The following is a 72089-nucleotide window of genomic DNA, read 5'->3' as shown; positions in this document are numbered from 1 at the left end:
GGATGATGTATCCAGGATGCTGTATCAGGGATGCTCTATATAGGATGCTGTTATCTGGGATGCTATATCTGGGATGCTTTATCTGTGATACTGTATCTGGGATGGTGTATCAGGATGCTGTATCTGGAATGCGGTATCTGCGATGCTGTATCTAGGATGCTGTACCCAGGATGCCCTTTCTAGGATGCTGCATCTTGGATTATGTATCCAAGATGCTGTATCTGGGATGCTGTATGAAGAATGCCGTATCTGGGATGCTGTATCTAGGATTCTGTATCTAGGATGCTATAACTAGGATACTTTCTCTAGGATGCAGAATCTGGGATGCTGTATCTGGGATGTTCTATCTAAGATACTGTATCTGGGATGCTGTATATGGGATGCCGTATATAGGAAGCTGTATCCAGGATGCTGAATCTGGGATGCTTTATCTAGGTTGCTGTTTCTGGGATGCTGTATCTAGGATTCTGTATGTAGGATGCTGTATCTAGGATGCTGTATCTGGAATGATGTACAAAGGATGCTGAATCTGGGATACTGTTTCTAGGATGCCGTATCTCGGATGCTGTATTTGGGATGCTGTATCTAGGATGTATCTTGGGATGTATCTTGGGTGCTCTATGGGGGAAAGCTGCATCTTGGATGTTGTTTCAGGGATGCTGTATTTGGGATGCCGTATCTGGGATGCTGTATGTAGGATGGTGTATCTGGGATGCTGTATCAAGGATACTGTACCTAGGATGCTGTATCTGGAATGTTCTATCTGGGATGCTGTATGTGGTATGCTGTGTATAGGATGCTGAATCAGGGATGCTGTATCTAGGATGCTTAAACTGGGATGCTGTTTTTAAGATGCTGTATCTGGGATGCAGTATTTGGGATACTGTATCTCGGATGCTGAATCTAGGTTGCTGTATCCGGTATACTATATCTAGCATGCTGTATTTGGGATGCTGTATCGGAGATGCTGTACCTAGGATGCTGTATCCGGTATGCTGTATCTAGGATGCTGTATTTGGGATGCTCTATCCAGGATGCTGTATCTAGGATGCTGTATCTGGGGTGCTCTATCTTGGATGCTCTATAGGGGAATGCTGTATCTTTGATGCTGTTTCAGGGATGCTGTATTTGGCATGCCATATCTGGGATGCTGTATCTAGTGTGATGTATCTGGGATGCTGTATCCGGGATGCTGTATCTAGGATGCTGTATCTGTGATGGTGTATTTGGGATGCCATATCTGGGATGCTGTATCTAGCATGATGTATATGGACTGCTGTATCCGGGATGCTGTATCCAGGATGCTGTATCTAGGATGCTGTATCCGGGATACTTTATGCGGGATGCTGTATCCGGAATGCTGTATCTAGGATGCTGTATCTAGAATGCTGTTACTGGGATGCTGTATCTAGGATGCGGGTATCTAGGATGCTGTATCCAGGATGCTGTATGTAGGATACTGTATCTGGGATGCTATGTCTGGGATGCTCTATCTCGGATTCTTTATCTGGAATGGTGTATGTAGAATGCTATATCTGCTATGCTGTATCTAAGATGCTGTATCCGGCATGTTTTATCTGGGGTGCTATATCTGGGATGCTGTATCTGGGATGCTGTAAATTCGAGCCTGTATGTTGCATGCTGTATCTAGGGTGATTTATCTGGCATGCTGTATTTAGGATGCTGAATCATGATGCTCTATCTAGGATGCTGTATGTAGCATGCTGTATCTGGGAGTCCATATCTAGGATGGTTTATCTAGGATGGTGTCTCTGGGATGCTGTATCTGGGATACTGTATCGAGGATACTGTATCTAAGATGCTGTATCAGCGATGCTCTATCTGGGATGCTGTATCGAGGATTCTGTATCTAGGATGCTGTATCTGGGATGCTGTATCTGGGATGCTGTATCTAGGATGTTGTATCTGGTGTGCAGTATCTGGGGTGCTGTATCTTGGATGCTGTGTCTGAGGTGCTGTATCTGGCATGCTGTATGAAGGATGCTCTATTTGGGATGCTGAAGCAGGGATGCTGTATCTACGATGGTGTATCTGGGACACTGTATCTAGCATACTGTATCTAGGATGCTGTATCTAGGATGCTGTAGCACGGATGCTATATCTAGGATTCTGTATCCGGAATGCTGTATCTGGGATGCTGTATCTAGGATGCTGTATCCGGGATGTTCTATCTGGTGTGCTATATCTAGGATGCTCTATCTGGTATGCTGTGTCTGGGATTATTTATCCGGGATAGTGTCCAGAATCCTGCATCTGGGATGCTGTATGTAGAATGTTGTATCTGGGATGCTGTATCTAGGATACTGTATCTAGGATTCTGTATCTAGGATGCTGTATCTGGGATGCTGTACATAGGATGGTGAATCTGGGATGCTGTATCTGGGATGTTCTATCTAGGGTGCTGTATCTGCGATGCTGTATCTAGGATGCTGTATCTGGGATGCCGTATATAGGAAGCTGTATCTAGGATGCTGTATCTCGAATGCTGTATCTAGGATTCTGTATGTAGGATGCTGTATCGAGGATGCTGTATCTGGGATGCTGTTTCTAGGATTCTGTATCTGGGATGCTGTATTTGGGATGCTGTATCTGAGATGCTGTATCTAGGATGCTGTATACGGTATATGGTATCTAGTATGCTATATTTGGGATGCAGTATTTGGGATGCTGTATCTAGGATGCTGTATCTTGGATGCTGTATCTTGGATGCTGTATTAGTGAATGCTGTATCTTCGATGCTGCTTCTGGGGTGTTGTATTTGGCATGCCGTATCTGGGATGCTGTATCTAGTGTGATGTATCTGGGATGCTGTATCCGGGATGCTGTATCCGGGATGCTTTATCTAGGATCCTGTTTTCGGGATGCTGTATCTGCGATGTTGTATCTAGGATGCTGTATCCAGTATACTATATCTATGATGCTGTATCTGGGATGCTGTATCTGGGAGGCTGTATCTTGGATGCTCTATCTGGGATGCTGTATTTAGGATGCTGTATCTAGAATGCTGTATTTGGGCTGCTGTATCTGGGATGCTGTATCTAGAATGTTGTATTTGGTGTTGTCACAGAGGCAACCCACAGGTCAATTTTAGGGACCACAAGGTCCAAAAACAACTTTTATTACACCAGCGAGGCACAGGGTTTTAGCACTCCAAATGTGACTTAAATACAGGTTCGGATATCAGTGGAGGAAATTATTGAGAGGGGCAGCCACTAATACAACAGGAGGTCCACAGAGTGCATGCACGTGGCTTCACCAAAACAATGCCAGAGCCGTCCCCGAGTCCCGGAGGAGTACACACTTGCCTAAGCACGGTGTGGGATTATTTTTATAGAGATACACGTACTCGCAGTGAGTACGGAAAGTGTGCACTCACGATTCCGCGAGAGTAAATTTATAATATGCTCGCAGTCCTGCGAGAGTTATTTTACACGTGCAAATGTGCACGGAATCCTACACGTGCTTATGTGGAAGCACGGGAGGAAAATATACTCGCAATTGTGCGAGGGGCTCTCGGCCGCCACTCGCGATTGTGTGAGGAAATAAAGTACTTGTGCAAATGTGCACGGAAAGAAAATATACTCGCATTCCTGCGAGAAGTTTTACTTACACCGTGGTGGCGAGGCAAGCGGAGTCTCCATCCCGGGGAGGGGTGCTCTCCTGGTGGCAGTGGCTAAGCTCGTACTCCAAGAGACCCGCGGCAATGGGCGGAGTCTCGACGAGAGTCCCGTTTTGTTATCTGATCAGACCTGACTGTAGGCATTGTATAAGCTTCTCTGCACCCCCCACACTGAGTGTGGGTGCCCCTGAAGCCCCCAAACAGCCCCCACACTGGGCGCGGCTCAGTGTGCCTTGGCACTCCCTTCTTCTAATGTCCCAGGAGCCAGGGTGCTCTGGGCCAGACAAAAGAAGCTGTTAGCCTCAAATAGCAGAGGAAGAGGGAGACCTGCCGTGCTGCAAGAGGGAGGGGGGTTGCAATCTGTCACAGGTGTACTGTATCTGGGGTAATGTATCTTGGATGCTTTATTTGGTATGCTGTATCCAGAATGCTCTATCTGGGATGCTGTATCTGGGATGCTGTATCTAGCGTGATGTATATGGAATGCTGTTTCTGGGATGCTGTATCCAGGATGCTGTATCTAGGATGCTGTATCCGGGATACTTTATCCGGGATGCTGTATCCGGAATCCTGTATCTAGGATGCTGTATCTAGAATGCTGTTACTATGATGCGGGTATCCGGGATGCTGTATATAGGATACTGTATCTGGGATGCTATGACAGGGATGCTCTATCTCGGATTCTTTATCTGGAATGGTGTATCTAGAATGCTATATCTGGGATGCTGTATCTAAGATGCTGTATCCGGCATGTTTTATCTGGGGTGCTGTATCTAGGATGCTGTATCTGGGATGCTGTAACTGCGAGGCTGTATGTTGCATGCCGTATCTAGGATGATTTATCTGGCATGCTTTATTTAGGATGCTGAATCATGATGCTCTATCTAGGATGCTGTATGTAGGATGCTGTCTCTAGAATGCTGTATCTAAGATGGTGTATCTGGGATGGTGTATCTGGGATGCTGTATCTAGGATGCTCTATCTGGGATGCTGTATCCAGGATGCTGTATCTGGGCTCCTGTATCTGGGATGCTGTATCTAGAATGTTGTATTTGGTGTGCTGTATCTTGGATACTTTATTTGGTATGCTGTATCTGGAATGCTGTATCTGGTATGCTGTATCTAGTGTGATGCATATGGAATGCTGTATCCCGGATGCTGTATCCAGGATGCTGTATCTAGAACGCTCTTTCTGGGATACTTTATCCGGGATGCTGTATCCGGAATCCTGTATCTAGGATGCTGTATCTAGAATGATGTTACTATGATGCTGTATCTAGGATGTGGGTATCTAGGATGCTGTGTGTAGGATACTGTTTCTGGGATGCCATGTCTGGGATGCTCTATCTCAGATTCTTTATCTGGAATGGTGTATCTATGATGCTATATCTGGGATGCTGTATCTAGGACGCTGTATCCGGGATACTTTATCCGGGGTGCTATATCCAGAATTGTGTATATGGGATGCTGTATCTAGATTACTGTACCTGTGATGCTATATCATGATGCTCTATCTAGGATGCAGTATGTAGGATGCTGTATCTGGGAGGCTGTATCTAGGATGGTGTATCTGGGATGCTGTATCTGGGATGCTGTATCGAGGATTCTGTATCTAGGATACTGTATCTGGTACGTTCTATCTAGGATGCTGTATCTGGGATGCTGTATCTAGGATGCTGCATCTGCGGTGCTGTATCTAGGGTGCTGTATCTTGGATGCTGTTTTTGGCATGCTGTATCAAGGATACTGTATTTGGGATGCTGCATCGGGGGTGCTGTATCTACGGTGGTGTATCTGGGACACTGTATCTAGCATACTGTATCTAGGATGCTGTATCAAGGATGCTGTAGCATGGATGCTATATCTAGGATTCTGTATCCAGAATGCTGTATCTGGGATGGTGTATCTAAAATGCTGTATCTGGGACGCTGTATCTAGGATGCTGTATGTAGGATACATACAATCTGTAGGATACAGATACAATCTGTGGTGCTATATCTAGGATTCTGTATCTGGGATGCTGTATCCAAGATGCTGTATCTGGTATCCTTGACCTGATGCTGTATCTAGAATGCTGTATCGGGGATGCTGTATCTAGGATGCCATATCTGGGATGATGCATCTAGGATGCTCTTATCTTTGATGCTATATATGGGATGCTTTATCTGGGATACTGTATCTGGGATAGTGCACTACAATGCAGTATCTGGGATGCGGTATCTGCTATGTTGTATCTAGGATGCTGAATCTTTGATGCTGTTTCTAAGATGCTGAAACTGTGATGCTGTTTATAGGATGCTGTATCTGGGATGCTGTATATACGATGCTGAATCTGGGATGCTGTTTCTAGGATGCAGTATCTGGGATGTTGTATCTTGGATGCTGTATCTAGGATTCTGTATTTGGTATACTGTATTTATGATGCTGTATTTGCGATGCTGTACCCAGGATGCTGTATCTAGGATGCTGTATCTAGGATTCTGTGTTTGGTATACTGTATCTATGATGCTGTATCTCGGATGCTATAACTAGGATACTTTATCTAGAATGCTGTATCTGGGATGCTGTATCTAGGATGCTTTATCTGGGATGCTGTATCTGGGTGCTATATCTAGGATGCTGTATTTGGGATGCTGATAATGGTATACTGTATCCGGGATGTTGTATCTCAAATCCTGTACCTGGGATTCTGTATCTAGAATGCTGTATTTGGGATTTTGTATCTGGGATGCTGTATCTAGGATGCTGTACCTGGGATGCTATATCTGGGAAGGTTTATCTGGGATACTGTATCTGGGATAGTGTATCGGGGATGCTATATCTGGGATGCGGTATCTGCGATGCTGTATCTAAGATGCTGTATCTAGGATGCTGAATCTTTGATGCTCTTTCTAGGATGCCTAACCTGTGATGCTGTTTCTAGGATGCTGTATGTGGGATGCTGTCTCTTGGATGCTGTACCTAGGATGTTGTATCCGGTATACTATATCTAGGATGCTGTATTTAAGATGCTGTATCTGAGATGCTACATCTTGGATGCTGTGTTTGGGATTCTGTTTCCAGGATGCTGTATCTAGGATGCTATATCTCGGATGCTGTAACTTGCATGCTCTAGCTAGTATGCTGTATCTAGGATGCCGTATCCTGTATGCTGTGTCTAGGATGCTGTATTTGTGATGCTGTATCCAGGATGCTGTATCTAGGGTGCTGTATCTGGGATACTGTATCATGGATGCTCTATAGGGGAATGCTGTATCTTGGATGCTGTATTTGGGATGTTGTATCTGGGATGCTGTATCTGGGATGCTGTATCCGGGATGCTGTTTCTGGAATCCTGTATCTGGGATGCTGTATCTAGAATGCGGTTTTCTAGGATGCTCTATCTGGGATGCTGTATCTAGGATGCTGTATCTGGGATGCTGTATTGAGGAAACCATACCTAGGATGCTGTATCTGGGATATTCTATCTAGGATGCTGTATTCGATATGCTGTATCCAGAATGCTGTATCCAGAAGGCTGTATCTGGGATGCTCTATCTGGCATACTGTAGCTAGGATGCTGTGTTTGGGACGCTGTAGCGAGGATTCTCTATCTACGATGGTGTATCTGGAATGCTGTGTCAGGCATAATGTATCTAGGATGCTGTATCTGGGATGCTCTATCTAGGATGCCCTATTTGGTATGCTGTATCTGAGGTGCTGTATCTAGGATGCTGTATCTGATATACTGTATCTAGGATGCTGTATTTCGGATGCTGTATGCGGGATGCTGTATCTAGGATGCTGTATCTGGGATGCTGAATCTAGGATAGTGAATCTGGGATGCTGTATCTAAGATGCTGTATCTGGGATGCTGTATTTGGCATGCCAGATCTGGGATGCTGTATCTAGTGTGATGTATCCAGGATGCTATATTTGGGATGCTGTATCTAGGATGCTGTATCTGGGATGCTGTATCCGGAATCCTGTATCGGGGATGTTGCATCTAAGATGAGGGTATCTAGGATGCTGTATCTGGGATGCTGTATCTAGGATGCTGTATCTGGGATGCTATATCTTGGATGCTTTATCTGGGATACTGTATCTGGGATGGTGTATCTAGGATGATGTATGTGGGATGCAGCATCTGCGATGCTGTATACAGGATGGTGTTTCTAGGATGTTGAATCTGTGATGCTCTCTCTAGGATTCTGAATCTGTGATGCGTTTTCTGAGATGCTGTATCTGGGATGCTGTATCTGGGATTCTGTATTTGGGATGCTGTATCTTGGATGCTGTATCTTGGATGCTATATCCTTTATACTATATCTAGGATGTTGTATTTGAAATGCTGTATCTGAGACGCTGTATCTAGCATGCTGTATCAGACACACTGTATCTAGGATGCTGTATTTGGGACACTGTATCCGGCATGCTGTACCTAGGATGCTGTATCCGGTATACTGTATCTAGGAAGCTGTATTTCGGATGCTGTATGCGGGATTCTGTATCTAGGATGCTGTATCTGGGGTGCTGTATCTAGGATGATGTCTGCAGCATACTGTAGCTCCGATGCTGTATCTAGGATGATGTATCCGGAATGTTGTATCTGGGATGGTGTATCTAGAATGCTGTATCTGGCATGCTGTATTTAAGATGCTGTAGGTAGGATACTGTATCAGGGGTACTATATCCAGGATGCTGTATCTAGGATGCTGTATGTGGGATGCTGTATCTGGTGTGCTGTATCCGGGATGCTGTATCCAGCACGCTGTACCTAGGATGCCTTATCCGGTATACTATATCTAGATTGGCGTCCATGGCATGCTGTATTTTAGATGCTGTATCTAGGATGCTGTATCCAGTATACTGCATCTAGGATGCTGTATTTCGGATGCTGTATCTGGGATGCTGTATTTGGTGTGCCGTATATGGGATGCTGTATCTAGTGTGCCGTATCTGGGATGCTGTATCTAGTGTGATGTATCCAGGATGCTGTATCCGGGATACTGTGCCCAGGGTGCTGTATCCGGAATCCTGTATCTGGGATGCTATATCTAGAATGCTGTATCTGGGATGCTGTATTTGGGATGCCGTATCCGGGATGCTGTATATAGGATACTGTATCTCGGATGCTATGGCTGGGATGCGCTATCTCGGATTCTGTATCTGGGATGGTGTATCTACAATGCTGTATCTGGGATGCTGTATCTAGGATGCTGCATCCGGGATGCTGTATCTAGGATGCTGTATCTGGGATGCTTTGTCTGGAATCCTGTATCTGGTTGCTGTATCTAGAATGCTGTATCTGGGATGCTGTATCTAGGATGATGTATCTAGGATGCTATATTTGGGATGCTGTATCTAGGAGGGTGTATCAGGGATGCTGTATCTGGGATGCTGTATCCGGAATCCTGTATCGGGGATGCTGCATCTAAGATGTGCGTATCTAGGATGCTGTATCTGGGATGCTATATCTGTGATGCTATATCTGGTATGCTTTATCTGGGATACCGTATGTGGGATGGTGTATCTAGGATGATGTATGTGGGATGCAATATCTGCGATGCTGTATATAGGATGCTGTATCTAGAATGCTGAATCTGTGATGCTGTTTCTAGGATTCTGAATCTGTGATGCGTTTTCTAAGATGCTGTATCTGGGATGATGTATTTGGGATGCTGTATTTGAGAAGCTGTACCTAGCATGCTGTATCCTACATACTGTATCTAGGATGCTGTATTTGGGACACTGTATCCGGGATGGTGTATCTAGAATGCTGTAGCTGGCATGCTGTATCTAAGATGCTTTACGTAGGACACTGTATCTGGGGTGCTATATCCAGGATGCTGTATCTAGGATGCTGTATCTGGCATGATGTATCTAGGATGCTGTATCCAGTATACTATATCTAGGATGGTGTCTATGGCACGCTGTATCCGAGATGCTGTATCTTGGATGCTGTATCTGGTATGCTGTATCCGGTATGCTGTATCTAGGATGCTGTATGGGAGATGCTGTACGTAGGATGCTGTATCTGGGATGCTCTGTCTAGGATGCTGTATCTAGGATGACGTATCTAGGATGCTATATTTGGGATGCTATATCTAGGATGGTGTATCTGGGATGCTGTATCTGGAATCCTGTATCGGGGATGCTGTATCTAGGATGCGGGTATCTGGGATGCTGTATCTGGGATGATGTATCTAGGATGCTATATCTGGGATGCTAAATCTGGGATGCTGTATCTGGGACACCCTATCTGCGATGCTGTATCTACGATGCTGTATCTGGGATGCCGTATCTGGGATACTGTATCTTGCATGCTCTATAGGGGAATGCTGTATCTTGGATGCTGTATTTGGGATGTGGTATCTGGGATGCTGTATCTGGTATGCTGTATCTGGGATGCTGTATCTAGAATGCGGTTTTCTAGGATGCTCTATCTGGGATGCTGTATCTAGGATGTTGTATCTGGGATGCTGTATCAAGGATACCATACCTAGGATGCTGAATCTGGGATATTCTATCTAGGATGCTGTATTCAATATGCTGTATCCAGAAGGCTGTATCTGGGATGCTCTATCTGGCATACTGTAGCTAGGATGCTGTATTTGGGATGCTGTAGTGAGGATGCTCTATCTACAATGGTGTATCTGGAATGCTGTGTCAGGCATAATGTATCTAGGATGCTGTATCTGGGATGCTCTATCTAGGATGCTGTATTTGGGATGCAGTATCTGAGGTGCTGTATCTAGGATGCTGTATCCGATATACTGTATCTAGGATGCTGTATTTCGGATGCTGTATGCGGGATGCTGTATCTAGGATGCTGTATCTGGGATGCTGTATTTGGCATGCCAGATCTGGGATGCTGTATCTAGTGTGATGTATCCAGGATGCTATATTTGGGATGCTGTATCTAGGATGGTGTATCAGGGATGCTGTATCTGCGATTCTGTATGCGGAATCCTGTATCGAGGATGCTGCATCTAAGATGCGGGTATCTAGGATGCTGTATCTAGGATGCTGTATCTGGGATGCTATATCTGGGATGCTATATCTGGGATGCTATATCTGGGATACTGTATCTGGGATGGTGTATCTATGATGATGTATGTGGGATGCAACATCTGTGATGCTGTATACAGGATGCTATATCTAGGATGCTGAATCTGTGATGCTCTTTCTAGGATTCTGAATCTGTGATGCGTTTTCTAAGATGCTGTATCTGGGATGCTGTATCTGGGATTCTGTATTTGGGATGCTGTATCTTGGATGCTGTATCTTGGATGCTATATCCTTTATACTATATCTAGGATGTTGTATTTGAAATGCTGTATCTGAGATGCTCTATCTATATCTAGCATGCTATATCAGACACACTGTATCTAGGATGCTGTATTTGGGATACTGTATCCGGGATGCTGTATCTGGGGTACTGTATCTAGGATGATGTCTGCAGCATACTGTAGCTCTGATGCTGTATCTAGGATGATGTATCCGGAATGTTGTATCTGGGATGGTGTATCTAGAATGCTGTATCTGGCATGCTGTATTTAAGATGCTGTAGGTAGGATACTGTATCAGGGGTGCTATATCCAGGATGCTGTATCTAGGATGCTGTATGTGGGATGCTGTATCTGGTCTGCTGTATCTGGGATGCTGTATCCGGTATACTATATCTAGGATGGTGTCAATGCATGCTGTATCTGAGATGCTGTATCTAGGATGCTGTATCCGGTATACTGTATCTAGGATGCTGTATTTTGGATGCTGTATCTGGGATGCTGTATTTGGTGTGCCATATCTGGGATGCTGTATCTAGTGTGATGTATCTGGGATTCTGTATCCAGAATGCTGTATCTAGGATGTTGTATCCGGGATACTGTACCCAGGGTGCTGTATCCAGGATTCTGTATCCGGGATGCTGTATGTAGGATGTTGTATCTGGGATATTGTACCCAGGGTGCTGTATCCGGAATCCTGTATCTGGGATGCTGTATCTAGAATGCTGTATCTGGGATGCTGTATTTGGGATGCCGTATATAGGATACTGTATCTCAGATGCTATGGCTGGGATGCCCTATCTCGGATTCTGTATCTGGGATGCTGTATCTAGGATGCTGCATCCGGGATGCTGTATCTAGGATGCTGTATCTGGGATGCTTTATCTGGAATCCTGTATCTGGGTGCTGTATCTAGAATGCTGTATCTGGGATGCTGTATCCGGAATCCTGTATCGGGGGTGCTGCATCTAAGATGCAGGTATCTAGGATGCTGTATCTGGGATGCTATATCTGTGATGCTATATCTGTGATGCTATATCTGGTATGCTTTATCTGGGATACCGTATGTGGGATGGTGTATCTAGGATGATGTATGTGGGATGCAATATCTGCGATGCTGTATATAGGATGCTGTATCTAGAATGCTGAATCTGTGATGCTGTTTCTAGGATTCTGAATCTGTGATGCGTTTTCTAAGATGCTGTATCTGGGATGATGTATTTGGGATGCTGTATTTGAGACGCTGTACCTAGCATGCTGTATCCGACATACTGTATCTAGGATGCTGTATTTGGGATACTGTATCTGGGATGGTGTATCTAGAATGCTGTATCTGGCATGCTGTATCTAAGATGCTGTACGTAGGACACTGTATCTGGGGTGCTATATCCAGGATGCTGTATTTAGGATGCTGTATCTAGGATGCTGTATCCAGTATACTATATCTAGGATGGTGTCTATGGCACGCTGTATCCGAGATGCTGTATCTAGGATGCTGTATCTGGTATGCTGTATCCGGTATGCTGTATCTAGGATGCTGTATTTCGGATGCTCTATGGGGGATGCTGTATCTATGATGGTGTATCTGGGATGCTGTATCCGGAATCCTGTATCAGGGATGCTGTATCTAGGATGCGGGTATCTAGGATGCTGTATCTAGGATGATGTATCTAGGATGCTATATCTGGGATGCTAAATCTGGAATGCTTTATCTGGGACACCCTATGTGCAATGCTGTATCTACGATGCTGTATCTGGGATGCTGTCTATGAGATGCTGTGTCTAGGATGCTGTATTTGGGATGCTGTATCTTGGATGCTGAATGTGGTATACTATATCTAGGATGTTGTATTTGAAATGCTGTATTTGAGATGCTGTATCTAGCATGCTGTATCCGGCATAGTGTATCTAGGATGCTGTATTTGGGATACTGTATCCAGGATGCTGTATCTAGGATGCTGTATCTGGGGTGCTGTATCTTGCATGCTGTATCCGGGATGCTATATCTGCGATGCTTTATCTGGGATACCGTATCTGGGATGGTGTATCTAGGATGATGTATGTGGAATGCAATATCTGCGATGCTGTATCTAGAATGCTGAATCTGTGATGCTGTTTCTAGGATTCTGAATCTGTGATGCGTTTTCTAAGATGCTGTATCTGGGATTATGTATTTGAGATGCTGTACCTAGCATGCTGTATCCGACATACTGTATCTAGGATGCTGTATTTGGGATACTGTATCCGTGATGGTGTATCTAGAATGCTGTATCTGGCATGCTGTATCTAAGATGCTTTACGTAGGACACTGTATCTGGGGTGCTGTATCTTGGATGCTGTATCCGGGATGCTATATCTGGGATGCTTTATCTGGGATACTGTATCTGGGATGGTGTATCTAGCATCATGTATGTGGGATGCGATATCTGCGATGCTGTATATAGGATGCTGTACCTAGGATGCTGAATCTGTGATGCTGTTTCTAGGATTCTGAATCTGTGATGCGTTTTTTAAGATGCTGTATCTGAACTGCTGTATTTGGGATGCTGCATCTTGGGTGCTGTATCTAGGATGCTGTATCCGTTATACTATATCTAGGATGTTGTATTTGAAATGCTGTATCTGAGATGCTCTATCTATGATGATGTATCCAGTATGCTGTATCTAGGATGCTGTATCTAGGATGGTGTATCTGGGATGGTGTATCTGGGATGCTGTATCTGGGATGCTGTATCTGGTATGCTGTATCTAGTGTGACGCATATGGAATGCTGTATCCGGGATGCTGTATCCAGGATGCTGTATCTAGAACGCTCTATCTGGGATACTTTATCCGGGATGCTGTATCCGGAATCCCGTACCTAGGATGCTGTATCTAGAATGATGTTACTGTGATGCTGTATTTGGGATGCCGTATCCGGGATGCTGTATATAGGATACTGTATCTTGGATGCTATGGCTGGGATGCTCTATCTCGGATTCTGTATCTGGGATGGTGTATCTACAATGCTGTATCTGGGATGCTGTATCTAGGATGCTGTATCTGGGATGCTTTGTCTGGAATCCTGTATCTGGGTGCTGTATCTAGAATGCTGTATCTGGGATGCTGTATCTAGGATGCTGTATCTAGGATGATGTATCTTGGATGCTATATTTGGGATGCTGTATCTAGGATGGTGTATCAGGGATGCTGTATCTGGAATCCTGTATCGGGGATGCTGCATCTAAGATGCGCGTATCTAGGATGCTGTATCTGGGATGCAATATCTGTGATGCTACATCTGGTATGCTTTATCTGGGATACCGTATGTGGGATGGTGTATCTAGGATGATGTATGTGGGATGCAATATCTGCGATGCTGTATATAGGATGCTGTATCTAGAATGCTGAATCTGTGATGCTGTTTCTAGGATTCTGAATCTGTTATGCATTTTCTAAGATGCTGTATCTGGGATGATGTATTTGGGATGCTGTATTTGAGATGCTGTACCTAGCATGCTGTATCCGACATACTGTATCTAGGATGCTGTATTTGGGATACTGTATCCGTGATGGTGTATCTAGAATGCTGTATCTGGCATGCTGTATCTAAGATGCTGTACGTAGGACACTGTATCTGGGGTGCTACATCCAGGATGCTGTATCCAGGATGCTGTATCTGGCATGCTGTATCTAGGATGCTGTATCCAGTATACTATATCTAGGATGGTGTCTATGGCACGCTGTATCCAAGATGCTGTATCTAGGATGCTGTATCTAGGATGCTGTATGGGGGATGCTGTACCTAGAATGCTGTATCTAGGATGATGTATCTAGGATGCTATATTTGGGATGCTATATCTAGGATGGTGTATCTGGGATGCTGTATCCGGAATCCTGTACCTAGGATGCTGTATCTAGAATGCGGGTATCTAGGATGCTGTATCTGGGATGATGTATCTAGGATGCTATATCGGGGATGCTAAATCTGGGATGCTGTATCTGGGACACCCTATCTGCGATGCTGTACCTACGATGCTGTATCTGGGATGCTGTCTATGAGATGCTGTATATAGGATGCTGTATTTGGGATGCTGTATCTTGGATGCTGTGTCTGGGATGCTGTATGTGGTATACTATATCTAGGATGTTGTATTTGAAATGCTGTATTTGAGATGCTGTATCTAGCATGCTGTATCCGGCATAGTGTATCTAGGATGCTGTATTTGGGATACTGTATCCAGGATGCTGTATCTAGGATGCTGTATCTGGGGTGCTGTATCTTGCATGCTGTATCCGGGATGCTATATCTGCGATGCTTTATCTGGGATACCGTATCTGGGATGGTGTATCTAGGATGATATATGTGGAATGCAATATCTGCGATGCTGTATATAGGATGCTGTATCTAGAATGCTGAATCTGTGATGCTGTTTCTAGGATTCTGAATCTGTGATGCGTTTTCTAAGATGCTGTATCTGGGATGATGTATTTGGGATGCTGTATTTGAGATGCTGTACCTAGCATGCTGTATCCGACATACTGTATCTAGGATGCTGTATTTGGGATACTGTATCCGTGATGGTGTATCTAGAATGCTGTATCTGGCATGCTGTATCTGGCATGCTGTATCTAAGATGCTTTACGTAGGACACTGTATCTGGGGTGCTGTATCTTGGATGCTGTATCCGGGATGCTATATCTGGGATGCTTTATCTGGGATACTGTATCTGGGATGGTGTATCTAGCATCATGTATGTGGGATGCGATATCTGCGATGCTGTATATAGGATGCTGTACCTAGGATGCTGAATCTGTGATGCTGTTTCTAGGATTCTGAATCTGTGATGCGTTTTTTAAGATGCTGTATCTGAACTGCTGTATTTGGGATGCTGCATCTTGGGTGCTGTATCTAGGATGCTGTATCCGTTATACTATATCTAGGATGTTGTATTTGAAATGCTGTATCTGAGATGCTCTATCTAGGATGCTGTATCCAGTATGCTGTATCTAGGATGCTGTATCTAGGATGGTGTATCTGGGATGCTGTATCTAGGATGCTGTATCTAGGATGCTATATCTGCGATGCTTTATCTGGGATACTCTATCTGGGATGGTGTATATAGGATGATGTATGTGGGATGCGATATCTGTGATGCTGTATCTATGATGCTGTATCCAGTATACTATAACTAGGATAGTGTCTATGTGATGCTGTATCTGATATGCTGTATCTAGGATGCTGTATCCGGTATGCTGTATCTAGGATGCTGTATTTCGGATACCATATGCGGGATGCTGTATCTAGGATGCTGTATCTAGGATGGTGAATCTGGGATGCTGTATCTAGAATGCTGTATCTGGGATGCTGTATTTGGCATGCTGTATCTGGGATGCTGTATCTAGTGTGATGTATCCGGGATGCTGTATCTAGGATGTTGTATCCAGGATACTGTACCCAGGGTGCTGCATCCGGAATCCTGTGTCTGGGATGCTGTATCTAGAATGCTGTATCTGGGATGCTGTATTTGTGATGCTGTATCAGGGATGCTGTATCTAGTGTGATGTATATGGTATGCTGTATCCGGGAAGCTGTATCCGGGATTCTGTATCTAGGATAGTGTCCACAGTCTTGTCAAATGGGACGAGGTGGTAAAGAAGGAGATCAGAATAGCCATTGCAGTCAGAACCATAATTACCAATCAGCTGCCATCTGCATGGCCCATGTCATGAGGGGATATTTGAGACAACATTTCACCTGTAGAGGCAAATGAACCAGGCAAATGGGAAGTCTTGTGCACACCTAGCACAAAATCTATATTTGTCTGAAGCATTGCTAGCTTATGCACTGCCTTTTTGTTTTCCTTCCTAATGACTCAAATAAGCTTGGTCAGCATAGGTTATATGGTCCTTTATTTCCTGTGCTGCCATGCATGTTTTTAACTCTTCCATTTGAGAAGCACTTGAGAAACTGAGCTCCATGGTTTAATTAAACAGAATGTGAGTGACTACAGCTGCTTGGGTGGGTGTGGATTTGGACTCTGGCAGACAGTATTGCAGAGAGCTCCCCCAGACTTCTGTGCCTCCACACCTCAATATGCAGTAACCCCGCTGCTGGTGTCCTGCTTACTGCTGTGCTGGGGTTCAGACAAGCCAAACAGTGACACAGTTGGTTGGGACAAGAGTAGGTAAAGCACTTCAACAGCCGGGAACACAAACCAGTCCTAAGCTTCAGAACAGCATCCACAAAATTGCACATCGTTCCTTCATCCCTTTCCTCCTGCTTCCCCCAATAAACGATGAGTTTCATCTAATTCCAGACACTACTAAATATACTTGATGTTTGAAGCTCTGTGTGACATCTGATTATCCTGATGTGAAGCTTACATTGTTTGAGCCAAAATCTCCAGAAAAACATGGGCTGCGTATGAACAGAAGATTTCCAAATAGCCATTATTTGGAAAATGTCTTCCCTGATCCAGATTCCTTTATGACTCACACAACAGGGGTTACATAATTTGTTACTAATATTAGAAACGAACTCTGGGGTTATTTTTTTAATAAGCCCATTTCCATCTTTACATAAACAATAATCTGTTAGACTAGCAGAGAGTGTGTATTTTTGCAGATTCCTCATAGAGCTAATTTTGTGTCTAATCTTTATTCAGCAAAAACAAGTAGCAACTTTCCAAAAGCTACATGGCTGTTAGACCCTCAAGATAAGAGCTGCCTAGTGGTGGTAGTAGTAGCAACAGTACAGAAGTAGTAAATTTTTATTACCTGATGCATCTTGAGTAGCTAGAAGGTCCTGTTATAATACTTTTGTAGCTATCTGCCCAATACATGCCTTGCACACCAGTCTCAGGGGTGGTGTAGGTGTTTCTGGTTGTTTTACTCACGCCAGGGCTGAGAAGCCTTGAAATGTACCATCTTGTGCTTTTAAACAGCCTTCCCCAGCACTGCTGCTAATAACAGAATTGGCTGGTTCTCACCTAATGATTTTTAAAGCATTTAGAAAACACATAATTGCATTATTGCTTTTAAAAGGGCTACAGTTTTCAGCTCTGCCTTGCTGGAAGGCAGCATGAAAGCCTGATATTTGATAAAGCACATCCTTGTCTGCTTCTCATCAAATACACCTCTGCTCCAACAAATCAGTTTTAGGCCTTTTGTACCACGGGTTGGGCTGCTTCCAGGTGAGGCTGAGTTCAAAGGGAGCTCGTAAGCAGAGTTCAAACCTTGGCAAATAGGAACTTGAAAGCAAGATGGAAGACAAGAAAGTGAAACAGGAAATGCACATTACAAGTAAATAACAGCATCATCCCAAGTGACTACATGGATGTCTTTGTGCTGGTTGGGTCTTAGGCATTCAGTACAAGTTGTTGTAGATCTGCTTGCTTTGACAGGAAGCTGCAAGGACCTCGATAACTGGCTGAAAAAGAGATCCTTTCCAGTACAAGTTCTGCTTTGCCTTATCTCAAATTGTTGACACAATTTTCTTCAGAGATGTTGCATGGCAGGTAGGAGGCAGAACACAAAGGCCAAATCCTGCTATGTGTTAAAAGGAGCAGAAGCTTACATTATGGCTTTAATATTACTTCTGGCCTAAACCAGGACTTCCAGATTTCCATTCTGCAATTTTTTGAAAAACTGATTATTCCCCATAACTTCCATGTGCTTTTCCTCGATAAGCTCAAAGATATATCTCCTGCTGAGAAATATACAACCAAACTTCAGAATAAAACATAAGCTTTCCATAGATACAAAATCAAACTCTTAAGGGAATGCACCACACCACAGGGCAATCAAATCCCAGTGCTCGATCTTAATCTTAACTCCATCCATATCAGATTCAGAACACTGCTTGCTTCATCTCTGTTATTTTCCTAAGCAGACCATACAACAATTCTTTCTCTCTTCTCTTTTATTCACAGCAGTGATACTTTCAGCCAAGCTTTTGCCAATGCAGAAGCAAGTACTGGACTTGTTTCGCTCTGCTACCAAGGATATCAGCAGGCTGTTAGTATTAGCAAATCCAAAGTTCAAACAACTGTCTCTATAGCATTATAGTTCTCCCTAAATTCCTTTTTGTTCTTGAAATAAAAAGCTAACCAAAACAAGCCTCTAGCCACTCAATGCAGTGAAGAGTTCTCAGTTTTCTCTCTTTAATTGTTCTCAGGATTTTCAGCTGAGGAAAACACTTTAATATATAATATTTCATACTGGCCACAGCTCCATAAAGCAAGTTCTCTTTGCACTAAAATTTTTAAGTTCTCCCACTGCTTTCCATTAAAAAATACTTTGTCTAGCATAAAAAGCAAACAGTGCAAGAATCATTTGCTAACAGAACATAAACCAACCAAATAAAGTGAAAGTACTCAATGCTCACAAACACCAAACAGAAGCATTAACACAGCACCTTGGGATTCAAGGTCTGACTTTCCATCCATCCACTACTTGACATTTTCTCTCTTCTGTTTATGTTGCAGAGATTATAACCAGAGGCTACCAAACTTTAGCCAAGCTAGCCTCTTCATTGTCATGTGTTCCGTCAATTCTAATGCTTAGAAGTGACTGCGGACTATAAAGCTTCAGGGTTCTCAGCAGAGGTAGTGCTTGCAGAGAAAGACTGCTTTTTAGAAAAGCAGCTTAGCACAGATAGTACATAACAAATGGGCTGTGACCTGATGGCAGTGACAATGTGCAGCAGGAGTGGGGGATAATCTGGAAGAACAAATCAATCTTTTCTCAATGTGCTGCTGAAAAACTTACCAAGCTTGGTACCTTCCTCCTCTGATTTAATACAGGGCTGAACTGTAACTGTACAGTGAGTGTTCCCATGTTGCTGTGTACTCTTCCCCCAAACTGAGGAAGTAACCGACTGATAAAAGTGTGAGTGTCCAACCACCCTTCTGTCCTTCACTCCCTTCCAGCTCAAACTATCCCCATGGAGAATGGGTGGTGAGTCACTGCATAGCCAAAGGCAGCAGTCAAGGAGAAGAACAAAAAGGGGAGGGCAAAAGTCTTGGCTCAACTGTCTTATCTTCTTGGAAGTGCAAGCTGAGTTCCTGTGTTTGATAGGGTTTTAAATATTTCTTGGGAAAGCAGTACCTTTTAACTGAACTTAAGCCTTACGGATTCTGCTGATAAAAATAGTTTTGCACATTCTTAATTCTTCAAAGTACATCTCAACATAACTAATGGTACAGCACTAATCCCCCTCTCCCTTGGCATTCATACCCATCAGAGATTTATTGACAGTATATTTACATTCAGTACTTCACTACAACTTAGCGAAACTCAGACACAGCTCTTTACTATTCCTTACTATTCTGTAAGAATTATAAGAATACTTGCTTTTAGATCTAAACTTCCAAATAACAGACTGGCAGTTTCAATAACACTATTACAGATCACCAAGGCTTGGTTCTGCTAGGTTTATATATATCATAAACTCAGGCACGTGGGATGCTAATGCATGCCTACAAAAATAAAAGTTAAGAAGCTAGTCTTGAATATTCTGCTGAAGGTTTGGAGACATACCTTTAATGCTGATCTATGTGTATGTCTGTCTCTAAGTGCCCACAGTATGTCTCATTCAAAATACATGTTTTATAGGACTTCATGAAAAGGACATCAAACAATAGAAGGAAAGGTAAAAACTGGTTCTCTTTGTTCTAAACCTTCGGGAATAACTCACCAAGCCTTCCCCAAAAAGCATTTGCATAGTTATGGCTTTGGGGTCAGCAGGTGCATTTGAACCACTTCCTTAAAGCTTACTAGTAGGAATAAACTTACTAGGAGGAATATTTTTAAAAGCAAAATGTGAAAAATAGACCAGCACTGAGCTGTTCTCTTCCAGTATAGTCACACACTGATACTACAGTATGCAAACATATCTACTTCCACTACGGACATTAAGTTAAGTAAATTAATGTTACAATAAAATAAAAAGTTCTTGCAGTTATTGAACAGTAACAGTAGAGAGCAGCCACTTCACAGTTTCACTGTGGTTTTCTCCACAGTCTGGATTGTGGCTAACACAGAGTTAAAACAAGGAGTGTGGACAGAGCTCCAGGCACTAGAAAGCCACCTTGCACTGCTAATTTGTTTGGGGACTTCGCAGGAACAGTTTCATCTTCTGTTATAATACATTCATATAAATGGATGTGTCAGACATTAAACAATCTGCACACTTGCTGTAGGCAGTTCCACTTGCAGGGCTCTAAAAGAAATGTTACTACAATGGGACTCCATTTGCTCCAAACCTCACCTCCACCTCTGACTAGACACAGGCACAAGGAGCCGCCTTGCTTTGCATATTTGGAATAATGAGTGAGTCTGGAGGGAGGGACAGACAGGACAAGAAGAAACATCAGTGCGGAGATCGGAAGGCTTTCATTGGGTTAGCATCTACAAAAATGCAGACTGTCCCTTTACTCCTGCCAGAAGACTAGAACAAGAGCTTCTGCCAACCTCTGTACAATCAGTAAGTTCCAGTCTCTAGCAGCATGGACAGGCATTTTTGCCTCAAGGAGGAATGTGAGAGCATCATGTGAATAGGAGTGGTGCAGAGTCCAAAGGGCTCCAGGAGACAAACTGTCAGAGATATGAGAGCCATAGAACCTTGATAAGTTGAAAACATCATTGAAAGGAAAAGGGGTTTGCTTACTAAGGGAAATACGAGAGACAGGGAGCTGTTGTCAGGTATAGCTGCTACAGTTCCAGGCCATGGAAGCATTCAGCGTTGAACCACTTTTTTGAATCCAGCTGGTTTTATCTGAGAGTAGATGCCAAGAAAGGAGGACAGGCAGTGTCAGGCCTCAGCTTATCTGTCCCGTTTCTCTCTGAAATTTTTTGTAAATTTAGAGCCACCTAAAAGCTGTTGTCCTCTTGCATAAGATTTAATAACTACTTTGCTCTTCTGTATGATGAAACTGGAAGTTCACCAGTTAAACTTCCTGCATAGCATCTAATCCTCAGTATTATGTTTTCTTATTTTGTGTGTGTGTGTTACAGCTTCCAAAAATGACACAAAATGGTTATGGCAGCCACTGTAGTGTGTCTTGAGCCAGCTATAGCTTTTTATTTTCCTGCACTTTGGTTCCTATGAGAGCAAGAAGCTTCTAACAATACCAGACCAGCATACCACAAATGGTTGTCCAGCAGAACTGGTCTGGTGGCAGATGGCTCAGCTAGCCTGCACTATGGCATAAGTATTTCACATACTTTGCCAAATGTATATTTCATATAACAATGCCAAACCAATCTTTGGGTGGTAGTTTAATTATTCCAAAGTTAACTGCTTGTTTCCTTCTGAAGTTCATCAGAAACATTTGGCAGCATTAACAACATCATTCCAACCTGCTACTCTGCAGCACTGCTAGTGAGAAGTGAGTGCTACCTCTGCAGGCATCCCCTGGTGCCCACAATGAACTGCTACCGTGGTACTGCAAAAAGGCTGTTTTGGTCTCATTTCTTGAACACCTACCTCCTCAGTAACTAAAGACAAGTAACCAAGCATTCTGGTGGTGATTTGAAAGCCTCTCATCAGCCTCGACTACTTCAGCCCTGATGGAGACACGGACTTGACTAACTGTGATGTATGACATCACACTTGCCTGATGACACTCCTGCTTTTAGAGAGCCTGGGGTTAAAAGCTGCTGGGCAAGACTTTTGTGGCAATGTCAACATCAGTTTCATGTAGGTCCCTCTGCCTGAATCTAGATGGTTTAGCATCTCACCAACACACATTAGGACAGGCAGCAAGGTGGCTACAGTTCAGCTCAGTCAAGATGGAAGCACACTGTTTGGTATAATGAAATATCTAACAAGAATCACAGTGGTGTTCCCTCAGCCACTAGATTTTACTAACTACCCACTGTGCCACTTTCCCTCTGTATATATAACACAAAGACTGCAGGAGCTTGTTTCTGTTCTGGGCCTTGCCCCAGTTACCTGTGATTGAAAACTGAAGAACTACTTCACAATTTATGTGGGGTGATAGCACACATATTGGAAACTGAAGGTGGTGACAAACCCAGCAGCCAGTCTGTGGAGAGGTGTTATGCAGGAGCAAGCTGTGTGCTGTCACTGGCATTCTCTGTTCTCTCTACACACAAAAATACAAAGTAATTTTGAAAGCAAAGAGCTAGTTTCTCCTACTGCCCCTATAAATTTTGATCATTTAGTTGGCCTTCAGAGTATAGTTGGGTGTTCCCTGATTGGCCTGCCTGTCACTCTGCCCAGTGCCCAAGGGTACTGCTGACTGGAATCACAGTACTGCTGAATAAAGTTTCTTCCCTCTACTTGAAGCTACAGCAAGCAAGCAGGAACCTGGCTGGTGACTCTTCTCTACCTTCCCACCTCTGCTGCTCTTCTGTGCTCTGACTGATGTAAGGGAGAAAAGAAGGCCCCAACAAATCAACAATGAAACCATCCTCATATTCAGCTGATCCTGAAGGCTCAGCACAGCAGTAGATCTAATCTCATTTTGCAGAGCTTTTCAGTGCTACAGCAAGTGAGGGAGGAAAAGAACATGGCATCTCTTCCCGCACTAGACTTTTCTAGGTGGTGATGGCAGCAAGGTACTGTTGGTTATGGGGAGAAGGAGGAAGGTGGAACAGCAACCTCCAGTTTGGGAAAGAGACCACACGCACAAGTCATACAATATTCTTGAATTCAGACTGCTGACAGGAATAATCTCCAAGTACTTCTTCAATATTTACAGCTTTATAAACTTAATTGCAAGAAAATCACTATTATAATCAGAAAGTTAACACAAAAACAACCAACCATCCATACAATCCAAGTGAATTTATGTATAAATCCAGACATCTCTGTATGAATAGCCTTTGGTATCATTCACTCAGCCTTATTCCTGACTGTAGCTCTGTACACAAACCTCTCTCTTGGTTGTGGAAACATATGTGGCTCCATCTGTCTCACAGCTGGCTATGCCTTCTTGCAGAATAATCGTGGAGTATGAAAAAAAAAAAACAATGTAAGAAATCACCATCAACTATCAGAGAGTGTTGCGTTTTGGCTCACTTTTCTAATAAGATGCCTGTGAATTTTCTGAGCTATAGCCAAATGATCACATCTGTTGTGGAGCAGAGCACAAGCACATAAAGCTCTTCATGTAATTCTCTCTCATCTACCAGCCCAAGACTACAGGCCCTTAGAACCAGAAGAGCCAACCTACTCTCTAGTTTTGAGGACAAACTCACTGCCAAATCACTTCTCAACCGATGTTCTGATTTAGCATATACTTTATCTGTTAAACAAGAGCCTCAGTGATGGTACCTCTGACTACTGGAGGCATCATCATCTGGGGCCTATAAAACAAGGCTGGGAAAAAAAATATCCCCTTTGTCCTGGAAGAAGTTACACACCACAAAACCACATCTGAAAAAGGTGACGATGTGGTACTTAACAAGTCTATTGAATTACAAGGCAGAGGAGGGAAAAAAGTATATTGACATGAAACAGCCTCAACGATAAAGGTCGATGGATAAATATTGTAGTTTCACCCCACAGAAGAAATTATCAGTTGACACTTAGGAGATAGCAAGCCTAGGTTCCATAGGAGATTAGGATGCTTAGGTTCCATTTAGAGTCTGAGGAACTGGAAATGACACATTTCTTGAGGTTTGCACAGTTTCATACAAATGGAAGTTTTTCCCTCACACATCACAACCCATTTTCATTCTGAATGTTGAAGTCATGCTGATATAATTGGAATGAACCATGGAAAGTGAAGGAGATGGAAAAAAAACACTGCTTTCTGTAAAGCAGGCTTGAACATTGAGGTTTTCACTCAAAATCTACATTCCGCTTTCTACAAAACAACTTTGAACACTGGAGGTTTCACTGGCCCCATCTGGGATACACTGGATATAAACAAATGATTTGGCAGCTTTATGTAAAGCTAAATTCACAGTCCCATTGAAGAAAGGAAAAGGTTATTGCACTGGAAGCAGCTTGATGTTTATCCTGTTTTAATTGATGTCTCCATTATCTGAGCTCTCAAAAAGACTACAAAATCAAACATCACAGTACTTTTTTCTGACTTCCCTAATCTCTCCCTGTCCAGACTGATTTATTGATTTCAGTTGAAGATTAGCCAACACTGAACTATAGCTGATTACATTTAGTATGCATTAGATTCCACATAGAGTCTGAGGAACTGGAAGGGTCACATTGTTTGAGAATTGCTCAGTTTCATTCAAACTCAAGTATCTCATTCCCACACATGCATCACCTCCAATTCAGTGTGAGAAGTCACTCGGTATAGCCACTGTTTGATGCCTGGTCAAAGACAATTAAGGTCAATTGAGTCAAGTCTCTGTTGAGATAGCAATCCAAATTCCAAATGTTGAAGTTCTCAGAAACTGTAGTCAAAATAGTGGATATGTTTATGTGACCTGGTGAAATACAAGGCTGTCTTCTGTTCAGCTGGGGTTTTGTTTGTTGTTTGTTTTTTTACAGACTGCTGCATATTATTGACAGAATGGTACATGCCCCTTTGCAGCATTATACACCAGTGTTGTTTAAACATGTATGAGCAACATACTGCTTAAGCAATAATTTTGTTTCTTCTAAGCAGTGACAAAAATGAGGAAAAAAAATCTATATTTCTAAGTTATTTTTCTAATAATTTTTTTGCAGAACTAGGCTGAGATTGAAAGAATAACTTTTACAGCCAGCCATCCTGATGTCACAAGCAGAATCAAGGATGTTTCTGAAAAGACATCAGCAATTGGCACTGCTGAAAAATTCTTCATGCACAAAGGTTTTCAGGATACATTTATAATCTGATTTTGAAAACACAGTTCCTCCTTTTAGAAAATCTCACTAATGAGTACAAGCAGGAGAATGCAAAAAATGCAAGAGAACAGTTTTCAATGAGTATATGTTAATGTTTGCCATGATGTATCAAGAACCCTTTGTTAGTTCCTCTATATGCTGTCTAGCAAAAGAAACAGAAAAAGCCAAGTGTATCTTCATTCACTGGCAATCCAGCAGTTTTCATGATTCATTTTCTATAGGTGTTCATTACGTTTATAGAAGAAAGTTGGACATGCATAGTACAATTTATTTGCTGTTCTATGAAAATCTTGAAGGAAAAGTATCAGCATATCCTCAGATTTCCAGTCCTTTCTAATACCTAAGTCACAGAAGACAGTGTCTCGGACTCACTTTAGGATGGCATTCCTAAAGGCGAATCACACAATTAGGAAAAAAATTCCCATCTGTTCACACTAAATATAAATTAGGTGAAACTGAAAGTCTCACTTCTAACATTGAACGTATGTTCAGACATCAGGATTCCCACCCTCTGCCCCCTCAGCAATTTAAATATATATCGCCGCAACTGGTTTTAGTAACTCTCTTATATAGTATGGAAGGACTGTTTCCTGTAAATGCCATGTACCTTTTTTCTCATCATGCTCACTAGTGTATTTTGAACTTCTTTTCATACATATATTTCGAAGGTGGCTTGGACATACTCTTTGTGAGGGTTCCATCAGTAGTTCTTCTGTAAGGTCTCAGCCTGATAATCACAGGGGAGTTGGATTATGACCTAGAGGGGTTTGTTGTTGTTTAAACGACAAGCAGTGTTTTTACCGTGATAAATCCTTGTTACTTATTGAGCTCTGAGAATAATACATTCTTAAATTAAGTGTATGTTTACCTTAAGAAAGCAGTAGGTATCATAACCTTAGATCCATTTCACCATTAACCTGCTATTCTGGAAATAACTGTTGCATAATGGACAGTAACTTTTCCTCTAAACACATGAATTCAAGTTACACAGCAAATCTCCCATCAGACTCCATTTCATTTAAAAACATGGCTAAATATCTCAGTGCTTCAACCCTGTGTTCTAGTCTGGGTACAACACAGCAACACACAAGGAATGAAGCTTCTATCAAAATATCCTCAGAGCTTAAAGGACAACAGGAAACAAAGTCAGTCCTGTTCTACACAGCTGGATTTAGGAACATTTGAATTCTATTTGGAGACCCTTGGAGCACATGTGTGTTACATAATCACACACAGACTTGGCTTTGTGAACAGTGATAAAGTGCTGCTTTGCTCACGTGGCAAACTAAAATTAAGACAAGATTCAAATAAAACTGGAAGAATGTTGTGGGGAAAAATAAAGAGCATATTCTTAGTCAGAAATTCTTGTCTTTTGAGAGATGGAAATTGAAAAATATGATTTTTAAAAAGAGAGATGTACAATTTCATAGTATTATTAAAAATAGAGGGTTTGAAATGTAGGTCACCAATCATGTTGAGTTATACAGAATTCCTATTTCATTTATGGGGAGAAATACATCCTGTTAAACATGCATTTTATCATGAAATCAAGACAATCAAAGCAATTTCCTCATCACTTTATGTCACAGATAAAAACTAAATATAGCTCATTCTACCACAGTTAAAACAACCTAATTCCAAATCCAGACTTGAAATTTGTCAAAACCCCCTCCATCAGATCTCACTGGTATCACATCACAAAAAACACTGCTGTTTTCACAGGGCTGGTAAGACCATATTCATGCAAGCCACAATTTCACCAAGGCTGAGACTTTATAGTATGGTATGAATGCAACTACTTGAGGTTCATTGTGTCTAAATTTACAAAAACGTGCAAAAGATTTTCCAGAGTAGTCTCATAGAACTAGGGGAATATAAGTTATTTGATTGGATTGTGTTTCAATAGAAAGCAAGAGGTTAAAGAAAAAGTAAGTTTGTGTTCCATAGAAGAGGAAATAACATCTCTGAGAAAGGAGGAGTAGTTGGGACTTTGTGTTTGGGACTGTGTTGTATCCCCAGAATTTACATGAGCCTATGTGTGCTATATAAACTCCAGAACAAGTGGGGGTTTCATCTGTTTGACCTGATGCCCTGTTCCAGACCTACCACTAATTACTCATCATAATCTCACTCAGATGTTCTCAAAGGTCAAGTAAATGAGTATCCCATGAAGTCTTGAATAAAATAGGTCAACTTGAAAGTTTCTTTTTTGTTTCTTTTATTTTCTTTTTTTTTTTGTGCACACTGTTAAACATCTTTTATACTGGCACTGGTTACACTGTAAGCAGGTTCTCTCAATTTCTTGTGAGTTTTCCTAGGCAAAGGAGTAATTCCCACAGGTTGTTCAGGGGCAGGAAATCAACTACAATCTGACAACCTATCAGCCTTTTTAAATTAAACAAACAAACAAAAAGCAAAACCATAAACAACAAACCTTGTTTCTTTGTTTCCTGCCCCCACCCACCCCATGTCTGGAAGTAAATTAAGAGACCATCAGAAGAATCTGGAACATGACAAGCCATTTCCATAGCCCACAGAAAATAAGAAAGGCTTCATATATTTAAAATTAAATTTGAAAAAAAATATTTGCCTCATTAGGATAAACAACTTATTAAGAATGCTCAACATCCTCCGTTTGTAGCTTCAGCTAATCTAACAGTTTTCATTTTAGCTATGGTTGCTATGCTTCAAAATTGAGGCTCTGAGCTTTGTGTCGTATGCATAACGTCCAGGGTACGACCCAGGAAACAAAAACTATACTGTAGAGCTACGTACCAAAACTGAAAATGCATTATCTCTTGAAAAAAAGAAAAGAAACAAAAAAACCCAAAAAACAACAAAACAAAGCCTCCTTGCAATACTTCCTCAACTGATTCATGAGCAATAAGGAAGCTGAGCAGCTTAGCTCCCTAATGTACACCTGAGTCAGCAAATTCCTTGTCCATGCTTCAACAAGCTAGAGAAGTAATATCTCCTCCAGTTAGAAATTAATTATTAAGCCACATTTATCAAATGAGAGCAGCAAGGTGGCTGACTCCTTAGGCAACTGTTAGTGTCCTGAAAACACCCCTGTAATCTTGCTGCACACCTAAAATGGTTGGATTTGCTCAGTTGTCCAGATTAGGCTGCTTACATTACAGGCCAACACACCACAGAAATCAACAGGTGCAGCTGTGATCCCTCCTCTCCACTTGCATCCAGACTCTTCCAACAAACAACAGTGAGGAGCTGTAATTCACCACACCATTACTAAGCTCCCTGGTTTTATTACTCCAGCTGTGCAAAAATCTATGGAGTCACATATTCACCTTTTCTAAATGAGTTGCTCTTCCTTATTACTTTCAAAGAAAATCTGCAGAGGTTCTGCTTCATTCTACTAGGGAGTGAGTAAATTTCTCAAATCTTTGAAAATTTTCATGAGGAAACTCATTTCCAATCCATGGAATGTTGTTTACATACTGTTCATAAAGTAAGCTAAGGACAGAAGCCTGTGCTTTAGATATGGGCTAAAACAGAATTGGATGATGGATCCGCATCTTTCAAAAGACAGCATAACCTACCCAGCTTCTCAATTTGAGACTCATCAGAGCACAGGGTGCACACAGTACTTTCAACCTTCCATTCCAAACCCCAGGTGCTGCAGAAAACCACATCATGGACTATCACTTTTTCTCAACCTGAATTTATTCATGCCCTCTGGTAACACTGCTAATATTGACCTTCAGCTTATGCAGTATTTTACTTTTCTGGTCCCTGTAGTTTACTCCCTTGGTGTCTTTATAGGCAATCATATCTTGTTTTAGCCTTTATTTACCCAGCCCAAACAAACCAAATCTTTTAAGTGTTCTCTGATATGATAAGCCATCCATTTTCCAGATAATCTCAGTGGCTGTTCTGTACATGTGATTTGGTTTGAATACACTTGTCCTGAAAACTGACAGCCTAAGTCATGCAAAGTGTTCTTCACAGCTCTCACAAGGGCTACATACAATACAATTAACTGCTTCCTTTTCTCTCTTGTAAGTATCTGGATGGTCCCAATTCTAAAATTCAATTTTCAGCACTTAGGGCTTATATTCTCCCTAACAAACACCTCCAGGTATTGATGTGACCTATCCAGTTTTCACCCTCTGTTTGCAAATCATCTTGCCTTCTATTCTTTTTCAGTCATACAAACATAATGCCCCTCTCCAAGTCCTTATTTTCATCCTATTGACACTCTCAGCTAAACATCTGACTTGTCTCATTCTACTTCATTGTTGGTGACATGGATTCAAAATATAGATTCACATAGAGATTGATACAAGAGTATTAATAAGATCACTGCCTTTAAAAAAAAATTCTCAAAGTGTCAGCTTTTGCTAGAATGGAGTCAAGATCCTCCAACTATTGCACTTTACACAAATTCATTATTACCATTTCAAAAGAGCAGTACACTCATTAACTTTCAGATTCAGTACACTGAGCTAAAAACATTCATTGTAATGTCTTGCTATGATTCCAGATCCTCAATCATATCCAAAAAATCCTCAATACACCCAACTCCTGGGAACAAAAAACCTCATTCCATCATTTATGTTGACAGTGTTTTTTTCACTGAAGTCTGAGTTCCTTAAGTCAGAAAATGAATTATGTGTAAGACAATCTTTAGATTTTGGGTTTTATCTAAAGTTCTTTTCCCTTCACTGAAAAGCTCTCTGAACACATTAGCATTGTATTCGAAAGTGAAAGAACAACCATGGCCTCCCCCCCCATTTTGAATAGTTTATGGAAACAAGCTAGATAAAACACCAGGAACACGGTATTTTAAAAAATGTTGAACAAGAAACAAACAAACCCTGTCTTGATCTCATCTACCATGTAATAAACTCATCCAGTTTCTTCCCAGAGGCTTACTTTACATCTGGATTTAACCCTTCTGCCAGGTCTTCATTAGCAGCAATGAAGCAGTCCAGTTTATCAGCGTCATTAATAAGCACTAGGTAAAGCCTTGTTCCTCAGCCAGGAACTTACAGAGAAAGTATTGCTGGCTATTTAAGGAGCTGTACTTCAACCCCTCACCGATGTTGAATCAAATGACTTTTAAAAATACCCTTTGCAGAACACAGAAATTAATATGAAAACAGGAAGCCTTAATCACCAACTACTCATTTACCAAAGCACAAAACTTGTGATCTAAAGTCTCCTTTCTGACTTCCCTAGGAAAATAGCTCACTGTTTTCCCCTTGGAGTAACATCGCACTCATGCTTTGTTGCAGCCAAGTCCTAGGACTTTATCTCAAAGTACTTACAACAAGGCCTGATCAGAGCTGCAGCTGACCCTGCAATGCCAGCTGCCCTCAGTCATTCCCACTTTCCTTCCTCCTACCAGTTTCCTCATTTGACTTTTAGGTAACTTCTGGTGTTTGGCATTTTATCACACAGAACCTTCTACAGTCTCTGCCCCCTTGCCTGCTAAACTGTCTCCTGAACCTCTCAGTTCTCTTTGATGTAGGACTCTGAGACTTTCCCCCTAACTTAGGGTGAACGCTTCCCCCCCCCCCCCTGCAAAAGGAACAAATCAGTTTTTAAGTTCTGATACAAAAGTGATAAATCCTTTGTAGATGTTGATGAAACCAGGCCTACTGCTCAAACAGACCTTGATGGAAAAATCTTGAACGCGATTCTTGTCTTTCATCTTCTCATAATTAATCAAGCTTGTAATTCTTACCTTGTGCTTTGTAATTCTTCACTTCATAGCTGACTACTATTCACTTAAAACGCATTGGCACCGAAGCAGGAAGGCAGCTGTTAAATATGCAGGTGATAAACACGAAGAGACCTCATCAGCTCAAGGGACCACTGAAAACTGCCGGGACAGAAAAATCCATTCCTAACTTGCACACAAAGGCTGGGCAAGAAAACAAGCTGGTTTTTTTCACCACCCAGACAGTGAAAATAGATTTGAATGTATCTAAACCTTCAGCCCATTTTAGTTTTCACTGGTGCATACCTTCATATGGAAACTTCAAACCCAGTATCTGTGGTAGCGCTTCAGTGACAGACACTGTGTAACTCTGTAGTAACTCTGGCTCTGCAACAGAGCAGCTACAGGTGCAAGCCCTAGTAATCTGCACCTTTCAGCAGGCACGTGCTGCCTCCGCTCCCACCCTGCTCCCCATGCACTGCATGATACACTCAATCTTATTCTTTCTGAAAGAAATAAAGGAGAACTGCATATATTCTCAGAATAGCCCACACCAACTGCAATTACACAAAGTATTACTTTGTGAAGTTTTAAGAAAATATGCTACGTTCTACCAAATGAAAAGTGATCTGATAATTTCTCAAATCATGAGAGTTGAGTTCCCAGAAATTAAAAAAATACTTTAAAAGGACAACATGAAGTTAGTGGCCACAATTTTTTTAATAGCCTAAATTCATTCTTTTATATGCTTTTGGAGTGATAGGAAGACTAAAGGAACTGAAAAAACACAACTTCCTAGGCTTGAATTCTGAGTATTCATAATTTTTAATTCTACACATCTTATCATTCCTGAATATGTACATTTAAATGAAATACTTTAAGACATCTCTGGCCTTTCATGGTGACTGGAGAGAAACAGAGCACACTGGCCAGGATCGTCATTTGAAGAAGGCATAAAAGAGATTAGGAAACAGTAGTTCCTAAGAAAAAGAAGAGCAGCATACCACAAGTGTGCCTCTTGCTGTGTTTTGAGAAACTTCTGCAGGTTACCTTGGTCAAGAGAAACGGCTTTCTTCCATCCCACTACTTGGCATCTCAGGGCCAGCTAATTGAAAACACACCTTGTCATTCACGAGGCCTTTAAAGGACAGCTGCCTCTGCCTCCAGCTCACAGAAGCACCACAGCTGTACACCTGTTGACACAAGGGCCACTGAGCCAAGGCCTTTGGTGAGCTCTGCGCCCCTGTCTACCCTTCCTCATCGTCAGTTGTTTTTTTCTCCAAGACCGAAGGTTCCTAGTTATGTTTTGATTCCCCCTAGAACACATTTCCTTCTCTCCACATAAGGATGTAATACATACATCCATTACAGCATATCAAGAAATAATTTTATCCCACAGCAGAAGAATTTCGTAGAAGGAGAAAGTGGATTAAAACAGTTCAGAATCAAAATTCCCAACTGACTGAACTTTGTCCTCACATTTCTTGCAGGGAGAAAATATATTTCTGTGAGCTTACTCAGGAAAGAGAGTAATGTATCACTTAGATAAACACAGCATCTAAGAATGTTGAATATTTTAAAATAGGTTGTTTAGTACAAATACTACTTCAGATAAATTGTTTTCTATTGTTTTATGAGGGTTAACCTTGGCACTGGCAAAAGATAACAAAAGTTTGTTTAAAGAACCCTAAACAGCAAACAAAGACATGACTACACTAAATCCACGTTCCAAGTGTGGAGTTATGTTCTTGTTTCCTGTATATTTTAAACTTCTGTAATGTGGTCATATAAATATTAGGAAAAGAGAAGGTCATTATAAACCTAATAATAAGAGCAAGAATCCAACACAGTAGTTCAGAATGGAAAGACAAAATGCAATTTTCAGAAAAGCCATCGAAAAACAGCAGAAGTAGTTCTGCTGCATAGGAAAAATATATTATCCTACCTTAAGGGGCCATAAAAGAGAGGAAAAAATGGCTGTATAAGGAAGGGTGGAAAAGGTTTTTCGTATTGTTCTTTTTTACACAGAAAGCCACTGATGAAATTCAAGAAATGGTGTTCTCTGTTCAAAGACTACAAGAGGACAAGTACAGCACGTGCTGTGTGGATGATATCCTGAGAAAAAAATCAGAGCTAGAAAACATAGAAACGATGGCTTAATTTCTTGTCACACATTTTTCTCCTTATGGAGCTCTGTTGAGTCCTCTTACACATCTTAGTTACAGCAAGCAGACAGGAAAAGTCTAAAGTCCAACAATACACACTTAAAAAAAAATTTCTGAACAATCAAGAGGTAAGAGTAACAAAGGATTTAGCAGGAGAGTTACTCAGGCTTTGCAATTAAATGATGGGGAAAAGAAAGAATCTTACAAGCACTCAGATGAGTAAGATCGTTTGAAAATGGGACATCATGCCATCTGGATGGTTTTATTTATGTTCTGGGCACTCATGTGCGATCCCATGTGGCATTTCCTCACCACACTTACCTCTCCCCCATGGGTGAAAGACAAAACGTGCTGTAAGAGTCCATGTCCATCAAGCATTATGGGATATGTATTTCAGCCAAGAAGTCCAGCCTAGCAAGGAAAACAGAAGATAAATAGCGTTAAAGACATCACTCAAGAAATGCTGCAATGTCATTTTGAATCAGAGTGTTTCAGACTCCGAATAAAAACTGAAAATATTTCAGTTTGGGCCTTTTTAATATTTCATTTGAATATTTAAATTTTCAATAAGACAACACAATTTTTTAAAACTACAAAGCATACAATAATACAGCTAAAATATTTCAATAGGTCCTGTTCTTACTATTCAATAAGCATTTCACAAAAATAATCAAATTACAGTTTTATTTGTCACAGTGCAAGCCATAAGCGTCACATGAAGGTCATAGCTCCCAGATTATGAATTCACCTACACAGAAACAGAATAAAGCAGAGCCTATGTCTGGTATTTAATCTTCTTTTGAGTTTATTGGGACATGTGCTCTCTGAATGGCATAACACGGCCTGCAGAAAACTCATCATCTGTTCTCTCTTAAGCTGCTGAGGGAACAGGAAAAAATTTGGACTTATGACCAAAAACTAAGTATTTGGCATATGACTCTTCATCTTTCACGCATCATTTAATAAAATCTTGGCCAAAGTTTTCCAGTACTCTCCGGATAATTTATCTGTTTAAATTAACCTGAATATATCTACTCTTTCCTGTGTGACATCTTGTGACAAGCTACACGTGATCCTTTCTCACTTTTTGAACGTTAAGTTTAACAAGTCCCACACTAAACATACTACAGGCTTCGAAAGTCTTGCCTGCCTGTCTGTTTTGGAATTATTTTCACTCATTTGTTCGCTAGTTTCACCTACACACAGTGGTGGAATAGCAATGAAGAATACTGCAAAATCATTGTCCTCATTTTGCTTGTCCCAGTTCACTGTAACTACGTTTTCCCCCAGCATCTCCACATCTCACAGGTTTCTCCAAGCCTTCTCCCACCAAACCGCCTCCTCAATTCTGACAAGCCTTACACCATTCCACCCTACATGTCTCGTTTGTGTTCCACATCAGCTCACCTTCTCGGAGTAGAGGGGTTTTTTTCTTTTAAGAAGTGACTGCTCCAAAATGCACGCTTGTTTTGTTAGTACAGAGATTCAAAATCTTGGTGCTATTGTGAGACAGCTCTTTATATTTTGGAAGAATTCTGTATTTATCATGTGGACATTCATGAAGATTTTAGCTAGTCATTTATTCACCTTCCAGTGCTTGGATTGTCATAGTATTGACTTGAACAACGATTTTATAGACAAAGCCAAGACTTTCACAGTGTAGCGTTATTTATCTTCTGTTACCTATGTATTTTTGAAGAAAAACAAGACAAAAGTCACCCAATGAGTCCTGATACTCACTTAAGAACAGCTCCCAACAAGCCTGTGCTTGGGTGTCTCTCTGGGAAGATGCATTGCCCAGTAGCTGAGGATATAACCTATAGTGCAAAAGTGAGAGGAAACAATAACTAGCACATGCTTTGCCAATGCTACTGCTTTTGGATGCTGAGGGCACGGGAGTAACTCTTTCATCTCTCTCTTCCCCGTGTTTTCTGCGGCCAATGCAGGACCTGCCCTTAGGGCCAGCACACGCCTCAGGAGAGTAACCAGCAGCTGCAGCAGGCTGTAGGCCTCGGAGAACTGCACATAAGGCCCCCTCCAGGAAGCAAGGGAAAAGGAGGGGAGGCACTCACAGCAGGAACCCAGGGACACCCGCCACACACCGCAGCACCGAGCCCGCCCCAGCCGCTCCACTCGGCGCAGCGCCCGCCTCAGAACAGCCGGGAATGGGCTCCCCGCCCGGCTTATGAGGCGGAGCGCGCCTGTGACGTCACAGAGCTCCAACCAATAGCGAGCTCTGTTTACTCCGAGGAAGGCTCATACATATTCACACGGGAGGCTCTCGCGCCCGGCCGTTGCCGCAGCGGCTTCGGGTGGGGGGCGGAGCCAGGCCGCGCGCCCCGCCCCTCCCCGCCCCGCGCCGCAGGAAGCCGCGCGGCCGTGCTGCGTATTTATGCGGAACCGTGCGCGGGGCGGAAGCGCCCGGGAGCTCCGTCTGCAGCCCGGGTGCTGGCGGCGAGGATGAGCCAGAGGGACACGCTGGTGCACCTCTTCGCTGGCGGGTACGTACAGCCGCCGCCCGGCGGGGCAGCGGGCACGGTACCCGCCCTGGCCCGTCCGCGCGGGCGGCCAGGCAGGGCCGTCCACCCCGCTCTGTTCCTTCCCCTCGGGCTCCGCCGCCCCAGCGGAGCGGAGCGGGGCGCTGTGTGGTGGGTGCAGCCCTGCAGTTCTCTCCGCACTTGTCTCTGTAACCCTGGCAGTGGCTCCTGCGGTGATTTCCAGCGGGGATCCCGCCCCGCCGCGGCCTGGCTGGGAGCTCGGCCTGGAGCGGTCACCCGGTGGCGGCGCAGGGGCTCCGCTGCGGCGGGAGAGCTGTACAGGCGCTGCGAGGGGTCGTTGCCCCTTCTCCGTGCCTGACAGGGTACGAGGGTGAGGATCATTGCTGGGGTGAGGGGCCTGTCCGCTCCCCCGAGCCCCTTCTGGGCCTGTCCTGTGGTTGCATTTTCCGTGCCGAGCCCTGGCTGCCCGGACGGGCGACCCCTGGCCTCGGCGGGAGCCTGGGCACGCCGTGCCCGTGTGCCGCCTGCCGAGCCCGGCCCCGGGGTTGCGTTTTGCCGTGGGCGGCGTGAGTGATACGTGGGCCCTTGGGCGAAACGGGTGAAGGTTTACCTTTAAAACAGCCGCTTCCCTCTGATCGCTCTTCCAGGAGTTTGTCCCGTATCAGGCGTTTCCGTAGAGGAACACAAGCCCCTGTGCACGGTCTCCCCCGCTGGGTTGGAGAGACTGCCCGAACATGCCTGCCGGTGTCAAAGGGCCACCGTGTTACTTGAGTGCATTTCAACACTCCGCTATGTCCTGCTTTTAGGTGTGGGGCTTGACGTGAGCCCGCAGCTTTCTGCACACAAAGACAGAATAATTATAGGAAAGAATACAGCTAGAGGTAGAGTTGGGGCTCTCGTAGCCTTGGTTAGGTTTTTGTGGTGAGTCTTGCATCTTTCCAGGTCTTTGTGCATCTTTTTAAAGCTTTGTAATGCTTGGGATGTTTGCAGTTACACAGTCTGTGGTCTCTAGGGGTAAAACGGGAGCAGCACCTAGCCGAAAAGAGAAATCTGGGGATCCTGTTTGGCTTAATGATTAAAGTGCATTTGAGTAGTGAGCATGGCTATACAGAATAGGAAAAGGGACAGACTAAGAACATACTTTTCATCTGAAGACAAAGCTTGAAGCTCAGATTTCCATTTGTACTCGTTGACTCTGGACTGGGGTGATTGAGGAGGAAGAAGAACTTGGTGTTTACTCTGGCAGGTCTGGGTGAGTTGGATACACATGAGCACATTCTCTGCTTCCAGCCCTGTTACATGCCTGATTCAGTGCTTCTGTGGGTGCTATTTCACCCCCCTGTTTTCTGGAACTCATCTTTAAGAGGAAAGCGATTATGCAGCAGGAGGCCCAAGATGTGGTGGTGCACACTTTTTTCTTCAGCATTCACATCCTTGTAAATGTTCAGAAAAGCAGTAGAAGGAGCATTGCCTTATTGTAGCACTAACTTAGATCTGCAAAGGGGAGATTAATAATTGGCTTAATGATTAAAGTGCATTTGAGTAGTGAGCATGGCTATACAGAATAGGAAGAGGGACAGACTAAGAACATACTTTTCATCTGAAGACAAAGCTTCAAAGCTTCAAAGGGGAGATTACTAGGCAGAATAATGCATGATGGTAGGGAGAGGTTTATAAACCTGAAACTTAAGACCAGATGAAGATTGCTCAGCTCAACTCTTTCATTCCTGTTCTTTGCAGAGAACTCTGGTCTACATTTAGCTGCTGGCAAGTTGGGTCAAGGGTTATACTGTAAGGAAAAGGCCAGATGATGTTTCCACACATTTCCTGTAATCTTAGCTCAGCAAGGCTGACTGTATATTTGGTCACATTTAGCAGTAAGAAGGTTGTTCAGGGTCATCTCACAACTTCTTTATGAGCATGGTGGGCTACAGTTATTGAGTGATCTTTAGTCTTCAGTGAAACTTAAAAAGGAATGGAGCTTTGTTTTCCTTTAGGTTTTGCTGGAGACTGCACAGAAACAACATGATTATCTCAGTTCCTTGGCCTTTGTAATGTGTTAACATAAGTTCGGTCTTCAATACCTGCTTTCTGTAATGAAAGTATAGCTGTGATGACATTGCTGTTTTAGTAGTGTAGGTGGGGCCACCCCGGGATTTTCCTGTAGCTGCCTGGTTTGTTGTGAGACCAATTCAACAAGAGCTGTCAAACTGCAGTACTTGCGGGCCATTACAAGTTTATGTTGAGAGTCAGTTTCATATTTCTGATAGGTCCTTCCCTCCCCCCACTTAATTTTTTCCTATATTTACATCCTTATACCTTTCCAACAGGTTTAATATACTCTTTTAGCAGTGCTGGCCACGGGGCAGTGGTGATGAGGAAATTACTCAGCAATTACTACTTGCTTTGTTTTCTAAAGTAGTTTTTACTTAAGTAGTTTAATTTTTAAGAGTCATCTGTGTTTCACAACTGCATGTTTACTTGTAAATACAACCAGTATTTTGTGATGGAAATACTAATTTGAAGTCTAAAAGTAAGTAATTTAGTACTCATTTTGGAATGGCTTTCAGTGTAGTTTTGAACACCATCATTGAACTGAAGTGGTCTTGTTTGTGGGTTTTTTGTTGGTGTTTTTTTCCTTAGAAAACAAAGCTCATCTAAATGATTTTACTGGACTAGTTCATTATTAGACTATAGATGTATTAGACAATACATCAACAAAGTAGTACTTTATGTCTAGACAACTCCCCCTGCTATGACTTTTTTGACTTTTTTTAAAAATAGGATATTCTCTGAAGTTCTGTACATAAGAATAAAAACCATCACATTTAGAAGCAGAAAATACATAGCATGAGAAGAGTGTCACGTTTCCAGGAAAGAGGGTAAGGTACAAAAATAAAGAACTCAATTTTAATAAAAAAATAAGGTTGCTAACTTGCAAGAACACATTCCTTAAAGAAAAGCAGTTTTAACTGATAGAATTTGTAAGCAGTTGTTTCCATGCAATGACTTGGCTGTCACCTAAAGACACTTAATCATAATTTTCTAGGCTATGTTCAAAACTGCCATTGTGCACTCAATACTGAAGAGTAATTGCAGGGAGCATATCTGAGTGGATTGATAGTGTACCTGGGCTTCAGTTTCATGCCGTGACAGTTTTGAAATCACTTACTTAGCTCATATGTTGTCATGATGCCCCTAATTGTCAGGTTCTGTTTCTGTAAACTGTGTGGTGACTGCACCTCCGTTTGTTCATGGTATCTTGTCCTTGTGGCAGCAGGAAATAGCTGGACACCTGTAGCGCTGGATCATGATACAAAATTGTGCTTCAGGTGAAACTCTTGATATATAATTCTTGTTCTGAGTTACTCAGTTGCATTGGTCAGAACTCTTCTGGTTTAGATTTTTTCGCATATCTTCTGGTTTTCCATCTAGTCAAACAGCAGCTGTTTTCATGCTGTAGACAGCGTGTTACCCGAGTAAAAACTCAGGTGCTTTTATTCCAAACCAAGAATAATCATCAGTTAAACATTTTGTATCTTTATGTTACGAAGTCTTGTGATTGAAATGTAGGCTTTAGATGAACATTTTAGTTCAAGTATATAAATTACATAGTTACATGCTTTTCTGGTTATTAGACTACGTAAGCCAATCAAAAAGTAGTATAAAGACCTTAATGTTTTGCTTTATAGGGAAGATTAATTTGTTTTGGACATAATCTGCTTGCAATCATATTTGGTCCATCGAATGAAAATTCAGGTGTAGGCTACAAAAATAGTTTCCAGGTTTTCCTGATTTATTCTTCATTTCCAGAAAGCTTATGACGGTAATTCTGTGTCATTCAGACTTCCATCAGGGTGTGGGAACTTTCCTGGGCTTTGTCTCCCCAGCAAAGGAGGGACTGGTTTGGGTTAGGGCGTGGGTTCAGCGTTTGGATGCTCTCAGATTTACTTCTTAATTTTTTCTTTACTCTGTGTTTTTTGAAGAAAGTTGGTTGTTTAATTTAATTTGTGAGGAGGTATAGGGAAGAGTCTCTGTTTGTCATGATTATGGAACTGTCTCAAATTGATCTGTGATTTAAATTGGTCTTTGACAGAGGTTCTTAGCAAATCCTGCAAGTAGCTGCAATGGCTGAAATAGTTAAGACTCAAAGTATATTTAAGGAAAGCGTTTGAATAATTTGGAAAGATCAGGCACTGTTGAAATGTATGAAGTAAAGGTGGAAGACCCTTGGGGCTTTTCTTGTTTAAGAAGAGATCAGTTAATCATGTAGCAGGTAGTGTGATAAGGGCTTTTTTACTCCTCCTCAGAAAATAGCCGCTTGAGCCACAACTGAGTAGCCAAGCTCTTGGACTCTCCTCCACCCCAAAGTACATTCCTGGTATAACCCTGGATGTCTTTCAGAACCAAGTTCTTCCTGTTGTAAGGCACGGGAGAGGGTTAGTACCTTCCTGTCCAAACTTCAGGTTATTTTCGTGTTCAGAGACTCTGCTGTGGGCAGTAAGGCAGTGTTTGTTTAAAGTACTGAGTAGCTTGGGTTTTGCTCCATGAGGTTACCAAATTGCATGGAAATTGCTGTCAGTACTTGAGAAACCTGTGGCCCTGGTGTGTTTCTGATGTTTCCTTTTAGATGACTGATACTTTCAGCTGTTTTTACTTAATACAAATGTCCTTATAAATATTTATTTACCCTGGTTCTTAACAGAAGCTACACTGTACATGTTCATGTTTGTTTTGGATAACGGAACCCTCTAATGCTTGTTCCCCTTGTGTTTTTCCTGTTTTCGCTTGTAGGTTTCTATACGCTAGCACATTAGGGGAATTTTATTTTTATGCTCTTAAATAGAAGTAGCAAGTTTGATTAGTATTTTTAATTTAAGGATGTTAACTTATATGTTCTAAGTTTCAACAAAGAAACGTAATTGGTGAATAAGGGGGTTAAGGGTTTCTGGCTGCCCATTATTTCTAGTGGTCACGTTAGTACCAAAGATGGGAAGGTGTGCAGAATAACAGGAAAAGCCTAAAAATTTTGGATTAATGAGATACATTCTTGCTGTTCCTGAAAGTTGTACTTGCTAAAGCCCTTAATTACTTGAAAAAGGGTAAAGTGTAAGTTTAATATCCAAACCTGCGACTTTATCTGTTGATGTGAAAGTGTTGTAATGTTGCTCTATGCCGTTGCTGAGAGATTTGGGACCTGAAGTTTGCAAGAAGAGGTGGGGAGGTTAGAAAGAGTTTTGTTTGCAGTGGCTTGGGTTTTGTTTCTTTTAAGAGTTTTGAGCTCTGTTTTCTGGCTGTTTCTCTTGGCAGCCAGTATTTGCATGGAACTTTCATTTTCATACAGAAAAGAGAAACAGCTGGTAAAATACATGAATGAACGTAGACCCAAGATAACAAGGTCAAGGTTTATCTCTGAGTCTGAGGCTGTGGTTACCAATACTGTGAGAGGTGAATCTGAGGCTAGCACTATGCAGCCTCATCTCTTATTCGTATAAAATATGTAATTATCTGAAGGAATAAAGAAAAATATTGCACTGACAGTTTCAATTCTAGGTCAGCTGACACTGCATTAGTCTGCTTTGGGGCATTTGTAGACAGGCGAGTGGCTGAGTCTGAGACCTTCATCTCTGCTGGAGCTGTCTCTGCTTTTACTTGCAGGGGTGTAAGGTAATGGCCAATGATAAAAGCAAGTCTTCTTGTGCAGCCATCTCTGGAAATAGAATCTGGGATTTGAATGCCACACAGGATCAGGTTTTTGAAGTATGTGCATATCTCTTTCCTTGCAGCGTCTTACAAATAGTACAGGTCTGCCTGGGGAGAGTGGTTGTCAATACTGTATCTGTGTTAAATTTCTAGCAGAGTTTAAAACCCAAATAGTTCCAGGCTTGTTTCTGTTAGCCTGGTGAGGTGATGGACTTCTAAATGCACATTAGGGATCAAATTAAATGTTGGGGTTTTGGTGGGTTTTTTTGTGGTTTTTTGTGTGTGTGTGTGTGCTCTCTGGAATAAGCTGCAGTTTAGGAGAGCATTGCCATCTTCCTAGATTCTTCTTTCCAAAAGATGTCAAGTAGACAACTGTTATTTGTTTTACCATTGTTGTTTGAAGTTTGTCACAATCCTGTAGGTTGGATAACTACATGTCTCTGTTTCACTAGGTGCAATGCCTCTTGTGCCTTCTTTTACAGTTTAAGCTGCAGATTTTTTTCTCTAACTTTACTGTGTTAATAATAGTGGGATTTTAATCTTCCTTTTTAACTTGTGTATTTGTTTTTGTGGATTTACCTACTGATCTTTGCTCTTCTGGCCTTCAAACTACTTGGGATCTACAGGTGTTGTCTTATGCACTTGTATGATAAGACGTTTCTGATGAAAGTCGGCTTTGCAAGGTTTTCTCATACTCAACTGGCAAAGCTGAAAAAGGCTTGTAGTAAACAAAAGTTAGAGGCAAACGTCAAATTTAGGATAGGTAAAATAAGCAAGTGGTCTTCTGAATAGCATTCCTTAGAAACTGCTGTGGATGTTCAGTGTATTTGCTCACCTACTCATTCCACCAGGTGAAACCCATCTAATCCTGGACAAAATTTACACAGTAGTTAAGTGTTCTCACAAGTCGCAGTTGTTGGGACCCAGTATGTGATGGGAGATGCTGGAGAGTGGAGTACATTTACAGAGGAGGAATTTCTTAAGTAGCTTACAAAATCCCACCTATGTTATTGAGGAGAAGAAATCTAATAATTTTCTGACTCTTAAACTTTTGTACCGAACTCTGCTACTCGCTAATTTGTGTTAAACCACAAAATTAAAACAAACAAACAAAAAAACCCCACCAAAATTCCTTAATGTGAGCTGGTACAGAGGGCAGCAGGAGGGGTGGCTGCAGTCTGCTGGCAATTTATAGAACACTTGGGCTAAGCTGGAGCTTCTGGCTGCCTGCTAATGGCCTACCAGGACCTGGAGCACAGGGAAGTAGCTGTCCCTTTCACAGGCTTCCAGCAATGTGTTAAATAAGCAGGGCCTGAAATACATTTCTAAGTAAAACACACTGTCACTGATGGTGGTGGCAGAACAGCTGGTGTGCTGCTTGAAGTTGTTTATTTGTACAGGATGTGTAGTTATTGAATTATCTCTCTTCTGTGTTTACCTGGGAGCTATGTTTACTGACAGTTTCTCACAAATAGATTTTTGTCAAGTCTTGCAGTGTTTATCTTGAAGTTTAAGTGAACTAAATAAATCAGTGTAGTTCCTTGGATTATGCTTTTGTTCGGCAGTTCAGTTCAAACTCGGATCTTGAGAGCACTGAGCAAGGTCTGGTTCCTCAGCATTTGGGGACTTTTTCTTTCAGTCCTTGGATTCTGGATGCTTTCTCTCTTTGAGGGCTGGGAGAGTGTGGTATTACATTTTGACGGAAGAAAAAATTGGGGATTTTGCGAAGACTTGTTTGTGAGCAGTACAGGACCACGTAGCACTTCCCTGCTTTCTTCATTTGTAAGTAGCAATTTCAGATCTTGAAGATGGGTGACAGAGGAGAATTGTAATCGAAACTGTCAACAGATGGTAGAAAACATTCAAAATATTCTCAGGTGCAGCTGAGATACCATAACTGTTTAAAGAAAAGCAAACAAACCAAGCACCCAACAACACAACAGTAAGAAACTGCCAAGAGTGCTGATTATTTGAAATGACCCGACTAGCAGAACGTGGTGCAGGCCGAGGGGGCTCCGTTCTTCAAGGGAGGTGCTCCATCTGCCGCTTCCTTACGGTGTATGTAAAAACAGTGCTGGCTGCTGCTGCATCAGCTGGCGATCACTGAACAGCACTGGTTGTAGGCAGACTTTTGAGTAGCTATGTGTCTTCCCTAGTGATCTCCTCAACTGTTGTGGAGCGTTTCTAAGTGCTCCACAGTGGATGTCTGACAGAAGTGCTGTTGCAGCCAGGTGGCCCTTGTGGTGATTGGATGTGGTGCAGGGGAGCATGCAGGACACAGCGCCAGCTTGGTGTTAATTTTCAACTTTGAAAAATTTTTCCAGTGCAATGGAGCTGTGGAGCCAGTAGCATTAGAGGCTCTAGATTCCAAGCCCTGATGAAGAATGCAGGCCAAGTTTTTTCCTCTTCTGTTCTTCCCCCTTCCATAGTATTTATCTCATTAATATAAACAATACCATGTGCTTTCTCTTGCTGTTTCTGTTGCTTGAAAGCAAGTGCTTGTGGAACCTGTCCAAAAATCAAATGTGAAAAGATCTTAGAGTAGGCTGGAGGGGATCAGAAACAGAGGGGTTGCAAGAAAGGAAATAAGCTCTAAAGCCAACTAAAGCCTATGGTGCCATATAGCAGTGTCTGTCCTTGAACTGCAGGAAACGCAGCAACTTGCTCTTGGTCTTGATGCTCAAGCTCTAAAGCTCCATGTCAAGCTGTTTTCAGGGCTGGCTGCCCATGGTTCTCATGTAGTATCCATGTCATGAACTGTAATGTTTTACGGGCTCCTACTGCTTCCAACACTAGCTAAAATAAATATTAGCACATCTAGTCTGTCTCCTCCTGCAACTCTTATTTTGAAAATTCTATTTGTAGCTTGCTATTAGAAGAGTGAGTTGCTCATTCAGAGATGTTTTATGTGTGCTTCTCTAGAAGCTGCATCGGTCCGTTCCTGTGTGTGTCCAGCACACACTGGAAGACTGCTCAGTCTTCCTGTGAGAACACTTCTTTCCAGACCGACAATGAAACTAATTTTCTTAAATAAAACTTGGAAGAGAGTAGACTTCAGTCTAATCTTGTAGTTAGAGTGGGACAAGATGCCTTTAGGCTTAGGAATAGGATACCTCTAGGCCTCTAGGTTTAAATGGAGCATTAAGTAAACGTCATCAAACATTATCCTACTTGGCAGCTGTTTGTTATTGTCAGTTCAATTCACACAAATGTTAGTTTTTAGTATGCGGTGCTCTGTTAACAACTACCATTATTTCTGGTGTTCTCTTCAGTCAGAGACAACAGCCTAAAAGCTACATTCCTATGTAAGTTTATAGGAGATCTTGAGTCTTGTTACTTCTAATTTGTACTGAACTCTTCTTTGCATTTTGGATGATGTTATGTAAAAAATTCAATCTAATAAGTCTTACAGCTCTTTAAAGGTTTTGGGGGTGTTTGAGCCTCTCATGTCACAACGAAATAGCTGATAATGGTCTTGTTAGAATCAAACACCAACTCCAGTTATTGCGTCAGAGAAGGGAATGCTGGGCCCTATGAATTTAGTATGAATTGCATTTGTTAGTGGATCAGACTGAGTTGTTAGTAGCATAATTAATATCCTAATTTAAATCTGGGTTTGGGGTGGTGGTGAGTGTTTGTTTCTGAAAGGGTGCATATAGTATCCTGGTCATAGTTTTAAGATGGACGTCTTACAAAGCTAAGGATACTGATTTCAGAAAAGGTTCAAGGGAAGCACTTGCCAAGGAATTTGGGGATGTCCCTGGAATTGGAATTTGTGGCTTTGATACTTTTTCCCTCAGAGGCTGTATGCGATTGTAGTTAAACAGATAGTGTAGATCTTAATAAATTGGTTAGGATCAAGCATGAGAAGAATCCTCTGAGCAGAGCTGCTAAAAGGCAGCACGTTCTTGGATATTTTCTGCTCTAGCAGAATGAGGGTAACTCCACTGTCAGCACAAGTCATGCACAACTTGCCTTGGCTTGCTCACAGCAACAAGTGGCCGACGGAAGCAAAATCTGCATGTCTCCATCTGGTTAGCCACTTAGTGCTCTTTTGTCTTCCCAGGTTGTACTCCACAGTAGCTAGTCTGTCTTTCTGTAATGGACAGAACTTAGGAAACGCTCGGAGAACCATCGCTTTCTTGGTACAATGCCCAAAATACAAATGCAGTTTTGAAGATGTCCTCTCATCAATATTTCAGTTTTACTCAGTTGCCACACCATGGTTCTTATGTGTAGCCCTGTGTGCACAGTACATAAAACACCTTTGCCACGAAGGATTTTTGGCACCATGTTCGTGGTCAGGAGCACACTAAACATTCAAAAAAAAGTTAAAATTTATCAGCAGTTAAACATTTCACATAGTGAGCTATTTTTGATTTGAACAACATGTACTGACGACTGTGCATGTTCACTACTTTAGGAAACTGTATTTTTGTCTGTTTACATTTGCACTCCAAGTTGTGGGGTTAACAAACTGACTTAACAGTTTGCTTGCCTTCAAGAGCAAATAACTGTAGCGTTGTCATGCATGTTCCAGTTGTTTCTTCACCTTTTGCAATTTGACTGTGTTCACTATAATGTTAATTAGATTTGAACGTATCTTTCAGTTTCACTGCAGTTAAGAATGTGATGATCCTGTTTCTTTTTGCAGATGTGGAGGCACTGTTGGTGCAATTCTGACATGTCCACTGGAAGTTGTGAAAACACGATTGCAGTCCTCCTCTGTGACTTTCTATATATCTGAAGTTCATCTCGACACTGTGAATGGTGCTACTGTCAATCGAGTCACTAGAGTTTCTCCTGGACCCCTCCATTGTTTGAAGTGAGTGTGCTTGTTACTGGGGTTTTGATTCATTTTGGGGACAGAGGAGGAGAGAGGTGTGTTGGAAAATCCATATGAAAGATTCAGACTCTTACATCTGTTATCAGTCTACTGTGAGATGGCTTTCCATATTTTGCCCTTTAATTGTAATTAAGTTTCATATTCCACTTTTCCAAATGTCCTTCATCCTTGAGTTTGTACCTTGAATTCGCCAGAGCATATATACCCTGTACAATTCACAGCTCCAAACTACATCCCCAGAACTCACTGGGAGCACTGTAACACTTAAGTGCCAGACTCCATTTTCATCCTGAAAAAGCATTGGTTTAAGTCTTTTTAAACTGGTTTGTGTCCAAATCATAGATGTTGCTGAACATGGAGGCAATAAGCCCCATGAAAATGAACTTGGCTTCTTAGGCTCGCGCTCTCAACTTTTATTACCCAGTACCCTTCCTGCCTTTTGGTATCTTCTGGTGGATGTGACACAAGTAAGGCCAGATTTTGCTGTAATCTGGCATGTTTTGTTTGCATAGCACCTCACTGAACGGAGACTGCCTTTCCTCTCCTTGCCACCAGTGCTTGTGATGCCCAGTAGCCAGCAGAAAGCTTGTATGAGCACAGTTAAACTGCTGGCACAGACCACAGGCAGGGTTCACTTTGCTCTGGGGGCCTCAGACCAGTTATGGGGAGGTGCCTTCAGTATTTGGGGATGGAGTTTTCCTCTAGAAAGGACCTGCTACTTCTGCTTGCATTAGAAAGAATTTGATAAGACTCAGACCAGCTCTCTTCTTTCCCTTGTTAATCACTGGGTAGTTTGTAGAGAGCCCCTTCTGGCAGTTGCAGTGTAGGATTTAGGCTTAATCTAGTTACGATTTACTTGAATGGAGGTTTTACCCAAATAGCTTCTTGAATGGAAGATAGTTTCTATCGTGGAAGGTTTGATTCAGAGCCTTTTTATGTGTAAGGATCTGATGGGTGAGCGTGTTGGGAACACGTATGGGGGAAGGAAGGATTATGACAAGGAAAGAGAGCTTCTTCCAAAACGCTTTAGTTACGAATTTATCTTCTGTTTAGAAATGTACCTGAATAAATAGGAGGAACAGAGGTTTGCTTCATGTGCCCCTCTGCTAGAAGCCTGCTATGCTTTAAACCCATCCCTAAAACCTAAAGAAAACCTAAAATAACTGTCTTCCCAGGAAACAAGTGCAGACAGAGGTTGTCTGTGATGAACTTCATTGGTGTTTTTTTCCTTTTTTAAATTCTGCTTCTTAGACATGTTGTTTATTTGCGATACAAGAATGTGTATCTTCTGCTGCTTTTGTTCTCTGCTTAGATGTGTTTTCTTCCAGGTCAGTATCAAACAATGGAGATAGCAAGTAACTTTTCTGGGTTTAAGGTTCTTTAAATACATTAAATATGAAAAAATCCCAAACGACATGGCAATAGACTGTGACTAGAAAATATGTAGGTGCAGGACATAATACTTGGTTAAGGGAACAGGGCTGTTAGTGCAGAAGTCACACCTTATCCCTCTGTTATTCCCAATGCCTTTACTGTCACTTGACGTTTTTCTGACTCTGGTATCAGGGTTTGGTTGTCTCTCCTCGCACCAAATTCAGTGCAGTGCTCCAAGGCTCACAGTGCTCAGTCTAAAAGCAGGCTGAAGCAGGCAAATTATGTCAGAATTTCAGTTAACCGATTGCTGTGGAATCACTTCTGCATTCTAAGCACTACAGAGGTGACTTCAAAGGCATCTCTGTCAGGAAACAAGCTCAAAAGAATGGATACAGGTGACTGCATTCTCTGGCAACAAAAGCGAATTCCCTTATTCTTAAATATCAGTGGTGTGTATCATATTGCAGATGCCTCTCATAACTAACCTTGCTGAGTTTGAACCTGAGGTCTTGATAATGGAAATCTGACCGGCCTCCCAATGTGAGCTTCCCCATGTGACAGGAGCGGGTCAGCTGAGGCCACATGGGGCATTTCTGCTGCTCTTCCAACTGTGGATTTGCCATTTACTCCTTTCGATAAACAGTGCAGGCTCTGAGATCTGGTATTTAACGCAAAAAGGTTGTGTCATATTTTCAGTGTAGGCTCTGGGGCTCCTCCAGCCGGTGTCTGTGGATGCAGATGAGTGTCAGTCATTACAGTCCTGTCTGCTGCAGCCTCTCTTTGTTCTGTCAAGTCTTGGTTCGCTATAGATCCAGGGGAAACAAATGGACCTGGTACACTTCACTCTTAAGTTTCTCTTCAGACGCTGAGGTTTCTGCTGCTTTGTATACATGCTTATGTTATATGTGCATATACACGTGTGTAATGCATGTGGTAGTGATTTTTAAGTAGTGTTTTAAGTGGACTCAGATCATGTTAATTTGGTTCAACTTTGCTGTAATCCGATGCTGTGCACATACTGAGCTCCGGAACATGGTAAGAGTTTTTTGAACATTCCATAAGCATTAGAAATGCTTTCAGGGTGACAGTCTAAGTAACTTGTATTTTCAGAGTGCTTTTGAGTATGTGACCAATACTCCAGTTATTGCTGTGGAGCAATGCTACCCACACAGTGAAATCCTACCTAGTTGTTGTGGGCATGAAGGTAGGAGGTTGCTGGACACATTGTATACCAGCATTTGTAAATAGTGGTGCAGAGCTGCCATTTTATTTTTGCTTACTGAAAACAAATGTAAACTTTCAGTTTGATTTAGCAGCAGAACTGTAGTGATGGGGATCTGAATAGGTTTGGAATCTCTTTCAGTGCTGTAGATGGCTTTCACCTGTTTGTTTGTTCTGATAGTCAATGCTAAACAAAATAGACATTTATACAAGAGTAGTTTGCTTTTGAATAATTGACTTGCCATTAACCTGCATCTCTCTTTGAAGAATATACAGAACTATGTATATATTGACCAGTGTTTCTAAATCAATAAGCACAGAGTTCTGTTTTGCAAGATCTAGTGAAGTAGTTAAGAACTATAATCTGGTTTTAAAGCAATTGCTAGAGCAATTAGCAGTGATGGGATCCACATAGTCCTTGTTTCTCCTCCCATGTCCTACCATACTTGTTTAAAAACTGTGCCTTATTAGCATCTATATTGTTGGACGGATTTATTTCTCTGAAACTGAATATTAACAGATATCCTCTTACTGTGCCAGTGCATCTTGCTGCATAATGGTTTTCAACCTGGGCACGACAAGGGCTGACGTCTGCCTGAGCTGCTCTCTGAAGGCAGAGGACTTTCTGTAGCTGAACCTCCATCAGTCCCTTGCCTTTTCCTCTCTTGCCCTTCACCCTGTCTCTCCCATGCAAAAGTTCCCAAACATTGGGAACTAAAAGGTGAGGAAAGGAATGTAGAAACAAATATTTTTGTCTCCTGAACAATCTACAACCTAGAGGAATGCAAACATTTCCATGCTTAGTATTTTCTCCCCAATAAAAGGACACTTCAACTTTCTCATGGTGCATAGCTCCATGTATGTATGTGTCCCTAGATTTGAAGTCAGTCTGTGCTGGCATCATATGGCTTTACTTCTGTATTAAATTCCTGGATTTCTAGGGTATGTCAAGCAATAATGGAATTCTGTTTTGTGCTGATGCTAGGAAATGACTGATTTTTTGTGGTAAATACTGCTTTGTCAGTTATTATGGAAGTTTTACACAGAGTAAAGCTTAAAATCATGTACTTAGGGTGCTCAGCGTATTCCTTATTTCTTATGTGAATGTTACAGTATTGCCACTTTTTTGTTTTCTAGGATGATCTTGCAAAAGGAAGGTCCTCGTTCTCTGTTCAGAGGCCTGGGTCCTAATTTAGTAGGTGTTGCTCCTTCCAGGTAAATACAAGCATGTACAGTAAATGAAATAATTTTGACATTTAAGTTGTACATTATTTAAGGGATTTAAGGTTTATATGAAGTCAATTTTACATCTGGGGTTGTAAATATTTCAAATAACCTTTTGTTCCTGGGGTAGTTTTGTTGTCCGAAAAACTGATCCACTCATACTCCACAACTCCAGTCCCACATCCCTGCACCAACTGTTCCAGCATTTACTATCCTATATGCTACTACAATAGAATTTACTATTGTGCACTATCCCTTCTGCAGAGTTTTGTCCATTTGAGAAGGAAAACACTTAAGGAATTGCACATGTAAACAAGTTTGTACCTTTGAGAATACGCAGGTAGATCTAGCTCTTGGTTAATCTTTTATCTTCAGGAAGCAGTTGTGTGACTGTAGCCCCAAAATAGTGGGTCTTGAATTGTGGTAAAGCACAGACCCCATCCCCTGCAGTAGGAAGCCTGTTCTGAAGCTTAAAAAATGGCAAGGCTGGGTAGGTTTACACGCTGCCAGCTGTCCCGGGGAAGCAGAGCCAGCAGCGGTGTGCTTCAGAGGCTCCTGGGGCAGTGGCCAAGGATGTAGATCGCTGTGCTCAGCGGAGTCGCTGCCGTGAGGATGTAAATTGCTGCGCTTGGCGCTGTTGCTGCTGTCAGCTGCTTCACACCAGCACAGATGCTCCAGCTGCTCTGCTGGTCAGAGCGAAGGGCAGCTTATTCCAGAGTTGGAATTGATCCTTATGTACAAGTGTTAGCCTAAGTTCAGTCCAAAAAATAGGAGAACACCTAAGGAGGAGTATGGAAATCAAGTTGCGTAAAGCTAATATTGCCACTTAATCGTGCGTGAGGCTGTATTTGTTTTCTCGCTCAGTTTTGTTCCCTTTATTCTGTTTAAGAGAAGAGTCTTTATGCAGAGGGAGTATATTCCACAAAGGTTTTAGTCTTCCTGTGACTTAGTGCCCAGCTTTTGTTTATTAGTTTTTGGTCTGAAAAAGACATTCGTGTTTCCTGCACACCCAGTAGGAAAGTATCTGAACTGTTCTGGTTTAAGGTCTTTGGATTCTTCTGGAAAATTGTGTTAAACTGGACTTGCCATCCAGCACCAATCCGTCTTCTACTTAGCTCTGACTGGTGAGGTGTTGTTCTGTAGATCCTCTACATAAATGAGAAGAAAACATAATCCAGGAACTGGAATAGTTTTATTTTAGCGGATTTTTTTTCTTAGGGAATTGGGAATACCTGAAGTATTTTGTGATCATTAAGTTAATATTGTTGTTTGGAGAAGCTGAAGGAATGCCAGTAGCTTTCGCTGTTTTTGACACCTGTGAGTTACCAGCACTTACCTGAAGAGCCTTTTGTTTGATAGTCCAGTCTGGTCTGAATGTTCAACATCGATGTTAATTTAACAGCAATTTTTATATAGCAGTGGATTCCATTTTATAAGTTACTATCCTCAATGAAAAATATCTTCAATTGCAAAACTCCATTTCAGTAAATTTTTATGGTAAATCTTATAATTCCCTTCCTCCCATGGGTGAAATACTTGTTTCCTTCCTCTCCCCCATACTAAAAATGTCAATTTGATATAATACGTGAAGTGTTATAAATAAGCACATCCTCATTCCCCTCTGGCTGACTCTGTCTTCATCCAGTACTTCATTTCAATTAAGCATTAGCTAAGTGGGTTTAACAGCAGCTGTTTGTTTAAATAAGCTGTAGAGAAGCACGTTTCGTAACACATCCAGTATACTTAACTGAGTTCAGGTTCCATTTTAGAAATGACACCCGTGAAGCAAGCACTTTATCTTTTTTATAATAAAGAAAAACATGTTTTCACAGCTAACGAGGTTAATGTTCTCTTCATGAACACCTGCATGTTCATTTTTTCTCTTGTAGAGGGGGGTCTGTAAGTTTAAAAAAAAAAAGCAACCCCAAACAACTGAGTTACAACCTTAAATTTGTGAATTTGATGTGAATTTAAACTGTGCTTAAAAATAAGGGGTTTTAGCTTTAATGAGTGAAAACAAGCAATTTTCTTAATATATTGCATTGGAACACTAACTTTTATGTCTTGCTTTGCGTTGGTACTAGCCCACAGACTTGAATATAGTACAAGTGTACACATGTTTGTAGTGTATTCAGAGAAGATCTGTGTCTATTCTAAATACAGAACTAAACCAAAGTGCAAATCCCAGGTTCACAGCTGTTCTAGCATTTGAAATATAAATATTTACAGCTACAAGTTATTTGTATTTCCATCTTGAGTGCTAGAATATTATAAATATTAAGTGTGCTGTTTGGCTTTAAAAAAGCTATACTTGCTAGTTCTTGTGAAGTTTTTATAACTGAAATGAGTTTAGATCCTTTAGAACAAGTTTGATATCTTATTAAAGAAATACCACTTTTCACTAGTGGTTTTTAATTGGGGAAGTAAGACTTGAACCAAGATCATTTTGAGTTAGTAAAGTTGCTGGCACCGCTTGTAGGGATGTCAACACATAAAATGTAACGTGGCTTGGATTTGGTTCTAATTTTAGGGCGATATACTTTGCTGCATACTCAAACTGCAAGGAGAAGTTGAACAGTATTTTCAATCCAGATTCTACCCAGGTACACATGGTTTCAGCTGGTGTGGCAGGTAAGGATCTGTAACTTTTTTTGCTTCATTCTGGAGTCATCTAGAAATGAGAGGTGGCAATAAATGTGGAAAAAACCCAGAAAATGTTCAGTGATTGAATGATCTCTCTTTGTAGTGGTTGCCGCCTTTGGCCTCTCGTTAAACAACCTATCTAGAGAATACGTGCATGAAACTTCACGCTTAGCGTTAATGAAGATCTTTGTGTGTGTGCAGTCTCTTCTAGGAAAACATGCATGCCTGCTTTTTCAATTGAAGATTTGTCAAATGTTAAATGGAAACTTTTGAAATAGTAATTTTTTTGCTCTGCAAGCTATAAATAATGTTGTTTACACTGGACTCTGGTTTAATGATTCTTTGGTTTTTTACCATCAGTTTGTGTATCTGATGTAGTTTTGTCTTTCTGAAATATGCCTACCGATATTTGTATAAATTTTATGTAACACTTCCTCCTCCTTTGTTCAAATACAATTCTGTGTGAAGTTTGCTCTACCACTAAAGTGAAGTAGAAGAGCAGACTTGTGAAGCTTTCTTATTTTCATTTCTGGAAATGATTTTCTGTTTTATATCTGCAGTGTAACTTGGGTATATTTTAGCAGCTACCAATATTCCTTGCCTGATATGTGTTTGTGCTTTGGGATCACTAACATAGGGAGTTAAAGGCAACTGAGCTGAGCGATGGCCACGACCTGGGGAAATCAAAACTTGGGCTGGCAGCACTGTACCTGTTGTTGCCTGTGTCTTTCCTACACAAAACCCATTTTTAGAAGTTCTTTTCTGTATGGACCGTACACACTTAACAGATGAATTCTGACAAATATGATAGGCTGTTGAAGAGTTGAATTCCCGTCAGATTTTACAACCAGTGTATATAATGTGAGTATGAGCAATCTCAATGGGCTGTCAAAGGTGATGTCAGAATAATGGGTAGGATTAGTTTTCTGTTTAATACTTGCTAATGATCTGATACAAGTAAATTGTTATACAGCATAGAAAACTTAAGTAACATTAGCTTTATATTTAAATAGCACTCTAACACTCTTCTGTAGCACATGAGAAATGTGATGGCAGTTTTAAATCTTAGAAATATAAGGAGAGCTGCTTTATCTTAAATGGGTAGAATAAGGGGCTCAGATGATGAAGTATTTTTATCACCTGGAAATGTGTGTTTTGTTTGTAGGTGAACAGCATTGGGAATGGAACAGAAGGGGATTTCATGAAAAGTTCATCCTAATCAGTTAATTGCTCCAAGATAAATGAATTGTCGTCAGCTCTTTGTCAAGGGGATAAACTATCTTTAAATTTGGAGGGGGGGAGTATGGGCAATAGAAACAGGTCTGTCCTCAGGTGAAGGCGATTTGGGTAACTGATGCAGTGCTGCAGGCAAACGAAGGTTCCTTATCTTTTGAAGGGACTGCCCTCATTCTGTAATGAAAAGCACGTTTATGGTGATGTGCTGTAGCGAGTTTTCCCAAGTGCTTGCAGACACAGACTGTGGTTTGACAGGGAGTTCTGTATCTGCTTCTTAACCTGCTTCCCTTCCAGAAGGCTGGAACTGTGCATTTGTACTTACATCTGCAGGAGACTGGGGTTAATGTATTTGAGCCTTAATTACCGTTGGCCTTTTTTTACATTTGCATACAAGTTTTAATATTGAACAACTTTTGTGGCTCTTTTTCACACTTACCTGGCTCTGCAGTTGTATTTCTAAACCACATACAGCTGGTGAAACAGAATGCTCAATGCAGGTCAGAACTTACTTTCTCTTGAAATGTCTTGGCGCTGTATCCTACAGACGTTCTCTGGAAGGCCTTTAAAAGAGTGTTGTTTGACAAACAGTTTCTCAGTACTCAGTCCTGGTGGCATTCTGCTTGATACGAAAAGGATGGTAATGAAAATTAACAGTATTTTCTTGGAACGTGCTAACTTTGTTTTTGTAATTCTAATATATTTCAGAAAATGCACTTAAACCAGCTATTAACAGTTTTACCTGCAAGGTTTGTATTGCTGTTAAGGAAATGGCAAAATCACAGGAACAGGATCAAACATAAGTTCTTAATTGGCTGGCTTAAACAGGTTAATGCAGAAGATGACTTTAATACTTGCTTTGGAGCTTAAGATTTCAAAATGGGCAAGGTGGATAAACACTTCTAACATTTAGCAAAAAATAATCAGTATTGGTGTGTTTTTCTTTTGCAGCTGCCATTGGTTTCAGTGAGGATTTGAGTAACTCAGTCTTAAATGAGGGGAGCTTTTTTAGTTTGGATATGGCCTTTCTGTTACGTTAATGTAATGAGCCTAAGGTGGTGTTTGCACTTAAAAGCTTCTCCTGTAGGTTTCAAAGTACGATAATGATGCCAAAATACAATTAAAAAAAAATCTGTAACTTACTGTTTTATGAAAGTACTGTAAATAGTGAATTTTAGTCAACTTTCAATACCGTTGACTTGTATCATGTTAATACGTAAGTATCTCGGGCTAGGCTGATGTCCTTGTTAAACAAGGGTTATTCTATGCACATGGCATTGTTGAGAGTGAGAAGCTGAGGTATGGTATTTTAAGCATTTTTGGGTTCAGGCCTGATTCTTCCTTCTCAATAAAACAACCAAAAAAAAAAAGTTTGATCTTAAGATTCTTTTAGTAAGTTTGTTTTATCCCGAGGAGGATGACTTATGCTACATAATAGTAACCGATGCCTTATGCAATTAGAATTTAATGTTCTCTTGCTGTGTGCTAGCTTCTAGCGTATAATTCATGTCACCTTCATACCTAAAATACCTGTGTATTGACATGAAGAAGTACTGGGCAATCTTTTCTGCTCACTACTTGGCATACTACATGGTTCTATTTTTGCCAACTTGGACAGTGACTGCATCTGAAGCATATTAGAAGAAAGAGACCGTTTGCTTGTGTGAAGATAGTTTAACTCTGTACATTTGAAATGTGGGCTAAATTCTCAGATTCGCTATAAACCCTGCCTTCTTATTGCACTCACTCAACCTCTTCTGCCACAGAGTAATAAAACCTGTGGAGAACGGAATGAGATGCTTGATTCCAGTCTGGCTTTCTGATTTGTCTTTTGAATGCTTCCCAGCCTCGTTCAGACACCAGGGTTGCAGATCTGCTGCAAAACTGCCTTGTGTGCTATTGCTGTTCTTTCTAGAACTCTGCTGGCAAACCAACACAAACGTAGATTCTTTTATTATTATTATTTATTAAAAAAAAAAATGGGACTACATTATTACTTGGTTTCCATACTTTTGTACCTTTGTAGTAGTATCAAATAAAATGAATGTTCAGTTCATTGATGACCGATATTAGAAAGTTTGATTTCATAAGGCATCTATTTTGCTTTTTCAGCCTTAAGACAAGGCTAGCTTTTTTGAATGATGTTTTGAGAGGCAGTGGGGAAGGAGGAGGGTTCACTTGTAAATTTGACATATGGGTAAGTATTTGGAGATATACAATTGAACTGCTGCAAATGAGCAGAAATTTCAGTACTCAGTGCATTTTACACAATTATTTTAATATCTGTGGCCTGTTCTGATGATTTTTCTTTCTTTTTTCCTAAACTTTTACCTGAAAAGAGTTAGATCTCACAATAACTAATTCACAGATCCTTCCAATGGGATTCAATTTGTACACATGTGTCTGATGAGGTCACTGCTTGTTGTTATGATACAGAAAAGCCTGTGTCTATTTTAGGCATTTACTGTACATTTCTCCCGTGAAAAGAGTGAGATCGTGTCATCTCATGCTCCCCATCCGCAGGTCACTTCCTGCAGAAATATGGACTAACTTAAACCTCGTGAGTACTGAACTGAGCGTCTCTTGCAGCATCTAGTGTAAGAACCACACGTTGGGTTTGTAATATCTATTAAATAAACAACGTAAGGGGAATTAACTTTCATGATCTTGAACTCGGATGATGTGCGTTGTGCAAAGACATCATTTCTCCTTAACTCTGTTAACAGAGTTTGTTTGGGGTTTTTTCTGGGCAGTTCAGGGAAGGGTGAGAAATACCTTTCACTGATAGCTGCTGCTTTACTTAGCTCTGGCTAATTAGAAGTCCCAACTGGGTTAAACAAAACCTTTTGGGGGTTTTTTTTTTGTGTCCCAGAGCTGCCTTTAAAATGCTGCAGCTGATAGTCTGTATTGTCACATTATTTCAAAGGCCTCTTTTCTTTTTCTTTTTTAATATGTTTATAATCTCCTTTCTGTCTTTTTCTGTTTTCTCTTTTGATTTGTTTTTATTTTACTACTTTGGATTTTTAATTCAGCATTCCATATTCACATGCGTCCGTATCGATTATATTGGCTTATAGATTAAAAAAAAAATCCTAACCTATGGAATACGATGCATAATAGGAATACCTGGGATCTTACCTGTCACTAGCTGGTAGAGCTGAAAAAGTAAATGGAGGTAATTCTTCCCATCTGAAACTGGGATGGAATTTTGTAGAAGAAAATAAGACACAGAAAAGTACAGGAGTTTCTGGAGATGCCAAATTAATCTATACTTCTAATGAATCCATAATTGTTATTGAGGGTACAACACACTGATAAGCATTTTAAAGCATTATAAAGTTCACTGAGGCTTCTAAAAAGAAAACAGGAGAAAGGAAACAATTGATAGAGCTTCATAGCAGCTGTTGAAAGTCTCCCACCTTTATTTTTTAACAAGTACTTTTGCTACAGGTTTTCTGCCTTTAAAAAGAAAAGCTTATCAAAGATCCCAAATGGGATGTTTCTTTTTTTTGGAGTGCTTTCCTTGGTGTCAGCATCACTCCACTGTTAATTTTTCTTCTTCCACTAACAATATTTACTACATTACGTGTAAGAATGGAGCTGTAGTCGTTTCATCTTGAAACCTGAATTATTGAAGATGCTTTGATTTGACAGCTTTGGTTGGAACTTGTCACAAAATTTAGTGCTTTTGACAGCCCTAGGGGAAAAAAATAATGGGCTTTGTCGCTAAGTGTCTGATCCCACAGGGGTAAATCATGTGTAGAACGAGCCGGGGGGGTTGAAGTTGAGGCAGAAGGTGCCATGTCCTGCCCTGGCAGCCTCTGGGCTCTCCTGCTGCCCCTGGGGCTCTGCTGCTGGTCCGGGCTTAGGAGACAGAGACACCTCTTGGAGGTTGACTAGGCTGGAGGAAAGGCTGAGCAGATAGTGCGGCAGCATGCAGCCTAGCAGGAACAAAATTGCAAAGCATGCAGCTAAAATAGGATTTTTTCGGTCTTGTTTGCTTGTAATAACTAGGGTACACTTAAGAACTAATATCTTTATTTTGGAGGGAAGTCCTTCCTTGAAAATGTGTTGGTTAGGGGAAGTCAGTAACTTTTCCCCCCCTTATCTCAAAGCCTTTGTTGCAGTCCTGTGCATTTCTAGTGCCTTTCACTGCACTACAGGTGTGGAAACGTTTTGATTTGGAGTAAAAGAAAGTTAAAGCTTTGTTAGTGCTAGTATAAGAAAATTAAAAAATGCAAGAACGAGGTTTCCTTTCAGTTTAGTTCAACCCAGGATCAAGTGCTGTTGGAATCAGCGGCGTTTCCGTGGCATTAAGTGACAGGTCAGAAGGGCTCAGGCTAGTTGAACTACAGAACCTTTTTTGCGCATGCAATCTGTTTTAAAAACATCCCTTGCCTTGTTATGGCAGAGTAGTTCACTGATGCTTTGGGTATTTACCTACATGAAATGCAGATATGAAACGCTTCTGGCTTGTTAGGATTACATGCCAGCTTATGGAGGGCTATATATGTACCTAGATAAATCAAAAAATGAGGAGTAGTGTATCAAAAAAAAGCCAACCCCAAACCTTTACAATCTACCACAGGAACTTATTTAGTTAAGAGGTTTAAGTCAATTTTAAATTCTATTTAACAATTAAGCTGAAATCTCTAATGTGGTTTTACTATTTTGGCAGAGAAATATAGCTAAATCTTAGTAGCTGCTAAACCTTGTAGTTTGTCTTTAGAACTGTAATTGAAAATCATAATGACCTATTTAAGATTTGGGGGTGGGGTTGAACAAACCTTAAGACAGTTAAGATCCCCTGGCATTTCTCTGAGTATTGCAGTCATTTGTGTGCAATGTAAACGTAGATTGTGATTAAACAGAAGTAACGTGTATGCAAGCAGTTCTGCTAAATAGATATAAGCTGTTAATGACCTCCATAAACAAGCTTATCAATAGCCTGTTTGTTGTATAAGTTTCGTGCACCGGAATGCACTGAACAAGGTAACTCTGTGTTGCTTTCCCGCCCCTCGGTCCATTCCCTTGCAGGAGGGCAGCATGTGTTTGTAGTGATATAAAGTGATGTGTGTCACTTAGCAAGCGTCTAAATTCGTCATCTCTTGCCTGGCCATGTTCCAGCTCTTCCCTTTTCCTCTTCTCTCACGCAGACATGACACCTCATTAATGGTGCATGTGTGGTATTACAACTCCAGATGGTTTTTATTTTGCCTTTTTTTCTTTTCCCAGAGCTGCCTTTCACTCTGCTCTTCTTCTCTCCACAGTTGTGTGGAAGTAAGAGCGATTCTTAATACTTTTCTTCATTTTTTTTTAATTTGTTTCCTTCTCTCTTTTTCTTGTTTTTCCTTTTCTTTTTCTTTAGTGGACTGAAAATCCTAAAGCTATGACCCTTCGCCCTTATGCAAGCCTGACTAGTTGCTGAATGTCTGGATAGTTACAAGTCATACTATTTACTTTAACAATTTTAAACCTCGTATGTTTGTAAAAGTATTCCTAGGCCAACCAACAATCTCTGCTTTGAATACTAAATAAAACATTAGCACTCAAATTTAACGGCTCTTTATAGTTCAGTATTAAAAGGTCTCTTAACTTACAGTAATACATGCCTTTTAACTGCACCAGAAGTAGTACTTATTCAGTCTGCATGCTTTTGAACTCGGATTGTATTTCAGGTGGCACATTAAATTGACACAATGTTTTACAGCATCTCAAATTGCTACAGCTGTATCTGCAATGCATTCTTATTGACATGTTTGCCAAATTGGCTAATGTTAGTGTAGCTAGCCTTGCTGTTCTGTGGTGTTGGTATGATTAGATAGGCAGGGAAATGTACACAATTGGGCTTACTTTACATGTGATGTCTCTTGCTAAGAATCAAACTTAGTCAATATTGATGCAAAACTTAAAAAAAAAAATAAGCTAAATGTTTATTGGCTTTATGGATTTGTGAAATATCAGTGAAGGGCTACAATGGGTACTTTCTAAAAATCAGTATAGTCCGAGTTTTTGCATCCACTGTTCCTTTGTGGGTTTCAAGTTTAGATGTGGTTGCTCTCGTGATACTATCACGTCTAACTTTTCTTTTTAAATGTTTTAGGTTTTACTGCGATCACAACAACTAATCCCATTTGGCTAGTCAAGACACGATTACAGCTTGATGCAAGGTATAGTGACCATGGGAAATCGAACTGCTGTAATAAGATTTTGCTTAAAAGTTTTGAATCTGTTCTGCATCACAAAATGGAATGATTCTTTAAATATCCAATGCTTTGAATTAGAAAGTTGATGCTGATCTATCTCCAAGTTACACTCATTTTTCTCTGTTTGGTCTGTGTTCTGAGGCGTGCTTGAGGCACTGGAGTAGACTGAGCATCACATTTTGAATCAACTACGAGGTTAACAGTCTCGTTAAAATAGTGTTCTACCATCCATATGCTTGCATTATTTTTTTCAGTAATGCATTCTCTTTGTTTTTAGTTATCAGGCTAAAAAATTCCTGAAATAAGGATTTAAGTTTTTAGCAAAAGTTTAGAAAAATGCCTGAAACATCCTGCATTTCATTTTTACATAAGAACTGCAGCCTGTAAAAAGGGAAAGACTGCTGTTGTGAATCAGAACACAGGAATTGTCTTCAAGCCAGATAGACAACAGAAGTTGTTTGGACTTAATAAACAGTTTCTGTAATAGATTCAATAATATTACAAAACTTGTAATCAAGTAGAGTTTTATGCAAATAGTGAAGAAGAAAGACTTTTCTATTCCCATCTATTTAAGACCATAGGGAGAGGCTGCTATGATGCAAGTGTCTCAGTGCAACCGTCTCGTTCATTTTATAGACTTTCTTACTGAAAACTTAGTATGCAATATAAAATTCTTTCTCCAGCCATTCTAAATACATTAGCAAGCCCCGTATTCCTATTTTGGAGATTTGTTGGACTTTCTGTATGAAGTGCATATTAACATTTTTCCTCTTAGCAGGCATATTAGCAGCTGCAAGGTGACCATAGTAAGTATATCCCAGAGCTAGTTGTACTGTGAGATTGGGGTAATAATTCCATAACTGATTCCAGGGGGATTTTAGTGCTTATGTGCAAGCTGATGGCATCTTCTGCCTCTGCTTGTTTATCACTGATCAGTCAGTTAAATTGGTTAAACTGTAGGGCTTTAAGGAAGTTAAGGAGAATGGTGGATTACTTGTGCACATTATTTCTGTACATTCTATCAAACACATTGCTCATGTGGGAGACCTGAAGAAGGATCTTCTAACTTTGGGTAGGACACTGCAATTGCATGGGCTAGTCTAGCACGTGCTGCAGCTCTTGTAATTCAGTTGTGATTAGAGGCATAAAACTGCTTGGCCTGCAGGATTATCCTGGTCTGAGCTTTTGTTGGAGTTCTCAGAAATTCCTCTGATCCCAGTAAGGGCTGCAGAAGGCATGTAGTTTTTTTCCAAAGTGAAATTGCTTTGGCCTTCAACATGCACCTCCAAGATGCACCTTGAGCATCAGAAGAACAAGGTCTTACAGCAGAATGTGCCCATGCCCCTGTCCAGGAGACTGGGGTCCCCCTGGAGCTGCAGCTGTAGGTCCAGCTGCTCTTCTCAACAGTTGTTCTTTGCCTCTTTTCTCTTGCCTGCCAGCAAATTGATGCCAGCGCCCGAGTTCCCTGCCATGTAGTGTACTGGAGATCTGATCCGCAGCCCTGCGTGCCCACTCTCTCTTAATTGTGCTTGGTACCTTGTTTCATTTGTGTCTGGCACTGCAGGTTCAAACTGTTGGGATTTAAATTCTGCCATCAAGTGTCTCATCGTACTACTTACTGTCTTTGACATAGTATCTGTATGAATTACCGTAACTTCTTAAAAGGTTATTAGCTGGTTTATTCTGTGACTTGTTCCCTTGGGAGACCTCTGCTGGCAGAATCTGCATGCTTCAAGTGCCTGCACTCACTGCTGCGGTGAGGCAGATTTTATGCGGAGTTGTGATGATTTTGCATAGCTGTGTACAGCGTGCTAAGTATTTCAAATGCACATCTCAATTCAATAAGCAAGCTAAAAAGAGGAATAAGATTTTAGTTACCAAATACTGCTTGATACAGTAGTGTCTAATGACCACTTTCCTTGACATCTGCAGTGACTTAGTTGAATCAAATCATAGAAGTGTGTCTTGTCTTGGTTGGTATGATCCCTTTGGATATGCCAGTTGTTTGCTGATAGCTGTGATGCTGCAAGGCCTGCTGTTTGAACTTAGCCACTGAAATTACCGTGCTATGCAGTTGTTTATTTGAGGCAAAAATTAGAGAAAATCCAGTCTTATTAAGCAGAAGAAAATGTGGGGTTTTTTTTGTACGAGTCACTGACACTGACAGTTCATTTGGGCATCTGTTTTCAAGCAATGTAGTCCTTTATTCTGTAAAACTTGGGGAGGCCTAGTGCTGTCCAACTTGTCTATGCAATATGTGACATTTGGCTTGGATTCAGTGTAATGCTTTACCTGTGGTTAGTGCTGAAGGCCTTGGAGACTTCCAAGTTCTGTGTGTTCTTAAATGATTCTGAATTGGAGCCCCTCTGCATCAGTGTGAGATGTTTCCTAAGTTCTCCTGTCACTCAAGCAGAACTATTATTATTATTATTATTATTATTATTATTATTATTATTATTATTATTATTATTATTAATTTTCTAGTTTCAGGTTGCACCAGATTGATGTCTGTCTTGTTCTCTCCTTTTTAGAAATCGTGGGGAAAGGCGAATGAGCGCACTTGAATGTGTCCAAAAAGTTTATCGATCAGATGGTATTAAAGGCTTTTACAGAGGAATGTCTGCATCTTACGCAGGCATATCTGAGACTGTTATTCATTTTGTTATTTATGAGAGTATTAAGAGAAAACTCCTGGAGTATAAGACTGCTTCGGCCATGGACAATGAGGATGAATCTGCAAAAGAAGCTTCGGACTTTGTTGGAATGATGATGGCTGCTGCCACTTCCAAAACTTGTGCAACATCAATAGCATATCCCCATGGTAAGTGGGGCGTGTACAGCTGGGAGCCTGAATACAACTGATCAAAGGGAGTCTTTCCAGTGATCTTTGTAGCAGGCTTTGGCTCACTTGCTCCTCAGGAACTATCTCTTTGTCTAAACTTTCTCACATCAGATTCATCCAGTCAACATGAGCATAGTATTCAGAAATGAAAGTATTTTTAAGAGTATATCTAGCACAGGCCCTTCTTAGGCAATGTTTATTTTTTTTCCAAAGGATTTGCCAGGCTATGGCCCAAAATATGTAAGGAAAAGGTCCTTTTTCACTTGGAATCTCTATTTACTCAGCCATTGCACATAATTTGCCAGGAAGTTCTTGTCCCCCTTCTAGGAAAACAGGCTGTCTAGTTTGATTTTCAGTTGTGCTTAATTTTCCTGCAAAGTAGTTGTCTATACATTAAGTTTGTTAATGGATCGAGTACTTCATTAGTGGCAACTTCCAAGCTAAAAATAAGTCCAAACAGTCCTCTTCCGCATTTTAACTAAGCGACTGAACTTTCCTTGCTTAGCTAGATAGGCAATGCTGCCACCAATTTAACATGTTTTCCTCTTACACAAACTTGGTTTGCTTCTCTGTTTTCCATCTTCCTCCTGTTTTTAAAGAGTTTAAAGAGACTGAGACCTTGGAGAGGGGTGGCATTTTAACGTGAAATCACTCATTGGTTCCTGGAACTATAATGAAAAGTGGTGAACATAACCACTGTGGTTTTTCTTTGTGCAGAGGTTGTACGAACAAGACTAAGAGAAGAGGGAACAAAATACAGATCTTTCTTCCAGACATTATCTTTGCTTGTGCGAGAAGAAGGGTATGGATCCCTCTACAGAGGTTTAACTACACATCTGGTCAGACAGATTCCAAACACGGCTATCATGATGTCAACATATGAAGCAGTAGTCTACTTGCTCGATGGATAGCAGCGTGACAAGGATTCCTAGAAGAAAGCAGAAGACTGAAAGACTGGAGTGGACCACTGAATGTCAATGCCAATGTGGTGGGAAGAAGGAAAGTTGTATCGGGAACATGCAGCTATGGACAAAACAGAAGGTTGATCTTGGGCAACTATGAATAATTTTATGCCTTATTGTATGGTCTCTTGGCAATGTGACACATGGGAACTGCCCCGTACAGAATGCCTTTGTACACCTCTTAATTCAAAATTGTTACTTTGGTTTTGTCTGTTAATCTAGACAAGGTCATTCAGTCACATTCAGAGACCTGATGGGTGAGATTGGGGGGGTAAAATATATTCTTGGGCAGCCTTATTCACTTGTTAGTGATTGCTCTCAACTACATCCTTTTTGTTGTACTGCCCAGTAACCTGTTGGAAGAATGAAGACGGCAGTACTTTCATACCTTTCCATACCTGATACTTCAGTTCAGTTGTTCTCAAGATTTGTAGAGAGACTGAGGTGTAGTAGTCAGTGTGTAAAGTTTTCCATGTTTTACCTCAAGACAAAATGTGGTGCAGGACCCAGAACACAGTTATTTCTTTGCTACAAAAGATGATACTAGGTTTGGGGTGTTTTTTGACGTTTGAGCAGTGTTGTTAAGTTAGTGAGAGAGGACATGATTTTTGAACTCTTCAGGTTATCAGTCTGTTAATATTGGTGTATGCGGATTTCTAGTTCTGCTGCATCAACCTTTTTATTTTCTGGAACTTTCCTTCCATAAGTAAGAGAGACCTATTAAACATTCTCCCTGTATCATTGATTTTGTTGCCAGTCTCTCAGGTCCCTCACATAGCTAAGTAGAAACTTGCTGAATGCAAATTCATAACCTTTTAAAGGATTCTTAATGTGATGAGAAATCTCAACTAGTCCAGCCTATAATTTGTGAAGACAGGATTAACTCAAATGGTTTCATGCTACGTAAAACCAAGCTGTATTACCCTAAAATGTCAGGCAAATCTTGACTTGGATTACCAGTATCTATGTGGGAGTGCAGGGGGAGAACACATCACCGTGGCTAAGGCAAACAGAAAGCGAAGTTGTGATGGATCTTTGCAGTGCAGACGGCCTCTGCGCAGAACAATGGAGGAAGTTGTGACTGAGATTTCCTTGTACGCATTCCCCTTGTAATTGCTGTGTCACTTCTCCCTGTTCGAGCCTGTGTACTGAACTGCAGCTGATAGTGTAACCTTGTCCTCCCTAGTGTCTGAATATCCAGGCATTGTAAGCCACGTGCAAAGCAATGCATTGCATTCAGCTAGTTTTATCTGCAATAATTGACAGAGTTTTCCAAAAACATACAGCTGGAGCCTCAAAATAAAAAGCTTAATGTTTCAAGAGGTGGTACAGCTTTCCAAACAGGTATCTTTTATCTGTACCTTGAGTACTTCTCAGTCTGCATCCATGATCCTTCTGAGGAAGATGATAATTATAAATTGGGGGCAATAGCTTTCTACAGATAAATGCTGCCGCACTGGTGCGGACAGAACTGTGCTATCGACTCTTCCAGTGTGGTACTTCAGTCCACTCAAACTGGGCATTGTGTGCAATGGCTTTACCTTATGAATGGCTCCTTATGCACTTTGTGGCCGCCTTCCGGCCTGTGACTTTTCTTCCTCTGACTGGTTATCTGTAGTTGAACTGTGTTCAGAACATGCATTTTGGTTTTAAACAAAGCATGTGGTTTGATTTCTGTGTAAGCTGTGCAGGATAAAACATTTTATGCTGTAGATCCGTAGCATCTCTGCAGTAGTTCTGTAGGCTGGCTGTAAAAGCTTGAAACTTACAGAACAATCTGCCTGGGTTTTTCTCATTTGCTTTTCTTTATTTTGACCCTTGTCATGTTCTCCACGCAGTATCAGAGTATTTGAGCGTTTTGTGTAATTGTACTAATTGCTCATCCTTTGAAAAGCTGCCTATATTGTCTAGAGCAACCTTGCAGTGGAGGCTTAAATCTATTGGCTTCCTTCACCTTGGACAACCTTATCTTAGCTTTTTAAAGACAGAGAGGCATGGTCTGTGATAGGACCAAAGGTGAGCTTGATTGTTTTAAAGAAACGAGGGGAGTGCTTAAATGTGTCTTCTCAAGTGGGTTTTTTTCTAGTGTTGTCTCTAGGAAAAGTCTGGAATATGAATGATTCTGACCTAAGTCTTGCGGGGATGCCATTGTTCAGATAACAGGGTGCAATTTCTGTTCTGTAGAAAGTGGATTACTCTTCAGGCTACCCAGATTATTCAGTCATAACCAAAATTTAAATTGGCAGAGACGGTATTCAGCTTTGAATACAATTAACACTTGTATTAGCCCAGTCTTCTGTTTATTGCATACATTCTCCCTTGGTTATGTGTTCATCTTCCATTTATTCACTGGTACCGTGTGTGTGCGCCTTGGTTGGGAGTTGACAAGTAGGGAATATTAACAAGGACAGTTGAATATGAGAGACAACACCTAAAAATAGACAATCGTCCTATTATTCTGACTTTTTAATGGGTGTTTAAGCAATGTTTTAAACTTCAGGGGTGATCTTTTGGGCTTGCTTTACGTAACAAAACATAAACCCAAAATTTTGGGGGATTTTTTTTGTTGTTTTTAATCTGGCAGTACACACAAAGTTACCTCTGAAATATTTCCCAAAGATCTTTATTTATGTAGTTTTCTTGATATTTATTATAAAAACTCAAAGGGAATAAGATGCTACATTGAGTAATATCTTCAACTACAGAACTGAAAGGAGTGCATTTAAACTTTGTTGTAACTTAGATGGTCATCTTGAAGCCTGTTTGAATGTAGTGTACTTGTGTGCTAGAGGCAATTAGTTTTCTCGTATTTCCCTTGCCTACGTGAAATTTCAGTGTTGTTGAAGCCGTTAATTCGCTTCGGGAGCCGCTGCGAGGCTGCAGGTTCCCGAGCGGTCAGGAGGTGGCACTGGAGCCCAGGGGACCAGGCGGGCTGCGGTGTCACCGGTGGCTGTGGAGCGCTGGGGGGACATGGCAAGGTGGCCCGAGCTTTGAAAGCCGTTTTAAAAATGTGCTGAATGCAGTCGCATTTCTCAGCCCCTCTACTACCCCTCCGGTCCCTGCAGAGCGCTGTGAAAACAGGAGGTGTGTGTTGCCAAGGGCTGAGCCCTCAGGCCAATAAATCTGTTTCTGTCCAAATTGCTGATCTGCTGGGCTGTGTTGTTGTCAAGTAGGTTTATGCTAGGGATTTATGGAGTTTTTTAGGATTTTTTTAACTGTAACTGAAACATCACCCTGTCCACTTGCATATTGATATTGCCCCTGTCTAGTTCCCTGTTTACTTAATGCACTCCATATATTTCTTTTCGGATTGAGGTGTTTGTTAAGGAGTTTCTGCTATTCTGTTTTTGTTCTTATGATGACATTTGTAACATTCCTCAGACTGTAGCATTTTAAAAGAATGCTTCCAGAGACAAAACACTGGAGAGCCTTTATAAATGTTGCTTCCTGTTTAAACTGTTTAAGTTTGGAAAACAAGCTGACCACTGAAGTGTGCCTAGGTAAATGTACTGCTTCGTTCAACTTTCTGTCTGTTAAGACTCAGTTATGTAAGTTTTCAGTTCTTCTATTTAAGCGAGTCTGCCTACCCTGCATATGTGAACATAATGATGCCCTCGGAGTCATAGCTAAACGCTCACAAGTGACAGCTGGAGAATACTTCAGTGCTCGCGTGAGGTTTGCTATTGTTCTTGCATACATGTAGTAAACTATGTGCATTTACTCTGTATTTATATTGGTTTTTGTTTGGATTGCTTTAAACTTCAAAGCAAATTAAAATGATGTGCTTCTATTCCAGTGCTGCCTTCTGTGCTAAACTACACTACTTCTAACCTTTTAATTTTTCTGTTATTCATATATACCAGTGCCTGGACAATTGTGATTAAAAATGAGCAAGTCACTAGGAGATGCTAATGAATCATTTTATCTTGTGCCAAGCTGAGAATAATGTATCTGTGTTGTACCTGTAATATGTTCCTTTTGGAGGAGTTCCTGGCTGACTTCAACTAGTTGGGTATGTTCTTGCAGTTGGATTTGAATGCTGTTACTGCTGTGGAACTGAGTGTTTGTCAACTGAGAATTTGTGTCCATTTAAAGCGCCAGCTAGCACAAAGCACTGCTGTCAAAAATGAAGGGCAGTAATTCCTTAAAACGTTCAGACCGAATTGCATGTGCAGTTTAACCAAATCCTCGAATCTGAAACATTAGATGCTTTTTCTCTTACCAGTAGACATTTGATCTGAAGTCTGAGGATATTCTGCAAATGTGTATGTAGGTTTTGTTTGGTGATTGTGTGCTGTGTTTTTCCCCTCTCTGTGTTCTGGAACCGAATCCTTTGCAGCCTTTGATATGGGGCCAGGCTTGATGTGTCCAATTTGATTGGGTTTTTTTTTAAGCTATTCAGAGCTATTTCAAAATTTGCATTAAAACGGCACGTCTGGGTTTTTGGGTTTTGATTTCTTAAGTAGGTGTTAATGTGAATTGACCTACCTTGCTCTGCTTCTGAGGCACTTTAACTTTGAGACCAGCCAGGCTTACAAATGACCAATCTTCTGGAACCAGTACAGGCAACCAGTGTGCTTATCCCTGCCACAGCTGAAATTATGCCTGTAACTGACATAATTGTGTCTGTAATTGATCTCTCACTTCAACTCCATGAGGGGCACATTGGCAGGGCAGAGCTCAGGTGAAGTGTTTGGAGATGCTTTGACAGTCATGCTGCTTTACAACCCCTTCTGCTGGAGATCGCCCTGGACAGAATGCATGTATATAAAATAAAGGTGTATTTAAAGTCCTGATTGGGTTACGGCATGGCATTAATGCTGTAGTGTAGTCTGACATAGGTGCAACCTAAAAGCTTGCGAGGTTTACCATTGACCTCTTTCACAAAACAGAGCCCTTAAATTTGATAATGCCCTTAACACTCCAATAAAAAGGTACTTCCAAAGACAAGTACTTCTCTCACCTTCTGTGTGGTGTTGCCAGCCAGTGTGCTTTGTGCTGACTCGGTACACAATTATCTTCTTGCACGGCTTCTGTCAAAGGCAGGAAAAGGGCAGGAATCTAATTCTCATGAGCAAATTGATGCCAAAAAAAAAAAGTGTTGAGCTGTGGAAGATAGATTGGAGAGGAGGAGTGTCTGTTTTTGTAGGTGGACTATTTCAGGGGGTGCTCTTAAGAACGGTTTCACTGATGCAGAGATCCTTGTTAATGATAGAATTGTGTGAAGCTAACTAGAAGCTTTCAAAGACAAGCTCCAGATGGTGAAACCCACTGCTAATTCTGGGTAGACTTCTACCCAAGGGAGCATTTCCTCACTTAGCTCTGGCTGCCTAGAAGTCGGTAGCTTTTCCTAATCCCGCTTCTGCAGCAGACACTTGGAATAGGACTGAGGATGTAAATCTTCAATTGTCTGGGGCGTAAACAAAATGCAAAGTAGTCTGTTCTGAGACTTGATCATTCATCCAAAATTCTGAAAATAGGTATGCAGTGTACAAGTGTGGCAGAAAATATTTTAAGGATTCTGTTAATTTAGGACTGTCACTATATAATTAGAGTTTAGATAACGTAGAACGAGTACTGAAAAGCAAAACAGTTAAATGAGGAAACCACAAGCTTACATGTAGAAAGCCCCCTTTGCCAGCAATTCCAGCCTAAGGGAATAAAGCTTTCCAAGTACAGGTTTGCAGGACTTCTCTCCCAGTTGAGCTGTGTCACATTCCTTGATGAAGAAGGTAATAGCATGAACACTTTTCAGGGCCACACCTGGCTTTGTGCCATCTCTGGCTCCTCCACATCTCCAGAAGAATGTTCAACAGAAGCATCCCAGTGGACTCAGATTGTGCTCCTCTAAAGAGACCAGTTCTCGTAGGACCGTTCAGTTTTCCCTCCGGAGAGACTTTGGCTAAAACAAGTATCAGTGAGAGCCTTGTGGATAAGATACTGAAGGGAGAGCACAGCTCTTGTGAGAAAATCCTCTCCAGTTTCTCTAGTTTTTAGCCTTTGGATAGAAAAAGGCAGTGAATGTTGGGAAAACTAACTAACAAAACAAACAAAAGCCTCTGTCCTTACTAAGGAACTCCAGTAAGAGTGAATCTCTTCCCAGAGGTGGGACATTCTGCAAGGAATTCTGTGGGAAGTCCCAATGGATTTCCCTGGGTATTACCTGGTTTTGGCCATATCCAGGAGCAAGGTCTTCTGGGGACAAAGTCGGGATTTCCTTCCTCATCCTCTGGAAATAGCTAAAGACATGTATCCTCTTTTGCTGTCCTCAAATACCGTTGTCTGCAGAAAATTCTGATGTGCAATTTCTTCCTCCGGATGCTAAAGGCAGGCAAGCAGAATTTGTTCCTAAGCTGGTAAGTTTTTGTGATAGTTGTTGGGTGCTTGCGTTCTGTCATTCCTTGAGGTACTTGTTTCCCTTCTGTCTTTTCTGACATGCAGCTATCAGTAAAAGTTTACAGAGTTTATATTGTCTTGCTCTGCCACTACGAATGTTTCCTGGCCTTTGCAGTGATTGAATGACTTGCAAGTTGCTTTGGGGAGCTCCAGCTGGATTTGTGCTGGATACATTTAAAGACTTGGGAATATGGTTTGAATTACTAGAAACAAGAATGATCTATTATCATGCACACATTTTCCTAAGAGACCAGTTGAGGGAAAATACTGAAGAATGACAGCCATCCAGCTATGCTTGTAGGGTGGTCCAATGTTATTCCCTAATTCATTCAGGTAATAGACAAAGTTTTAAAATACTTTCTTTGCAATATTAAAAACAACACAAAACCAGTATAAAAAATATTGACCTTTTCCCATGAGACAGAAGAATATCTGCCCTGGTCCCGAACTGTTACAGACCAAGGAGGCTATTGCTAAAACTTTATAGCCTGAATGTAAATGGAATATTACCTCTCGAGCAACAGCAGCTCAGAGCTGTTAAAACCACACACACTGCAATGCCTAAACCACACAGGCCTCAACCAGCTTGAGCTTGCGGTTCCCATAGCTCAGTTCAGCCAGAACTGTGCTTCCTTCCCATCCCCTTTCCCAGGGTATGAAATTGTTTCCATATGGCAGGGCAGGGACATGAGGGGTCCTCAGACGTGATGGGATATTTCTGTGGGGCAGCATTTTGGTAATTCTCAAGTTAGGAGCTTTTTCCTTGAGCTGTCACTTACCTCACCCTTCTCCCCTCTCCCTGGAAAGGTGTGCAGAATTAATTTAGGAGGAATGGGACTTTTAGAGATGATAGACATGACAAGACACTGAAAGAAAGTAAGTATGAGGATTTTGGCTTAGTGGAAAAGACCAAAAGACACAACCACACTCCCTTCCCAAGTACGTCAAGAAAGACAAATCTGTGAGAAACTTGGAGCTTGATTCCTCCCTAGCTCTGAAAGACACCTCTCATTATTCAAATGGAGAGCTGGCAACATGTGGTGCCAGCACCTGCCAAGCTTCCTGTTTGTTCCTGACGTTGAAGTAACGTTGGGATTCAGTGCTGTAAATCCCTTTCTAAAGAAGGAAAAAGGCAGAGAGACAGCATGTGGAGAAAACGGAGTTGCTATGGCTTTGAACTGCGTGTTCGAGTCCCTGGAGTGGAAGAGGCTCTGAACTGGAATCTGTATTCAGGGTTACACCCTATATGTGTGGTACTCAATTATACCCAGTCTGTCTAGTTTGCATGTTCTGGGGAATGAGTAGAGGAACCTTCCTAATATCTGTTTTCTCCTCAGCCTTGTATCCCAATGCGACTTTGAAGGGAGACAGAA

General features: G+C 41.4%; 1 protein-coding gene and 1 long non-coding RNA gene across 3 annotated transcripts; one reads left to right on the top strand and one right to left on the bottom strand.

The window, feature by feature from the left end:
• Positions 1–23090: 23090 nt before the first annotated feature.
• Positions 23091–35868, bottom strand: LOC110366197 (uncharacterized). Of its 2 annotated transcripts, XR_002426368.2 has the most exons (4): positions 35641–35868; positions 35309–35385; positions 33890–33979; positions 23091–31565 (listed from the first exon to the last, which is right to left on the bottom strand). It is a non-coding gene; the product is annotated as an uncharacterized LOC110366197 (long non-coding RNA). The 2 variants fall into 2 exon arrangements; XR_010474789.1 differs by lacking the exon at positions 23091–31565 and having other exon boundaries at positions 31774–33979.
• SLC25A36 (solute carrier family 25 member 36) lies at positions 35855–68115 on the top strand. Its single transcript, XM_065074412.1, has 7 exons — positions 35855–36069; positions 46424–46594; positions 50348–50425; positions 52965–53065; positions 60414–60480; positions 63048–63337; positions 64076–68115. The coding sequence occupies exons 1-7, from the start codon at positions 36029–36031 to the stop codon at positions 64267–64269; spliced, it is 942 nt and encodes a 313-aa protein (XP_064930484.1). The 5' UTR covers positions 35855–36028; the 3' UTR covers positions 64270–68115.
• The last annotated feature ends 3974 nt before the right edge of the window (positions 68116–72089 follow it).

This window comes from Columba livia, chromosome 9 (genome assembly GCF_036013475.1).
Source record: "Columba livia isolate bColLiv1 breed racing homer chromosome 9, bColLiv1.pat.W.v2, whole genome shotgun sequence".
Lineage (NCBI taxonomy): Eukaryota > Metazoa > Chordata > Aves > Columbiformes > Columbidae > Columba > Columba livia.
The sequence above is the reverse complement of the archived record's forward strand: the minus strand, read 5'-3'. Positions and strand labels throughout refer to the sequence as shown.

What these genes read in the sequence shown, in the direction of transcription:
- SLC25A36 (XM_065074412.1), top strand. Translation starts at nt 36,029, where the DNA reads ATGAGCCAGAGGGACACGCTGGTGCACCTCTTCGCTGGCGG. An exon ending in GGACCCCTCCATTGTTTGAA is followed by an intron (nt 46,595 to 50,347) that starts GTGAGTGTGCTT and finishes TTTGTTTTCTAG; the next exon opens with GATGATCTTGCAAAAGGAAG. An exon ending in GTAGGTGTTGCTCCTTCCAG is followed by an intron (nt 50,426 to 52,964) that starts GTAAATACAAGC and finishes TTCTAATTTTAG; the next exon opens with GGCGATATACTTTGCTGCAT.